At 56.0% G+C, this 67,531-nt stretch overlaps 3 protein-coding genes and 1 non-coding gene across 10 annotated transcripts; all 4 read left to right on the top strand.

Moving 5' to 3' along the window:
- Positions 1 to 655: 655 nt before the first annotated feature.
- TRNAG-UCC lies at positions 656 to 728 on the top strand. Its single transcript has one exon. It is a non-coding gene; the product is annotated as a tRNA-Gly (tRNA).
- Positions 729 to 7,354: 6,626 nt separating this feature from the next.
- CCDC124 (coiled-coil domain containing 124) lies at positions 7,355 to 16,728 on the top strand. Of its 2 annotated transcripts, none has more exons than XM_029217690.1 (5): positions 7,355 to 7,393; positions 11,341 to 11,510; positions 15,308 to 15,497; positions 16,045 to 16,159; positions 16,276 to 16,728. In XM_029217690.1, the coding sequence occupies exons 2-5, from the start codon at positions 11,352 to 11,354 to the stop codon at positions 16,481 to 16,483; spliced, it is 672 nt and encodes a 223-aa protein (XP_029073523.1). In that variant the 5' UTR covers positions 7,355 to 7,393; positions 11,341 to 11,351; the 3' UTR covers positions 16,484 to 16,728. The 2 variants fall into 2 exon arrangements, with proteins under 2 accessions (XP_029073523.1, XP_029073522.1); XM_029217689.1 differs by lacking the exon at positions 7,355 to 7,393 and adding an exon at positions 7,492 to 7,666 and having other exon boundaries at positions 16,276 to 16,725.
- A 14,282-nt stretch (positions 16,729 to 31,010) lies between these two features.
- On the top strand, positions 31,011 to 55,302 carry KCNN1 (potassium calcium-activated channel subfamily N member 1). Of its 4 annotated transcripts, XR_003792751.1 has the most exons (11): positions 31,011 to 31,197; positions 35,610 to 36,092; positions 36,770 to 36,865; positions 39,131 to 39,549; positions 40,031 to 40,039; positions 42,488 to 42,629; positions 46,559 to 46,669; positions 47,239 to 47,341; positions 51,652 to 51,660; positions 51,901 to 51,970; positions 54,702 to 55,302. XR_003792751.1 is itself a non-coding variant. In XM_029217551.1 (10 exons), exons 2-10 carry the CDS (start codon positions 35,691 to 35,693, stop codon positions 54,954 to 54,956), a joined length of 1,632 nt encoding a protein of 543 aa, XP_029073384.1. In that variant the 5' UTR covers positions 31,184 to 31,197; positions 35,610 to 35,690; the 3' UTR covers positions 54,957 to 55,259. The 4 variants fall into 4 exon arrangements, 3 of the variants coding, with proteins under 3 accessions (XP_029073384.1, XP_029073382.1, XP_029073383.1); XM_029217551.1 differs by lacking the exon at positions 40,031 to 40,039 and having other exon boundaries at positions 31,184 to 31,197; positions 47,239 to 47,366; positions 54,702 to 55,259; XM_029217550.1 differs by lacking the exon at positions 31,011 to 31,197 and having other exon boundaries at positions 35,651 to 36,092; positions 47,239 to 47,366; positions 54,702 to 55,259.
- Positions 55,303 to 56,946: 1,644 nt separating this feature from the next.
- Positions 56,947 to 64,019, top strand: ARRDC2 (arrestin domain containing 2). Of its 3 annotated transcripts, none has more exons than XM_029218956.1 (8): positions 56,947 to 57,205; positions 60,403 to 60,469; positions 60,701 to 60,848; positions 61,378 to 61,480; positions 61,569 to 61,825; positions 61,973 to 62,135; positions 62,404 to 62,561; positions 62,841 to 64,017. In XM_029218956.1, exons 1-8 carry the CDS (start codon positions 56,947 to 56,949, stop codon positions 62,892 to 62,894), a joined length of 1,209 nt encoding a protein of 402 aa, XP_029074789.1. In that variant the 3' UTR covers positions 62,895 to 64,017. The 3 variants fall into 3 exon arrangements, with proteins under 3 accessions (XP_029074789.1, XP_029074788.1, XP_029074787.1); XM_029218955.1 differs by lacking the exon at positions 56,947 to 57,205 and adding an exon at positions 57,220 to 60,311 and having other exon boundaries at positions 62,841 to 64,019; XM_029218954.1 differs by lacking the exon at positions 56,947 to 57,205 and adding an exon at positions 57,220 to 60,311 and having other exon boundaries at positions 61,569 to 62,135.
- Positions 64,020 to 67,531: the final 3,512 nt, after the last annotated feature.

Genomic DNA, 67,531 nt, shown 5'->3' with positions numbered 1-67,531 from the left:
CTTCCAATGCAGAGGATGTGGGTTTGATCCCTGGTTGGGGAACTAAGATCCCACATGCCGTGGGGCAACTAAGCCCACAAGCTGCAACTACTGAGCCTGCGTGCTCTGGAGCCCGTGGGCCACAACTAGAGAGAAGCCCAGGCGCCACAACGAAAGATCCCATGTGTCGCAATGAAGATCCCACATGCCACAACTAAGACCCGATGCAGCCAAATATAAATAAACAAATATTTATAAATAAATATATATTTTTAAATGCATCTCCCTTTTATCAGGATAGAAAAAGCTTTCCTAGAAACCCCTACAGCATACTTCCATACATGGCCACCCTTACTGCAAAAGAGGCTAGGAATTTGGGGCATAGGAACCCATAGTCTACGAAATGTAATCTTGGAAGTGACATCTCATCACTTTTGCTGTGTGATATTCATTGACTGCAAGTAAAGGGGCTTCCCTGGTGGCGCAGTAGTTGAGAGTCCGCCTGCCGATGCAGGGGACGCGGGTTCATGCCCCGGTCCGGGAAGATCCCACATGTCACGGAGCGGCTAGGCCCGCTGAGCCTGCGCGTCCAGAGCCTGTGCTCCGCAACGGGAGAGGCCACAACAGTGAGGGGCCCGCGTACCGCAAAAAAAAAAAAGAATGCAAGTAAGGGAATTCCCTGGTGGTCCAGTGGTTAGGACTCTGCGCTTCCACTGCAGAGGGTCCAGGTTCGATCCCTGGTAAGGGAACTAAGATCCTGCAAACCATGCAGTATGGCCAAAAAAAAAAGCAAGTTAATAAGTCCGACCCGCTCCAAAGGGAGGGATTTACACAAAGGCATAAAATACCGGAGGGTGGGGGATCACTGGGGACAATCTTGAAAGCTTCCCCTTGCGGGACCCAAAGCCAGGAGCCTAGATGACCAAATCCAGGCAAAGGAAACATGCCCCCAATTCAACCTGGGGTCTGTTCTAGAGATCCAAGCCGCTTTTTCTTTTTTCTGGTCACAGACGGTTCTGCTTGACCTGCAGTGTTATCTTGTGTAGCAGGAAGTGTTTCAGTGGTGTAGACTGCCCTGGGCTGGCTACGACGAAGAAACTGACACTGGCGAAGGAATTTCAACGGGTTTGTGGGACTTCTAGCGCAGAAGCTGGACCTCCTAAAAAGCAGTAATACAGAACAGGAGAGGTTGAATGGGAACACAAGTACTGTTTATCACAGCAGGCGTGAGTCAAACATCAGTCTCTTAAGGGGAGAGCTTTTTTGAGCAGAATGGGGTGTCTCTAAGAGGAACACATTATTATACGTGAGATAACCCAAATATTTGTCTCTACTCCTGATGGGCTGGGTTTGCTGATACAGTTGTAATGACCTCAGCAGAAGCCTTTTGTTGACCTTAGATCAAGATCCAATTTTTACAAAATGCCGTTTGGGATTAAGTAGGTGAGGAAAGTGTACATAGTAGGAGGGGCCTATAGAAGGAAATCTACTATGTTAGTTTCCTGAGACTGCTGTAACGAAGTTCCACAAATTGGGTGGCTTAAACTGACAGATATTTATTTTGACTTTCTCAGCTTGAAATCAAGGCATCGGCAAGTTGGACCCTTCTGGAGACTGAGAGAGAAAACTGTTCCGTGCCTCTCTCCTGGCTTCTGGTGGCTGCCTGCAGTCCTTGGAGTTCCTTGGCTTAGAGCAGCATCACTCCAGTCTCTGCCTCTGTGCTCACGTGGCCTTCTCCCTCTGTATGTCTGTGTCCAAATTTTCCTCTTCTCATAAGGACACCATCATTGCCTTACAGCCCACCTTATCAAATATGACCTCATTGTAACCTGACTGTATCTGCAAAGAGCCTATTTCCAAATAAGGTCGCATTCACAGGTACCAGGGGCTAGGATTTGAATAGGTAGTTTGGGGAGACACAAGTCAACCCTCAACATCTATCTTCTGAATTGTTTAGAGGCATAGCTGTTACGTTTTTGTCAGCAGGATCAGGTGGGGAATGAAGATGCAGCAATCAGCTATTATCCAGAAGAGTAGCTGCAGTCTGTGAAACACACACAAGAGAGATTTTTTCTTGTTTAAGTGGCAGAAGGAAACCATAGGAGGTCTCTAGTCCAGGATGAAGATGAGAAAGAGCATACTGAGAAAACTTTCAGCCATTTAATAGAGGGTGCCAACATACGATAATACGCAAGATGAACAGGGGGAAAGCAAAGTTAAAAAATGACTGTGGAATCAGAAAATTAATCTTGGGAGGAAGTCGTCCACAGCTGATGCTTTATGTGGTGGGGGGTAGGGGGTGTCAACCTTTAAAATAGCCAGTTATTTTACTAGTGAAATGAGTTTACTAGGGAATGGCAGAGGAATTGCAATTCAGCCCATGCAAGCTATGGCAAATCATGTGCAAGTCCAGAGAACAAAGGAGAACATTACTTTACAGAGGAAAGTGGGAAGTGGGGCGAGGGGGCGCTGCTATGAAGGAAAGTCCACCGGAGGAAAGCAAGAATTCAGGGTGGTGACAGTGGTGATAGTTTCTCATTGGCTGGGCTGTTGCTGGGCAAAGAAAAAACCTTTCTCCTGTAGGGGTAGTAGTCTTCTTCCTGCCCAGGAGTGTAAAGTAAGCTGCAACAGAAGGTGTATCTGTGAGAGGGAGAGCTCCCCCTTCAGGGCTTCCTGACTCCATTTTAAATGAGATTTCCCTCTGTTAATTTTCACAGGGACTTGTCTATCTACTGCAGCTGTAGGTTTCTAGAGCGTGCCAAGAATCCTCAGTTTAAGGTCTCCCAATGGAATGGATATCCAGTGGTCAGGATAAGATGAACTAACTGTTTTTAACTGGGAAACACAGATCACAGAGCCTGATGAAACTCTTTCCATCAATACTCAATGGCAGGGACTTCCCTGGCAGTCCAGTGGTTAAGACTCCGTGCTCCCAGTGCAGGGGGCACGGGTTCGATCCCTGGTTGGGGAACTAAGATCCTGCATGCCGCGCTGCACGGCCAGAAAATAAATTAAAAAAAAAAAAAAAAGATTCGGGCTTCCCTGGTGGCGCAGTGGTTGAGAGTCCACCTGCCAATGCAGGGGACACGGGTTCGTGCCCCGGTCCAGGAAGATCCCACATGCCGTGTGAGTGGCTAGGCCCGTGAGCCATGGCCACTGAGCCTGCACGTCCGGAGCCTGCGCTCCGCAGCGGGAGAGGCCACAACAGTGAGAGGCCCGCGTACTGCAAAAAAAAAGAAAAAAAAAAGAAAAAAGATTCAAGGGCAGATTTCCTCTGATGACTTTTTCAGAACACTGTCTCTTGAGGTTTCAGGTGATGCTGGGATTGCTTACGTGGACAATGTGGAAAAGCAGCTTGCACGTGTGATACTGTGTGGGCAACCTCCGAGTCTCCTGCAGTATTTAGTCACGTCAGCCTGTGATAGGGTAGACTTCAGGATTGGGAGTGGAACCACCAAATGCACATCAGACTATTATTTACTCACAATGAGATAACTTGAGGTGTCTGATTTTTAGTGCCAACAAGGCTATCGGCAAGTTTAGACCTTGGAAGATGGGAGATTTCTGAGATCTTTGCTATGTCTTGTTTTAGAATTCCATTAGTTGTTGAATTCACAATATCCTGGCTCCATTGGGCTAAATGAAATTTATCAGGAAATGAATTCCACTTGTTTCTTTTCTTTTTTAATGTGGTGCCTAGGAAGTATTAAACCCAATCAGTGGCCCACCTTACCTTTATTTCTAATGGACAGCACAGCTCTATAAGATCACCCCTGAGTCAGGATAATTCTTTTATTTTTTATTGTTTGGTTGCATCAGGTCTTTGTTGTGGCACGCGGGATCTTCATTGTGGAGCATGGGCTTCTCTCTAGTTGTGGCATGCGTGTTTTCTCTCTCTAGTTGAGGCGCTCAGGCTCAGTAGTTGTGGCGCACGGGCTTAATTGCCCCACAGCATGTGGGATCTTAGTTCCCCGCCCAGGGATCGGACCCACGTCCCCTGCCCTGAAAGGCGGATTCTGTACCACTGGACCACCAGGGGTGTCCTGAGTTGGGATAATTCTTTAACATGGGGAGGCAACTGTGGATTCCCCTTCTTTGAGGAGGGAAGGAGGGTGGCAGGGTTTAGAGTGTTACGGTGATGGAGAGTGACACGTGAAAGGGAAAACAGGAATATCTCGCAGGAGCTGAGAATGCTGAGTGTTTTCTATCTGAAGCGCAGTCTGCAGGCAGGCATGGGGTCCAATTAGTTGAGCAGAGACCCCAGAACCCAGTCACTGAAGCTTCCACAAATTCTGCTGCTGCTGCCCTAGTTCTTACACAAGGTTACTGAATCCTGGCTACTGAATCCAATGAAAGATTGAAATAAACAATGGTGCTGGACGACTCCCATGTGACTGAGTCAAGATCCCTACTGCCTCTCCATCCCTTTCACTGAACAAAAAGAAAAGAATTGTGGATCTAGAATCCAAGAAACAAATACTTTTGCAGCTGCTTTTCGTAGCAATCTTTGTGCTTCTGCATGGCCATGCTTCTTGTAACCTGAAAAGTATACAATCATTGAAAGATACTTATCTTAGCAAATTTTACATCAGTACAACCAACGGAGGAATATGGCTTTTTGTCACTTTTTTAAAAAAATCCTAAATTTGGTAAATGAAAAAGCTCTCCTAACAGTTTGGAGTTAATTAAAATTTGGAGAATTCTAGACAAACTTTTTTAAAAAATATTTATTTATTTATTTATGGCTGCGTCGGGTCCTAGTTTCGGCATGTGGGATCTTTCGTTGCAGCGCACAGGCTTCTCTCTAATTGTGGGTGGCTTCTCTGTAGTTCTGGTGCACAGGCTCAGTAGTTGCAGCACAGGCTTAGTTGCCCTGCACGGGCTCCTCTCTAGTTGTGGTGCACAGGCTTAGCTGCCCTGCGGCCTGTGGGATCTTAGCTCCCCAACCAGGGATCGTACCTGCGTCCCCTGCACTGGAAGACGGATTCTTAACCACCGGGCCACCAAGTCCCCAAGAATTCTAGACAAACTTGATGATACTTTTGTCCTTGCTTCTATAGGTGAAGGAACAAATATCTGTGTTAACCAATGGCAATCTCAGGATGCCCAATGAGAGTTGAGGCATAAAAGACATCTTCAGAGTTGTCTTATTCTGAATTTGGAGCCTGAATTTGGGAAAGGTAAAATCATGATGGTTGCTGGAGAAAAGATTTAAGTCATAAAGACAAGAAATATTTTCCCGGAAATAAACAATGGTTATGAGGGACTTAATTTTTTTCAAAAGTAAGGGATCTTTTCAAAAAACAATTTGGGAACATTTCAAAAAGCATAAGAGTTAACAATATTTGGGGGACAAAAGGCAATGTCTGTGCATCTTAACATGAAGTAACAGCCACTTTACAGGGAAAAAAAGACCCAAATTTGAATTTTCCTCATTGTGTACATTATTCATGTAACAATTTGCAGTGCAGTATGTTAATATAGCTCTCTATGTGTGTATTTAGGCATACAGCGGTATATGAATATACAAATATATAATAGAGAAATAAAATTCATCATTGTTATCAGATAAAACCGTGTGTGTTACATAAAATCTGTCTGCAGGCTTCTATAGTCCACTCTCAATACGGCGCACATCTTCCGGCCAAGGTTAGGATCATAATTTTTTGTATGATTTCCTGACTGTGAGCCCCAGGAGACCAGGGACTGTGTCTGTCTCATTCACTGCTGCGCTCCTAGCACAGGCACAGAGTAGACCCTCAATACTTACTAGAGAATGTGAGCCTCTAAGAGCTATAGAATGTCAGAGCAATAGAAGTCAAGAGTTCTCAGGAATGCGAGCCATGCCCTGTGGCCTGGGAGGTGGCAGAAATCTCCTTGTAGAAGACTTAACTTGTTCTGGAACGATTCACTTGACCTGCACCCCTCAGATATGTCAACAGACATAAGAAGCTCCCGCCCTCAGGAAGATGTGACAAGCCTGGCTCGTTTTTTAAATTAAAAAAAAAAAAATTTGTTTTTCTTTTTAAAACCTGGATCTTTACCAGTAGAAGCTTAACTAGGTGTTGCCTTTGGCACTTTCAACCCCCACCCCATACTGAACAACAATAAGTTTATGCTGAGCCCCTTCTTCTTGGTGACAAATATTCCAGGTGAAGGGGTTCCATCCTCCAGACATCACAGTCATAGGGGAGACTGAAAATAAACAGGTAAACCAACAAAGCAAGTTGATGCTATGAAGGCAATTAAGAGGGCTGGGGGCGGGGCACCAACTATTGATCCTTGGGGAGGTCAGGGAGGTCTTTCTCAGGAAGGGATATTTCACAGGCAAATTCCCTGAGGCAGGACTGTGTCTGGCAATTGGGAGAAAGGAGGCTGGTGTGGCTGGAGCTGAGAGAGAGTGGGGAAGAGGAGGGAGATGAGATGGGACGGTGGGGTGAGTCCTGCAGGGCAGTGGGGACCCACTCGAAGCTTGAGAGCAGGGGAGGTAAACAATCCGACTCAGGTGCCAGCAGTGTCACTGGGATTGCCTTTTGGAGTATGGACTCCGTGGTCAACCCGACCTGCCTAAACTGCCCCTAAATCCATGCCCTGCTTCTCTACGTACAGCCAGGCCCAGTATAATCATTCTCAGCCCCCTTGTACTACCATTTTTACAGATGAGGACACTGAGGCTTCGTTAAGTGAAGAAAATCTAAAGCATAGGTGCCTAGGACAAACTGGTCCCCAAAACCTAATTGTTGAATAAAATAAAAGAGCAAGGTGTGTGCGCGGGTGGATAGCAATCCAGGAGGAGGGATTCTGAGTCCTTCGATTGTACTTTGGTCAAATTCAATTCCTCTCTGAGCCTGTTTCCCCACCTGGACAGCGCGGAGTGTTTTAACTTCTCTGTCCCTCTCTCCTGCTCCCTCCCACTTCAACTTCGCAGGAGGGAGGCAGAGAATGTGTACTAGGAGAGCGTCTTCAAAGCACAAAGCGATGGCGAAGGGCCTGAGTCTTCCTCAGGCAAAGCGCGTCTACTCACCACTCGCGGACCGCGGGTTCTGGCGCGCCCTGGCGGCCAAGCAACTCCTGACTGACGCCGCCAGACCCACATGTGAAACCGAGGACTCCATTTTTCATCTGGGCAACGGCCATCTTTGTAGAGACAATGGTCCAGATTGTAGTTTCTGCTCTCCTCTCCTGACTAGCTAACATATGAAGTGAGCGCAAGGGATGAGGGTTTATAAAATATTCTCTTCTTGAAGACAAAAAGAAACGGCTAAAGCCCTTGACTTGGAGACCAAAGCAGCATCTCCTCTACCAAGATGGCGACGGAGCCGAGACGTAATCAGCACGCGCCCCCTGGGGCTCAACGCGCAAGCCCTGCGGTGACGTCACGGAGGTGCGACCGGGCCGGCGCCGGGGGAAGGAGGTAGGAGCGGCAGCGGCGCGGGCGGAGCCGGGGGGCGGGGTGCGGGTGGGCCCAGCGGGGCTGCTGGGCCTGGGACCACCTCCCCGGGAGGGCTGGAGATGGGGTGCTCGGAGACGGAGGCGCTTTTGACCACCGTCTCCAGGGCTCCCGCAGGGGCTATGCCCATTTCCCGGAGCGGACGACTGAGACCCAGAGGGATAGCGTCCTGCTCGAGGCCACCTACCTCCGGTCCTGCTCCTGAGCAGCTTACAGGCCTGGGGGTGACAGAGCTGGGTACGGACGTCCCTGGCCTCTTGCAATGGGATCAGGGCTGGGGAGAGGGACGACGGGCTGGGGGAGCCTAGAAGGGGTAGCGGGAGGACTTCTTGGAGGAGGCAGCGTTGAGTTTCATCTTTTATTCTCTTTCTTACTTTCACATCCAATCAGCCACGAAGGTCTTGATTCCCCCCTAAGTGTACCCACTGCTTAGCCAAAGCCACTCCTTAGACCCCCTGTTTGAGCTCCATGCTTCTGTCTCAATCCTCCAGTTCACCTCCTTACCAACCCCAGAGGGCTCTGACGCCCTGCGCACCTTCCCATACCCTGGAATACAAATCCCCTTCCCAGCCTGCCTCCCCCACACCCCTGGGGGCTTGGATCTCCCCACTCCCTTAAGTCTTTCCTTTGATGTCTCCTCCAGGAAGCCCTTTGACTCCCCCTCCCCATCCCTCCCCAGGCTGGGTCAGAAGCCCCCTCCCGACTTCCTCAGCGTCCATATGGCCCCATCACAGCTCTGATCTGGAGTTACCACTCTTATTGTCTATCTCCCAACAAGCCGGGGAGTCCCATTCTGTCAGGAAGCCCATCAGCACTGCCTCTTTCCCCAGCATCCCACACATACTAGGTGTACAGTGCGTGTTTACTGAATGACAAAGTGTATGTGTGTGAGTGTTTATCAAACAGAGGAGAAAAGCTGTCTGTATTAGCTCTGGCTGCCATAACAAAATACCACTGACTGGGTGGCTTAAACAACAGATTTATTTGCTCACAATTGTGGAGGCTGGGAAGTCTAAGATCAGGGTGCCAGCCAGTTTGGTTCCAGATGCAGGCTTTCCTCCAGACTTGCAGATGCGCACCTTCTCACTGTGTCCTCACATGGTGGAGAGAGCAAGCTCTGGTGACTTTTTCTCTTCTTATAGGGACAGCAGCTCTACTAGATTAGGGCCCCACTCTTAAGACCTCATTTAACCTTTATCACCTCCTCACCGGCCCTGTCTCTCTCTTTTTTTTTTTTAAAGGATAAGGTACCTTTTTTTTAATTAGTTAATTTATACTTTGGCTGCATTGGGTCTTCGTTGCTGTGCGTGAGCTTTCTCTAGTTGCGGTGTGCGGGCTTCTCATTGTGGTGGCTTCTCGTTGTGGAGCACAGGCACTAGGCGCACAGGCTTCAGTAGTTGTGGTGCGCGGGCTCAGTAGTTGTGGCTCGCGGGCTCTAGAGCACAGGCTCAGTAGCTGTGGTGCACAGGCTTAGTTGCTCTGCAGCATCTAAGAGGGATCTTCCCGGACCAGGGATCGAACCCGCGTCCCCGCATTGGCAGGCGGATTCTTAACCACTGCGCCACCAGGGAAGTCCCAGCCCTGTCTCTAAATACAGTCATATTGAGGGTTAGGGCTTCGACATATAAATTTTGGAGGGACATAAATATTCAGTCCTGGCCTGAAGAGGGGGTCAGAAAAGCCCTGTCAGGCTTTGGGATGGAATTGGGGGTCTTAAGCAACACGAGGAGGAGGAGATGCTGGGGCTGAGTCTCTGTGAGTGGGCAGGTTTTCACAGGAAGAAGGGACAGAGGAGGGTGTATCGGGTGAAGGCATAGCAAGAGCAAAGGCTCAGAGGCTGGAGAGGGAAGTGAGTGGGAAGAGAAGTGAGAAGCTGAGTTTGGACACAACACAGAGTGTGAAGTAAATACTGAGGGAACCCTGGAAATAGATGCTTGTTCATTCATTTGCGCAAAACATTTTTTGAGCCCCTACTCTGCAGGGCACTGACTGAAGCAGTCCCAGCCCTGCCCTCATAGAGCTCCCAGCCTGGTGGGGAAGATGGACATTTGTCGAATAATCCTGTAAATGAACATAGATAGCAACCTAAACAAGTACCTCAGAGAGAAGTTTATGGTCTGAGAGGGCGTGTGTCAGGGAAGGCTTCCTGGAGGTGGCAACACCCGAGCTGAGCCCTGAAGTTTAAATAGGAATTAACTGGATAAAAAGAGGAGCAAAAGTGGTGGGCAGGGCAAGTGCAAAGGCCCTGAGGTGGGAACATGCTTTATAGGCTTGAAAAAAGGCAAGGAGGTTGGTGTGGCTGCTGCTGAGAAAGTGAGGGGGAGATGGAGGGAGAGGTGGCATGTGGGGAGTTTCCTCACCTGACACTTAGACTGTGACCCCCACCCACTTCTTAGTGCTCTTCTGGGGAATCCAGGTGAGGTTTTCTGTTGGGTACATTGTAGATGCTCAGTAATGAATGCTTGATTCAGGGGGCCCAGGAGCAGCTGGGAGAAGTACAGGATCAGGCTGGCATATCCAGCCCTGCCATGGCAGCTCTTGCATCCTGTGCAGGGAGGGACTGGAATCAACCCTACTTCTCAGATGATGGGAGCCTCCTCCCCCATAAGCCACACAGCTAGGAGGTTGGTGGTGGGGGGTTGCCTGTTGGTCCTGAGTCAGGATGGCCCCCACATTCCTTCCCCATCATTCTCGATGCTGGGCCTACTTCTCCAAGGTTCAGCAAGGGACTGAGCTGGAGATTCTCAGTGGGGAGAGGACAACCAGGAGTGATGGAAATCAGCCCATTTCCCAGATGAGGAAAACTGAGGCCTGGAGAGCTGAAGGCTTGCCCTGACCACACAGTGCTTGTGTCCTCAGTCAGCACTCTGGAGGTGGGGTGATCTTAATTTCTTGGCTTCCCTTCCTCACCTGAAAGGCAGGCTTTAGAGGTGAAACTCCAGGCTCAGCCCTGTGCAACTTAGCCAGGTACCTTGACTTCCCCACCTTCGAAAGGGAATAAGGACAGTCCCCGTGTTTAAGGCTTTGAGAGCATTCAATGTAGTTGGGCCATATAAAATGCTTAGTAGGGGACTGGGTGTGGGGAGGGTGGCACCTCCCATTTGGTGTCATCATTTCCCCAGCACCCAGTATGGGACTCACACAGACCAGCTGGACAACAGCTTTACGATTGTTCTAAAATCTCCTGGCTGTGTGAGCCTGGGCTGGATCATTGGGAACAGTTCATGGCAGCTGCTTACCCAGGGCGAGGGGGATTCAGCCTCAGGGCTGTGGGGCTGGGACACTGAGGCCTCATAGCCAGCAGAGTGGGAGGGTCCACACACAGACTGGCCCGCAGGGATCTAGAGCAACATGACTTGTAAGAGCTGAAAAGTAGAAACAACCCACGTGTCCGTCATGGACAGATGGATAAACAAAATGTGGCCCATCCATACGATGGAATATTATTCAGACATAAAAAGGAATGAAGCACGGACAGATGTTCAAACATGGATGAACCTCGAAAACATGATGCTGAGTGAAAGAAGTACAGAATAGGGAAATCAATAGAGACAGAAATTAGATTAGTAGTTGCTGGGGGAGGGAGGTGGGAGAGGGACTGCTCATGGGGACGGGTCTCCTCTGGGGGTGATGGAAACGCTCTGGAACTAGATAGAGGGGATGGTTGCACAACGTCGTGAATGTGCTAAATACCACTGAACTGTGCGCTTTAGGGTGGTTCATTTTGTATTATGTAAAATTCGCCTCAGTAGGTGAATTTTTTTTTAAAAGAGAGATTAATAAATCCAAAGCCCTTGTTTCATAGACAGAGCTACTGAGGCCCCCAACGGGGTCGTAGCTGCACGGGTGTGAGTCTGGGGCTGCCAAGGGTGGATGCCCCAGAGTCACTGGTCCCTGCCCTCCACTCACAGCGTTCCGAGGGATGCCCAAGAAGTTCCAGGGCGAGAACACTAAATCGGCAGCGGCCCGGGCACGGAGGGCTGAGGCCAAGGCGGTAGCTGATGCCAAGAAGCAGAAGGAGCTGGAGGATGCCTACTGGAAGGATGAGGACAAACACGTCATGAGGAAGGAGCAGCGCAAGGTGGGTGGGCCCTGGGCTCCCATGCCCCACCCATGGGCAAGGTGGGCGGTCAACACAGTAGAAGGTGGTGAGAGGCCCCTGGGTCTTTGGCCTGAAGGGTGAGGAGTCATTGGACACGGAGCAAGGCAAGAAGGGAGACAGAAACAGAGGCAAAGTCTCGTGCAAAGGCCCTGGGGTGGCCAGGACTTGGCACGTTTAGGAAATGGCAAGCCCTCCACGAGCTTGTCTCTCTCCTTCGTGTGATGCCAGGGCTGGTCTAGACTGGCACAACCTCACTCTGGAGCGATTCCACACCCAGGGGACACTTGGCAACATCTGGAGACATTTTTGGTTGTCACAACTGGCAGCTGGAGGGTGCTACTGGCATCTGGTGGGCAGAGGCCCAGGATACTGCTCAACACCTGGCAGTGCACAGGATGGCCCCACAGCAGAGTGAGCCAGCCTGACTTCAGCAGTGCCGAGGCTGACACATGCTGATAGATCCTGTTTCTGACCTGCTGACCTGGGGCCTGGAGGCATTTCCAGGTGTTTATAAGAACACGAAAGAGGGCCAGGATGGTTGGCCGTCTCCTGCGGGGCCCGCAGCGCCACACACACAGTGAGTGGGTGCTTAATTGGTGTCTGGAGTGGTTCAGGGCTGATGCTGACCCTCTTGGCCCAGTAGGTGGCACCAGAAACCATTCTTAGCCTCTTCTAGTCCCCTGGGCTGGTGATAGGCTCCAGCTGGGACTGTTAAAGGTTCTGGAATAGCAGTGGTGACACACCATCCCTGCATGCCCAGTTCAGGGGGCACCTGGGCACTTTTGTGAGTTTTTCCCATTGTCTTTCTGTGCAGGGCTGGATCCTGCCTTGTTTTTAGTCGGAATTGAATATCACTTGTTCCCTCCCCTCAGCGCCCTCAATGTTGCACTGGGTCCATGGAGGTCTTTAAATTTTCTTTTTGACTGTCAACATTTTGACAACATAGGAAAGTTGAAAACCCAAAAGGAAAACTAATGTCTGCCAAGGATCCATTATCTAGACAGAAAAGCCAGAGACCTTTCCACAGTCCGGGAGTGGCAGCAGCCCAGCCCAGGGCCCCAGGAGCCCTCCCCAGGCCTGCATCTTGGGCCTCGGTGTCATCCCCATCCTCTAAATGAGGAAACTGAGGCACAGACAAGGCAGGAAGTCCAGGTCACAGGGCTGTGAGGAGGGGCTGGAGCCGGGCTGGAGCCAGGCTGGCGTTAGCTGAAGCCAGGGATCTGCCTTCTGGTTTGTGATGAGGTTTGACTAATAGCCTTGCAAGCATCCATGCTCCAGGGGTGTGGCCCAGGGAGCATTTGCCTGTCCACTCCCCTGTGTAGCACACACCTGGAAGAACGCACAGGGCAGAGGTCCGACAGGCAATAGGGGCCAGACAGGCTCTCAAAGCTACTCGACCCTGTCGCTGTAGCACAAAGCCACCATATACAGATAGGCTAAAACTTTACCAAAACAGGTGGAGGGCCAGAGTTTGCCAACCCCTGCTCTCTAGAACATTCCCAGCCCCCATGCCCCTCCCAGGCAGTCCCCCCGCCTGAGTGTTTTCCTTTTTTATTTTTGGCCGTGCTGCAGGGATTGAACCTGGGCCACAGCAGTGAAAGCGCCAAATCCTAACCACTAGACCACCAGGGACCACCCCCCCGAGTGTTTTACCTGGAGCTATTGATGGTTCTCCTTCCCCATGGGGTGGTTTTCTGGGTTTTGTTTATCCCTCTTCCTGCTGATGGGTGAGGGGGGTCCACAGTCTACACAGCACACCCGGTCCCTCCTTCTTTCCTTACGTGACAGCTGCTTTAAAAAGATACTGTTTTTATGAAAAAGAAACAAATCCACGTTTGTTCCAAAACACTAAAAGAAAATGAGCATCTCCTGCCCATGTGACACCAAAGGCTCTTCTCACCCAATGCCATACCCTAAAGGCCATGCCCTCCGTTAAATGGGATCACACAGCCAGATTTCTGCCAGCCGCCTTGCGCTGGGCCGTAATTCATCGCCCCGCCCAGAGGCTGGCATTTCGTTTCCATTTGTTCCATATTAAGCAACTCGGCAATGAGCACCTGACTCTCTGGGTTCCATCTCAGTTATTTATGAGGCTCATTTTTGATGGCTCCAGAATATTCTGCCTCAGCCTCATCCTTCACCCATCACCAGATGCTGCCAATTGCTAATTGGCCTTTATAAAAAACTGCGAGCGTCTTTTTAAAAAAAGTCTGCCGAACGTCAAAGTATAAACTCTCATGTTCCCGCCTCAGTCCCATGTCGCTAGAGACTAATGGCCCCATTCTGCATGTCCTTCCTGAGATTGGAGCCTTCTGGAATTCATTCACTCATTCACCCAGCACACTACTTAAGCACCTACTGTGTGCTGGGCCAGGGCCTGCCTGCTGCCTCAGGGACTAACCAGATAATCGGAAGACTAGAAAACAGGGGTTTGTGGAACACGGGAAAGAGCCGTGTGGTAGAGCAGAAGGACAGAGAGCCAGGAGCTCAGGATGAGCCAGAGTTAATCAGGAAAGGAAGCTGGCAGTGGTGCTCCAGCAGGGCAGAACAGCTAGTGCAAAGGCCCTGAGGCAAGGCCGTGCTGTGGACAGGGTGAACATGGGCTGTACATGCACCATGCAGTGGTCGGGGAGCCTCAGGAGGACATTACCTCTGACCGATGGGGAAACTGAGACTCAGAGCACGATGGCCCTACCCCAGGTGTCTGACCACAGACATGGGATCCTAGCAGCTGTACCCAAACAGCCTTGATCTTTAACCACCACCCTCCCCGTCCCCCCCACCCCCCCGGCTTCTTTCCTATCAGGCAGGCAGGTTGGAGGTCAGAGGCCCAGTACGTGTCCTCAGGAACCCCTTTTCTGGGGCAGTTAGCCCTGTCACGGGGGACACTGCAGGCGTAGGGACTGTCCCTGAGGCCTGGCGGGCAGATGGCAGAGTTGCAGGCAGTGAGTGGGCGGGTGGGAGTGCCTGCAGTGCAGGGCCCTTTGGGAGTACTGGGCGGGAAGCGGCAGAATATTCCAAGCCTACAGCCACACAGCCACACTGCACTACAAAGGAACCAGAACCTCGCTCTGTCCCTGTAGTAGTGCAGGGGCAGCGGCCAAGGACAAGCCCTACAGGCCACATGTCCCCTCGACCAGCTGGCATCCAGGCCTCCCTGGGGAGCCAAGGTGGGATCAGTCCCAGCCCCTGTGACGCTCAGCTGGGAACACTTCGATGGTGCCTCCCAAGGTCTCCTGGCTATAAAGCCAGAAGTGCTGTCCCAGCTGGCAAATGGGTCCAGACCCCAGTGGCTCCTGTCGCCTTTGGAATCCAGTACAAACCCCTCCCCATGCCCTTGAGGCTCCCCATGGTACCACCTCTGCCCTCCCCACGTCTTCGTCCTCCACACTTCCCCTCCTCCCTCCAGCCACACCAGCCTCTGTGCTGTTCCTCTGTCATGCTAGGTGGTTCCTGCCTCAGGACATTTGCACCCACCATTCCCACCACTAAGGACTCTCCTCTTCCCCAGCTCTTTTCCTGGCTGGCTCCTCCTCCAGCCCAGGTGTCACTTTTTCTTCAGGAGCCACCCACCCACTGCCTTGGCCAAGGTTCCCTGTTGTTCCCTAGTCATACAGGATGGGAGCCACCAGGTAGGCTCATCGTGCTCCCATCCATGTCCCCTACGCCCATCATGGGGTCTAGCACACAGCAAGGCCTCCATCCAGACTGGTTGAGATGGAAACTGGACCCCATGCCAGTGGGACGGGGTCCACTCCTGACTCCCAATCCCCCAGGAGGAGAAGGAGAAGCGGCGCCTGGAGCAGCTGGAGCGCAAGAAGGAGGCACAGCGGCTGCTGGAGGAGGAGGACTCAAGGCTTAAGGGCAGCAAGGCCCCGCGAGTGGCCACCTCCAGCAAGGTCACCCGCACCCAGATTGAGGAGACGCTCCGCCGAGACCATCAGCACAAGGAAGCCCCGGACCCAGGTGGGGGCCTCGGCCCACTCTGGAGCTGCCCTTTTACCTGATAAACAGTAGGCAGTGGGCCTACCCCCTGGACTGAGTCCAGACCCCACTCCCCACCTCCAGAGAAGCTGCCTGGGCTCTGCAAGGTGAAGGGTGGGTGGGCGGTGTCTCGGCAGGCCTGGCTCTGAGCACGGACGCCATAGGCACACAGGTGTGTAATTACTCTGCACCTGACCCTGGCTTGTGCTCCCCGGGGTCCCCACAGCTGATGTGGTGCCCCGAGGTGAGGAGACAGCAGCCACGTATGAGGTGCCTCCCGAGTGGTGGGCTGCAGGGAAGTTAGTTTGGGGACTGGGCGGGCAGGACTGGCCCATCCCGAAGGTAGGACTGGGCGGGGAGCTCAAGTTGTGTTTCCATTCTCCCGCATCCTTCTCTGCCTGTCTGCCTCCCTCCCTTTCTCCCCTACTTCTTCCCCTATGGTGTCTCTCATCTCCATGGAACTCTGCGTCTCTGCTTATTTCTCTCTGTTTCTGGTATGTCTCTGTCCCCCGGTCGCTACCGCCCCCAGCCGAGAAAGCCAAGAGCCACTTGGAAGTGCCGTTGGAGGAGAATGTGAACCGCCGCTTGCTGGAGGAGGGCAGCGTGGAGGCGCGCACCATCGAGGATGCCATCGCAGTGCTCAGGTACGGGGCAGGGCCTAGGTCTTTGGGGTGGGGCTTGGGGCCCAGAGGGGAGCTTGAGACTCTGGGGGCGGGGCGGGCCACGCCCCAGCCCCCCTTGACGCCTGCGCCTTTACCAGCGTGGCGGAGGAGGCGGCAGACAGACACCCTGAGCGCAGAATGCGGGCGGCATTCACTGCCTTCGAGGAGGCGCAGCTGCCGCGGCTCAAGCAAGAAAACCCCAACATGCGGCTGTCACAGCTGAAGCAGATGCTCAAGAAGGAGTGGCTGCGTTCGCCGGACAACCCCATGAATCAGCGCACCGTGCCCTTCAACACCCCCAAGTGAGCCTGGAACTGGGGGAGACGCCCCGTGGCGGCCAGGGTCACGACCCCACACGCCCTTCCGCTGGGTCAGCTCCGAGGGTTACAGAGATGTCTGGGGGCCTCGGCGCGTGTCCTGGGGGCCAGGAGGCATCACTGGCCACACCTCCCGCCCGAGGGTCCCTGCTCCAGTGACACCCCTCGCCCTTCCCGCACGCGCCAGTGCCCTGGGGCTGAGTGCCCAATAAAGGCAGTTGGTGAGGCAGAGTGTGCACTTGAAGTCTACGTGACTGGGTGGGTGGTGGGAAAGACGGGCTGGAACGAGGTGGAATGCACAGGCCACAGCCAGAGAAGACAGGGGTCCCCAACCGCGCTCCTGTCCTAGCAGGCTAGCTGAGAGCTGTGCTCGGCTCCCGGCTGCGCCAGTTATCCAGTGAGAGATCTGTACCATCATCCCCTGGAAGCCTTGCTGGGGGTAGCACAGAGAGGCTGAGGCACTGGCTCCAGGTCACACAGCACTTCAGAGGCGGAACCAGAGGAGAGCTGGAGGCGAGTTGTTGGCACCCTGAGATTCTGGTTCAGAGTCAGCAGCCAGGTCACATACTGTGCTTGGGGTCAGGAGATGCAGACTGTTCTGCTGTTATTCCAACACGAGAGGCATCTGGAATAACAGGGCAGGCTTCCTGGTGGAGGATTTCTTTAGAGCAGGCCTTAGTGGAAGATGAGTCAGTTTCCATCGCAGAGGCAGGGCACTGGGCAGGCAAGGGCCTGGAGGCTGGAGTGGGCAGGTGGATCCGGGTAGAAAGGAGTATCCCATCGAGGCCGAATATCTGGGAAGGGCTGGGTGAGAGCTCAACTTAGTTCTGGCTTCCTACAGCTTAGTTGGCCTCAGAGAGTCAGTAGGGAGGAAGGGTAGCTGGGAGATGGGCCCAAGTGTCTGGGGCGGGGTCCACGCATTTACCAGGTCACTGCTAGGGGCTCCCATCCAAGTGACACCCTCCCTGCACTCACAAGCCTGCCCCTGCACCTCTGGCCCCTTCCCCCTCACTCTCCACCAGCCCCCCAGCTCTGTCCCCACTATCTCCTTGTTCCCAACTTCTCCAACACAGCAGACTTGTTCCCTCTCAGGCCTATGCCAAGAACTCTATTCTCCCAGGTGTCAAGTCTCAGATGCAGATCCTCACAGATGTCCCCAACTCTGTGGGATCATGGCTGAGCCTAAGGGAGCCAGGCTCTGCCCAGAAGTAGGGAGGTAAAAGTCTTCATGGAGGGAGGGCCTTGAAGGATGGGAGTTCTCCACACAGACAAGGGACAGAAAAGGCTGAAGGAACCACACATGCAAAGGCCTGGAGGTCACAACTCCTGTTAAAGGGTGGGCGGGCCGGGGTGGGGGTGGGGGTGCCGTTAATAATTGGGTACAGCTGAAGTGCAGTATGGCAGGTACCTGAAACAATGGTAGCTGACATAAAAACTAACCAACATATATTGAGCACTGGCTTAGTTTGGGGATTTCCCCAGGAACCAACTCTGAGACAAGGACTAGGGGGCATGTGAGGGATCTAGGATGGACCCCAGGAAGACCCCGTGGGGGTTGAGGGAAGTGAGACAGACAGAAGGAGCCCTACAGGGGGTGCCAATGAGCTGAATCCTCACCAGAGAGGACTGTGAGAAGAATCCACTGTGAGATGCTGTGAGAAGCATTCACTGGATGCTGGGCCCTGGCCTAGTACATGGTAATGTCATTTAACTGAGTCCCGGGGATAGCCCTGTGTTACATTGATCTTCTTTCTAGATGGGAAAACTAAGTCATCTGCCTGTGTCACATAGCCAGGAAGCACCCAGACTGTTGGTGAGCCAGCGGGGTGGAGGTGGGGCCCGGAATTGGGGCTTGGGGTGTCAGCCGAATAACGGGTGGAGGAGCCCAGATGGCTCCCCACAAGTGGAGCCATTTGAGCTCCCCCTCTTACCTCTGGGGGCCTTAGGCCAGGGCCTTAATGGGTCTGAGCCTGTTTCTGCCTATATAAAACAGGACTGAAACAGTATCTAATCCTAGGCCATCTCGAGAATCAACGAGATGGTGCCTAGGAAGGGCAGATACTGAAGAAGAGCTTGGCAAAGGAACCTCCTGCATGGCCACGTTGGGGTATTTGTGGCCGGCGATTAGGGAAGATCGGGGACCAATGGTGATTAACTGGAGGGAAGAAGCCAGCAGAGCGTGCAGGGCCTTGGACACCACGCTGAAGAATGGGGCGATGAATGGGACTTCGCCCCAGGGCGACGGGGAGCCATGGCAGGTGTGTGAGCAGAGAGTAGGAAGAGCACCGGAGCTGCGTGTGGCAAGCTCTGCTGGGGACTTGTAGGGGGACGGCTGGTAGGCCAGAGAATGAAGGTAAAACTCAGGACAGGTGCTGAGAGGGCCGCCTTCATTCCTCACACATAAAGACGACGGTAATAACGACTGTTCTGTTTCAAAGAAAATCCTCTTCTGTCGCTTTCTGGCCTCATCCCCGCGGAATCCCAGGCTCGCGCATGCGTGCAGGCAGCAGGGAATCCCCGGCTTCGCCGCAGTGCGCGGGAGGGGGCGTGAGACGGGAGTTCCGTGCGCTCCCAGCCCTCCCCGCGCGCGTTGCCTTGACGACCAGGCGGTGCCGCGGGGACGCCGGACACTCACTGCGCCTGCGCGGGGGTTGTCCGAAAGGCGCCAGGGCTTTCCCGTCGTGCGCGAGTCGGGGCGGGAAAGCCGCGCCCGGCACGCATGCGTGGACCCTCGCCCGACCCCCGCCCTGAGGGCCAGGGAATCCTCACCTGCCGCAGTGCGCACTGGGGGCGGGGCGGGGAAACTGGCTCAAACTGGAGTGGGTTTCGCTGAGGCTTGGGTTGGGGAGGGAGCGAGCGCGGGGTCTTCCCCAGGTTCCCGCTCCGGCCCTCGCCGTCGCCTTGGCAACCAGGCGCGCTCGCCGCAGTGCGGGGGCGGTGGCAGCCTCGGGGAAGCCGGGCGGCTCTGCGCCTGCGTGGGGCTCCGCGCCTGCGGCTGGGGTTTCCCTTCGTGCGCCTGAGGGATCGATGCTGGGGGCGGTGTGTGGGGAGGACTGGAGAAGGTGGGCGCTAGGGAAGGGGGTGAGCGCGGAGGGAGGGCCTGTGGGATAGGGGAGGATTGTGGTGGAAAGAGGAGGCGGAGTGGGTGCCCAAGAAGGTAGGGGGAAACGGGAAAGGGTGGGGGTGGTGGGGAGAGGGGTACCGGAGGAGATCGGAGGAGGGGGTAATGAGGGAGAGAGTAGAGGGAGGGGGACAATAGAGGAAAAGGAAGGAACGGAGGAGGAAGTTGGGGAGCAGTTAAAGGACACGGACAGTATGAGGGAAACAAAGAGAAGCTTATTGAAGGGAACACAGTGGGGTGTAGAGGTGACTGGGGGAGAGGACGGACACCTTCAGGACAAAGCAAACCCCAGGTTTGCTGAGCCAGGAAATCCAAGTCTAAGATTTCCAGATTTAGAAAAAAAAAAAAAAGGTACAGGACACACCAGTTAAACTTGACTTTCAGTTAAGCAATGAATAATTTTTAAGTGTGTCTCATTCCGTGCAGTTTTTACTGGCAGCCCTAATCTTGGTCGGACCACTTCCCTCTCCTCACTGCCCTCCCCCGCCCCCCCCCCCCAGCCTGTCCCTTGAGCCTTTCTGAAAGCCACTGGGACCTCTCAGATGATGCCTTTGTCTCTCACCTCCCTGGTGCCCCACAGCCCTGCATACTGGTGCCCTCCCATGCCGTCTCCCATCCTCCTGGCTTCGAACACCACCTTGAGGTGGAGTCCTGGCCAGGCAGTGAAATGCTCAAAGGCACGTCTCCCACAGCACCTTCAGGTTCTCCTGCGGGCGCTAGTGCTCTCTCTCTCTCCCCCCCCCTTACCCCCATAGCCCCTCCAAACCCTCTGCCTTGGGGCCTGGCCCTGCTGAGGTGACATAATGTCCCCGCCCATGCCAGCTGCCATCACCTCCTTCTCCCTGAACTTCCTGGCCTCCTTACTCTCAGCCTGCGACCCAAGAAGCTCCTACTTCAGACTCCCCCTCAATCTCTGGGCACATAAGCATATAGTAGATACCCGGGAAAACATTGGAGGGTAATTTTATGGAGGCAAGTACTGGGGGGAGTACTTGATTTTTCAACACAGACAGCTGCATTTTCCATCCCTTAGGGCCACACACCCTCTCCGAGCTTTTGTACCCTCCAGCAGCAAAGCAATTTTCCTTTTATCCTCCCCTTTGGTTTCAAAAAGTATAAGATCATAAAACATTATGGGAAAGCTAATAACGGGGAAAGGTCAGCCCCTGAGAGCCCCTGGAGCTGGGCTGCCCCTCACTGCCTCCCCCTCTCCCCACTTCTCATCTTTGCTCTTCATATTTATTTCCCACCGCACCTCCCGCCTGGCTTCCGCTTAACAGGCCAGAAACTTGGCCCCGTGGATCATTTTTCCCAGGGGCATGTTATTCTGGTAATGAGCTAAGCAGTCCTCAGATGGGGAACATTTGAGCCCCTGATTGTGCTTTTAGTTTCAATGTCCTAGGCGATGCCCCTGCAGAATCAGGCCCTGCATCTTTTGTGCCATGTCCTAGGGGTGCTTTCTGGGGCAGCTCACTGGACAGAGGGTGATGCCATCCCTTTATTTGAAGGTGGGTAGCTCCTGGGGTGGTGCTGGATCAGAGTTGGCCCCCTCCTCTCATCAGCCAGGCCCAAGTTGCACCGGGAGCCCCCATTCCCCTGGGGGAAACAGAAGGTGAATAAGTGAACAGACCCGCTCCCACCAGGAATGAGGACAGTAACCTAGGATGATGCTGCCAGATAAGGAAGGACTCTAGGCAGGAGGTGACATTGGACCGGGCTTCTGAAAGACAATAAGAGGTGAGGAGAGCCAGGAAAGGGTGATCCTGGAAGAAGGAACAGCAGATGCAAATGCCCCTGAGGCTGGACAGGGTGACAGCTGAAAGGCTGGGGTAAAGGGCCCCCACGTGGGGGCCGGACCACGTGGCCTTTTCAGGAGCGGGCTGAGTCAGGATCCTCCTCTTGGTTCAAGCAGGAGATTGCCTGTAATGTGGGGCAGGACATGACCAGTCAGTCACATGGGTGAGGATGGAATTCTGTGGCTGCATCACAGAGAAGGGACTGTGGGGAGACACTGGGGACACATGAGCTGCGGGACTGGGAGGGGACGTTCTGGGGGACCCACGGGGCAATTGTGGGTGTTCAAGGGCGGGGGACACCCCAAATGATGCGTGCCCTGCCACCACTGGCTCGCGACTCTCCCTCACACGGGCCTCAGCCTCCCACCAAGGGCTGGAAGCCACCCCCAGGGAGGTGTTGGGTGAGGCCCCTCCTCTGTCGATTCCCCGCTGTTCCCGCAGCCCTCCCCCTCTCTGCCGCCACAATGCAGACCCCAGAGGGCCCCTGCCGCTTTGTTCTCCTTCCCTCCACACATGGTCACGGTCACGCTGGCGGCTCCCTCTGAGCGCGGCTTGCACACATAATGGGAGGGGGGAGAAAGCGTTCCCAGTCACCCCCGCATCCGCCCCGCGGTCCGCCTCCCCCAGCCCGGCCCGCATCGCGGAATCCCCGCCTCAGGACCCCGCCCGGGAGAGCATTACCTTTCACGAGACGCTAGGGGTGGGGAAGGGGGAGGGCTATTTTTAGAATGAATGGAAGAAAAGAGGGGAAAACAACAACAACAACAAAAAAGGATGGAGGCTTGTAGAAGCCTTCTGGCTCCCAAGATGAAAGCCCCCTCACCCCAGGCCAAGGCAGAAGGGGGTGGGGGCTGTTTCAGAGACGGGGCGGGCGGAGCAACGGGGGCAGAAGGCGAAAAGGGAGAAGACAGTGGTCTGAGAGGGCGCCGCGCTTCCTGGAGGTAAGCGGGAGAGCTGGAGGAGACCAGGAAGACGTAGCCGGCAGCCCTACAGACTCCCGAGAGCTGTAGGGACCCCAGAGGTGGGCGCTGTCTAATCCAGATACTCCGAGAAACAGACTCGGAGAGGGGCCTGGGCAGAGCCAAGGTCACTGGAGGGCTGAGCCCTAGACTCAGTCTCCCATCCCCTAGTGACCCAGACCTCGGGAGCCGCATTGTTCTAATTTGGCAGAGTGACCTTCACAAACCCTGCCATCCAGGCCTCTGCGGTTCATGTTCGGCGGGGTCCCGGAATCGTGCGGGAAGAGGGCGGATATCAGGATATCACTATGCAACAATAACACGGAGAAGTTTTCTGTGGTTTGTTTTCTGACCACCCCGGGTCCCTCCTCCCTCACTGGGACCTTCCAGTCCGGGCAATATCACCAGCTGCTCGAAACCCCCGGGTTCCCCCTGTAGCTCCAGGCCCACTCAGGGTATGTGTGTGGGGGGAGGTTAATTGCCTTCTTCTGTCTCCCTGGCCTCTGCTCCTTCCCCGGACCCTGCGAGAGGCCCCCAGAGTGAGGGGGGCAGCCGTATTCTGTGCTGCTGGGTCTCTGGGCCTTGGCCAGAGGCTCCCCCGGTCTGGGTCTCAGTTTCCCCATCTATGAAATGAGCGCCGCGGGGTAGCGGCGGCAGAGGGTCCTCCCAGCTCTTTGAGCATCCTAGGAGATTTGCTGGCACGCCCCTGCGAGGAGGGGGCTTGCGCGAGACCAGAACGGGGATTCCCGCCCCCCACTTCTAGAGCAGCGTGGCGGGGGAGGGGGTCGCGCGGTGGCAGCCTCCGGCTGCCTCTCCCTCTGCGCGGTCGGCGCCCCCTCCCCGGGCGGCAGGGCGGGGCCCAGAACGGCGGGGAGGGGGTCAGCTCTGCGGCGGCGCGCGCACACCCTCCCGGCTCACACGCCCTTGCCCGGCGGTGCACTTGTCTTCGCGCTCGGGCCAGGCGCGGGGGCTCCAGCTGCTGTGGCCGACTCCGGCCGGTGAGTAGGCAGTAGGGGGGTGGGTTTACAGGGTGGAGGTCTCAGCGGCGCTCCCCTTCTCCTCGGTGGGAGTATAGGTCTGGGTTTGCCCGACTCGGGGAATTCAAAGGGGGAGCTGCGGGAGGGAAGGAAACCCCTTCCATTCTCCCCCAACACCAAGCCCCGAGTCAGCTCCAGGGCCCCCAACCCCTGGAGAAGGGGGCTCCCGCTCCCGGAATTTGGGATGCGGAGACATCCTCCCACGGAGGAGAGGGTGGAGACATGGGCACCCTCCCGCACCGCCCTCAGTGTGTGTGTGTGTGGGGAGGGGGGAGGACTGGTCCCACTGCCCCTCCCCATTACCTCCCCCTCCCCCCCAGGCCTTTCTCTCCCAGTGTGTGGCAGGGATTCCCCCGGCCGGCCTTGCTGCAGAGTGGAAGGGAACCCCCTCCTGCCAGCCTACTGTGCGTTTGAGCGCCTGCCCTTTGGAGCTCACGCTCTTCTCTCTTCCCTAAGCTTCTTCTCCTACCCCCACCCCCGTTGACAGGGAGAAAGGCCCAGGGAGGGTTAGCACTTAGCCAAGGTCATGCAGCTGGGCAGGAGCAGAGCCGGGTTTGTGGCTCACTAACCTCAGAACCCAGCGGATGGTGTCAGCTCTAGGGTCCTCCGCTCCCTGCATTTAACCACAGGTGTGAGGGCCCTGTCTGGGGACCCTGGAACTGGAGGAGGGTTTCTCTCACTCTCCCCAAGTCTCTCCACCCTGCTAGAGGCCCAGACAGGAGTGAATGGAGAAGCCCCACCACCACCACCTGGCTCCCTCCTTTTGGCTCCGAGGTCCCTCGTGCCCCCTAACCCCTCTCCCCAAGCCTGCCCAAGACCTTGAAGGAAATCCCTGGGACGTGGGGGGGATTCCAGATGGGCAGGCCGAGCATCGTGAGCCCGTAGAATAATGTCCAGTCTGATTCACCCATCTGCTGGTTGACCTTCTACCATCCCCCTGCCCTACCAGGGCCAGAGTCAACTCCAAAGTCCCCCTGGCTAGAACAGGCAGCCCCTGAGCCATGCAGGCGGCCATTGGCTCCCACCCCAGACGCTGGCAAAAGAAAGGACAGCTGTGATGTTCACAGCCAGCTGAGTTTTGCCTTCAGTCCCATTCTGGGGTCTCCCCCACCCCTCTGCACCATGGGGCTGCCCTGTGTCCCCTTCTGCCCTCTCCTCCAGGGCAAGACGGGCACTGTGGTCATATGGGGATTCTGGAGACAGCCCTGTATAGACAGCGAATACTGTGAGGGAGCTACAGTTCCCAGGGCAGCTGCAGAAAGGGGAGGACTTAGGGGAGGCCAAGAATAGAGCCAGGCAAGCCAGAGGTTCCTGACTCCTTTATCCTCACACCAGCCCATCCTAGCCTCACCCACCCAGCTCTCCCTGTGGTGAAGGAATTGGTGGGGGCGAGGGGGGGAGAGGAAGAAGACAGGGAGCTGCATGAGGAAAGGCAGATAGAGCGTTCAGTGTCAGGGGAAGGAGGGGGGCCTCCAGGGAGGGGGCCTGGGGGGAATGTATCAGCCGGGGTTCACCAAGGGGCATGCGGGAGGAAACAGGGCTCCACTGGACAGACAACGCCACTGATCCTGAGTTTCCCTAAAACTTACAAGGTAACCCAGCTTGTCAGAGTGTAGATCTGTTCTAAAGACCATGGCCGTCTGGGAGCTGTCCGTCCCCTGCCCTCCTGGGGCCCTGCTCCACCCCACAACCCATGTCTGGTCCTTACAGGTCAAGGGGGAAAGAAAAGCGGCCACAACCCCCTGCCACCAAGTGGTAGCCCAGCGGGACTGAAGGGGACAGGCCGTTTGGTGGTGCCTCATCAGGAAGACCCCTGCACCCGAGGGAGGGTGAGTGAATCGCAAACTCAGGTCACAGTTCGGGGTCGGGGGCAGGGGGTCAGGAGTTGGATAGAAAAACTGGTGACGTAAGAAAAAAGTGCCAACCTTTGAAACAATACTAATAATTTAATAATTATTATTATGACTATGCATTCTAGAGCCCCCTGGAGAATCACTGTCCACTTTCTTTGATCACTGGTGGTGGGGAACCTGCTCAGAGAGGCTCGGTGATCCACCCAGAGTCACACAGCCAGAAGGAGGGAGTTGAACTGGGTTGGAGGGACCCTAACCCCCACGGTCCCCACCCCCCAGATCCCGTGGCCTCACTCCCTGGGGACAACCCTTGGGGAGCAGCTCCTTTGCTGCTTCTTTCTCCTGCAAATGTTGATGGACATTCTGGCGTCGGCAATGAGCTGCCTATGTGAAGAGGACAGAAGTGCCAGTCCCAGATGTGTGGGATCATTTAGTCAAGCAACAAAGACTAAGCAGTTATGGTATGCCGGGCCCGGGACTGGGCACTAGGAACACAGCAAGGACTAAGGCAGGGCCAAATATGCCCTTGTGATATGTTCTGGGAGGAAAATAAAACATGGAGATGTATTAGAGAATGACTGGGGCATAGGGGAGGCTCCTGTAGTTGGGCAGAGGGACCTCTCCAGGGAGCTGACCATGAGCTAAGACCTGAAAGAGGAGGAGTAGCCAGCCAGGCAAGAGCTGGGAGAGTGGCATACCAGGCAGAGGGAACAGCATGTGCAAAGGTCCTGAGGTGGAAAGAAGCTTGGCATGTCTGAGGAACAGTGAGGAGGCTGGTGTGGCTGGAACAGAATGAGCAAGGAGGAAAGTGAGGGCAGGGGTGTCTGCAGGCAGGGGCTGAGGTGAAGGAGTGGAATGCAAAACACTGGGGAGCCATGGAGGGTGTGTGAGCAGGGGAGAGACATAGTCTGATTTATGATTCTCAAAAGCCCCTGTGGCTTCCGTGGAGAACAGGGACTATTGGGGGCAGGAGTGGAAGTGACAGAAGGCCAGAGGGGAGGCCAAAAGGGCATCTGAGTAGTCAGCTGGGCCAGGACCAGGGTGGGGTCTCAGGGATAGAGAAGAGTGGGCAGATTCTGGGACTGAGCTGGCCATGGAGGATGAACTGTTTGTGGCCAGGTTTCTGCCTCATGCTGAGGGACCATGGGGAGGGAAGGAGGGATTCACTGTGCCTGGGGAAATCTAGGAAGGCATCCTGGAGGAGGTGTTCTTGCTCTTTGAGCTGGGTCTTGAAGGGTGAATAGGAGTTTGCCAGTGGCCAATTGGAGCCATGCCCGGGATCTATCCATACAGATGCCGTGCAGGCCACGGGGAGCCACTGAGCACTAGGAATTAGCAGCAACATGATCATATTTTAGCAAGGAAAGATCCCTGTGGGGCCCTAGCAGAGACTGGACTGGAGCCCGAGCGGTCAGGAAGGAGCTTTTGAAATGGTCCAGGTCATGATCAGGCCAGTAGCAACTGGGAGCATCCAGTCAGCCATCACAGTATGCCTGACACGTTTAATGGGGATTAGCTCCCTAGCCCCTCCCCCTGCCCTTGGAGGGTCCTCCTTGCCCTGCTGAGGAAACTGAGTCTCAGAGAGGGACAGTCTGTTGTCCATGACCACTGTATGAGTTTCCAGGGGCTGCTGTAATAAATGACTACAACCTGGGTGGCTTAAGACAGCAGGAATATATTCTCTCACATTTCGGAGGCCAGCAGTTTGAAATCCAGGTGTTGGTGGGGCCACACTCCCTCTGAAGTCTCTGGGAGAAGCCTCTTCCAGCCTCTGGTGGCACCAGATGTTCCTTGGATTGTGGCTGCATCACTCCAGTCTCTGCCTCTGTCTTCATGTGGTCTTCTGCCCTGTGTGTGTGTCTGTGTCTTCTCATGTGGTCTTCTTATAAGAACACCAGTCATCGGATTAGCACCCACCCTAATCCAGTATGACCTCACCTTAATTTAACTACATCTTTCAAAGACCAATAACGTGGCGAAATAAGGTCACATTCTGAGGTCCTGGATGAACTGGAATCTGGGAGAGATACTGTTCAAACCAGAACAGCCATGCAGCAGGGCGCTGTGCTTGACGATCGAGCCTTTGCCCCAGGGCTTATGCCGAGGCAGGGGCTGTAGGGATGGGGACAGAGGGGTGGCCTGGAGCGAATTTAGGTGGACAGGCCTGGGGTCCCATTGGATGTGGGGGACTCTGGGGGGGGAAGAGTTAGTCTGGAGCCTTCCAGATCAAGAGTGAGGAGGGAGGGAGGAGAAGTTAAGTGTCTGGAGCAGCGATGCCGCTGCCAGCTGAATGAACAAGACAGCCCCAGGGCAGGTCCCCTGGTGGATGTGGCAGGGTCTTCCAGACCTCGGCTGCTTGTGGGAACTCCGTGCTAATGACAAAGCCGATTCCCTGCCTGCGTGTCACCCCCAGGCTCCCACCTCCTCCTTCAGAGTAGGGACTGAGGGCTCCTCACTGGGCTGCCCGCAGCGAGGACCAGGGGATGCCAGGCACAGTCCCTTTCCACCCCTCCCTGGCCTCATTTCTGCTGTGAACCATCTGCAAGGGCCAGTTGTATATATTTATTGATTCAAGGTCTTATCTTGCCCACTGGCCCGAAACCGTGAGTTTGGGGGATTTTGTGTGACTTTGTCCACAAGTATCCCCCGCTTGGGGTGCAAACCCTGCCTACAGGAGGTGCTCAATAAATGCCGATAGAATGAATGAAGCTTCTCCAGGTCCCTGTACTGGAGAACCCAGGAACAAGCCCTCTGTGCTGCCTGCCCCAGCTGCCCCCGCCCCCCCCCGACCTTCCTGTCTCCTTCCTGCCCTCATAGTTCACAGGACACTAGGGGGCTTAACCCTCCAGGAGTTCCACTCTGCTCAGAGCCCTCCCACACACAGCCCTGTGAGTGGGACCCCTGCCTGCCTCTGGGACTCGCCCCACCCTGTTTACTCCTTCTCTCCAGCCCCACTGGTCTCCCTTCTCTTCCTCCAGCACACCCTCCTCTGTCTCACCTCAGTACCTTTGCCCTTGCAGTGCCCTCTGCCAGGTGTACCCTTTTCCAGCTCTTCCGGGGTGGCCCCTTGGCCCCTTTCAAATGTTCTCTTTTCCGAGAGGCCTTCCCTGACCATTGTAGTTAAAGGCTCCCCATCCCCATTCCTATTTTTCTCAACTTCATGGGATCCTTTTCCAATGCTTTTGTGTGGAAGCCTTAGTAGTCCTTTACGTGGAGAGGTTTGTTCCCTTTCTCTAGAAGATCAGCTCAAAGAGGAGCAGGTTTGCATCTGTCTCAGACTCTGCATCCCCAGCACCAGACTTAGAGAAGGAGCTCAGTGGGTATGTGAATGAATGGGTGGATGAATGAATGAATGAATGAATGAGAGAGTGAGTGAATACCTTCCCCACTCTGCTATCCCCACACTCACAGGGGACTCAGGGTCCTGCCTCCTTCCAGGCAGTCATTGGTTAGACCCAGGATGGGTCTGAGATTTCTGTGAATGCGCAGCTTGGGGGTGAGGGGGGAGGTGGCCAGTCTGCCCCTCCTCAGGCCACTGCCTCTGGGTCCTTCAGTCCCTGGGAGGTTCTCCCAGGTCTCCTGCACCCAGACCCATGGCAACTGCCCTGAACTTGTGGCCCAGCCCTTGGGCCCCTGGAGGAGGGGCTCTGTGTTTAGCCTCCACCCCCTCACCAGTCTGTAGGTCATTTTCTGGGGCTGAGTCCTGAGGGCCTCCCAGCTGAAGTTCATTTGCATGTTCCTCAGGTCCCTTCCAGCCAACCGTGGGCTGTTGAGAGGCTGTCTGGAATGGAGACTCAGGTACATCCCACCCAGAGCTTCACTTTCATCCACCCCCTACCTTTGTCCACCAATGCCAGCCTTGTCTCAGAGGGGTGAGATTCAAGCAGATAGCATGGCCAACTTGGGCAGGAGGTGACGGTCACCAGATTGACTGTCAGCTCCTTGAAGAAGGTCCCTGATTCCTCAGGGCAGGTGAGCCCAAAAGGGAAATAGGGATGTTTCCAGAGAGAGAAGGTAGATGCAGAGCCTGCAGGGTCTGGGCAGGGTGGGAGGGCTGGAGAAGCCTCTGGGGGCTGTGGCCGATGCTTTTGTGAATTTCTGGATGTTTACCTGTTGGACTTGAATTCAGAAAGCATCAGATACTGCAGGGACACCCGGAGGCACGGTGAGAATGCTTCTCGTGGGGCAGGAACCCCTACGGGGGCAGGCTCAGGCTGTCAGGGGACAGGGCATTGAATGCGGCACAAGGATGTGTGCCAGACCCTGAGAGAGATGTGGGTGGCTCCATCACTGTTGTGCTTTAGAAAGAGCCCCCAGTGGCTCAGGCAAGGGAACAGCAAGTGCAAAGGCCTGGAATGAGCTGAGGGGAGTCTGAGGAGGCCTGGGATGGGGGGCTGGTGAGTGGATGAGTGGGATGCAGGATGGAGCATGGTTGAGAATGCATCCCTTTAGGGTTCCCACAGCCCCACTCCTGGAGCCCCTGTGGATACAGCAGGGTATGGGTGGTCCCCAGGCCTCTACTTCCCACCTATTACAGACCTGTGCACTGTCACCATGGCTAGGCCTTCTTCAGGGTGTCCCCGACAGCCTGGGCTAAAGAACAGGCTTTCGAGAGGAGGGAACAGGAGTCCCATCTGCTGACGCCTGGCCATCACCTGGCTGTGCTCAGCCTCACCACCATCACTGCCCCAGGACACTACCCCCTGCCCAAGCAGCTGTCCGCTCATTTATTCATTCAGCTCAGCTATTTTCTGGGTACGGCAGAAGAAACAAAACAGATCAGTTGCCCTCAGGCAGTGATGAGCAATCAGATGTTCCTGACCTGGTCCAAAGCTCAGGGCCAGGAATAAAACAGATGGGGGGCTGGGAGAGAGATGGGGGGAAGCTGCTGCCCCCAGGAGCCCCTGGGCCGGGGAGGACAGAGCCAGACTCAGTCACCCAGGTGACAGGGTGGGGACAGGGTGAGGCTGAGGTAGTGAGGCTGCCTGGAAAAGGAGGAGGTAAGGGCTCCCCACCTTCCAGTCCCCACGGCTCCTCTGAGCTGCCATTGACATTGAATGAATGTTGCCCAAGGCCATCCTCAGTGCCAGGGGAAAGGGACACCATTTGCGGGACCCCCAAAATAGTCTCCTGCAGTTCTGCCATCCTGGCATTGGTTTGGGGAGTTAGGACTGGGGGAGGGGGCTAAGTCTGAGTGGGCTCTCTCCTTCCAAAGAAGATTACCTTTGCCCCAGCAGGCACCCCCCTCCACCCCTGGAAGCCCCCATACCCAACTCCGAGGCATCTTCTACTTGCCAACATCCTGCTTCCCACCCCAAGACTCCCCCACACGGAGAGGACTTTGATGAGGTCATTTCAGGAGGGAGATGTCCAGTCACTTTGCAAAGTTGTCCCCTCAGCAAGTGCGTGGTGTGATCAACCCCCAGGCGCGCAAATGTTGAGAGGTGGCTGGAGTTTGGGGACCTGATTTTGGAAAAGGAGTGGTTAGTTCTCAAAGGCTGTCGAGGTCGGGAGTTTTCGCTTCGCTAAGGTCCTCTCCACGGCGCGGGGCAAGGGTGAGTTTGAGGAGCAGCAGCTCGCTGGGGAGCGAAGGGGGAAGCGGGGAAATGAGGGATCTTTAAATAGAGGCGGGGCTTGCGGGGTCGCCGGGGGCGGTGCCAACCCGGGCTCGGCCAATCGGCTGCGCCGCCGGCGTCGCACCGCCCCCTCCTCTCCCTGCCCGGGCGGGCGCTCGACCCCCGGCCGGGCCCGTGGGCAGGGCGGCGGGGGATGCGCACGCTGCCACCGCCCCCGGCCCCACCGCCCCGGGGCCTCGCGCCCGCCCGCTGCTGCCCGCCCCGCCCGCGACCCCGTCCCCGGCCCCTGCCTGGGGGTGCGCGGCCGCGCGGGACCCTCTCCCCTCCAGCCTCGTCCGCCTGCCCAAGACGAGTCCCGCAGGTACTGAGTGGGATGGGCAGGGGCACCCAGGGCGGCATGTCCCGGAGTGAGATGCGGTTTTGGGCAGGGGCTAGGAGGGTTTCCGTGGGGTCCGCAACCCAGGGGATACGGCGACGGGGGGGGGGATGTGTGTATGTGCACTGCCCGAGTGAGTAAAGATTCACGGACCCCCATCCTGGAGGGGGAGGGTACTGGGTTCACTTTGGCGGGGGCAGAGCAGTGAGTCTCTAAACTCCATAGATACGGTGGGGGAGCTCTCGGGGTGGAGGCAGTGACCCAGGACTGACATGGTAATGGGAGGAAGGAGACCCTCACCACTGGCCCCTGTATCCAGCCATTAGGGGCAGCACGGCAGGGGTCGGAAAGCCGGGGCCCCCAGCTCTCCCTGGACAGAGGTTGGGTACCCAGCACAGTGCACTGCTTGGGCTGTCCTGGAGGGTGGGGCCACAAATGTGAGTGCTGAAGGCTGGGGGTGAGCCAGAGATGCTAATGGAGATGCATCAGAGTGGAGGGCACTGGGGACAGCAGGCTAGGGCAGGCTAATTGCACCCTGTTGGCTGCTGGCAGGTTCCTGACGGGTGGTGATGGGGGGAATGCCTAAGGGATGGGGCAGTCAGCCAACGACTTGCTGCACCCACTGTCGGGCAGCCCATGGGGTTGGAAGGACGAACAGATCCTGTCCACCCTGCAGAGCTATGGCCCCAAGAGTGCTGGTGGAGGTGTGTCCTGGGGTCCTACCCCACCCTCCGCAGGGACACACAACCCACAATTCACCCACATATCCTGGAAGGTTCTACCATGTTCTGCTCTGGCCATGATTCCTGGGAGCAATGGGGTGGGCATTTGCCCCAAGGAGGCTCTGCCTTGGAGACTGATGGGCAGGGGTCACGTTCTCCTGGTCCAGCTCTGAAGGACAGATCACAGTGTTCGGTAGTGTCACCACAACAGGCGTACCCATGGCTGAATGCTAAGCATTTTCCACATGAGATCTCACTCCATTGTGGCCACTGACCCTGCTGGGATGGCACCGAGACGCCCCTTTACTAAAGAGGTAAATGAGGAAGTGGCAGTGACTTCGTCCTGGCTGGGACACCCAAAGGTCCCTCTGCAATCAACCCATCATTTGTAAAAGAGTTCACTCGAGGGCCTTTCGGGTCTGGCCATTTTCTTTCTCTTCCTGTTGGGTGGGACAGTTCAGAGGAGTCGGCCTCCTTGCTCCCTGCTCTCTGCACACCTTCGCCCACTCCTCAAGAGCCCTCCTGGGTCCCCCCGGCCCTGCTCGGCCTACAGGTTTCCCACAGCATCTCGTGGGATGGGACACGAAGGCGGGGTTTTGCTCATCCCCTCACCCCAGCATTCAAGGAACAGAGGTCTTGTGCCCCAGACATGTTAGACAATTTGGGGAATTCCAGGAACCCTCAAAACCAAATGCAGCCCATAGGATGTTTGTTGCTTTTTAGAGGAACTCCTTGGAGAACCTAGGGCCTTCACCCAGAAAAACACACCCTTTCATGGACATCCAAACCTTGGCTGGGGTTTCACGGGGACTTCTGGTTCTTTGGGAAATCTCTGAGGGTCCCGGGGACCCCAGCTTTAGGCCCAGATTGCATTGAGGGAGGGGAAGGTGAATCTGGGGAGGGGTGGGGTCTCTTGTCCCCAGGGCCCTAGGGTCCCACCCAGTCTTTAGAAACGGGCTGCCCCCTTCTCCTGTGGGATCGCAGGCAGGCCACTCTGTCCTTCCATTTCCTGTGAGGTCGTGGGAGGGGTGGAACAGTCACCATGCCTGTGTTCTGAGCTCTGTGGCCCCTCAAGGACAGGGTCAGGCTGGCTCCCTTTCCAAACAGCCACTCATCAAGAGGGACCCAGGCAGATCCTGCCATCCACTGCCCCCAGACTGCACTAACTTAGTCCCTGCCTTTCCTGGCTGTGTGACCTTGGGCAAAGTGCTGAACCTCTCTGAGCCTTGTCTCCCCTCTGTAGAATGGGAGTAAGAATGCCACCTGCCTTGCTGAGTGGCAATAGGGATTAAATGTGGTAATTCTCGTCAAGGTCTTGGCCCGCAATAAGCAATAGGTCCGCATTAACAACATGGGCACTAAGAAGGCCCTCCCAGAAGCCACCTGCCGCCTGTTCACATGCCCTACCCCACCCCCTCCCTGCCCAGGACACGTTAGGACACGGCTGCCAGGCAAGGAGGAGCATGGCGGAAACACGGCCGAATTTGGCCTGTGTGTTGGGCGGCTGAGTCACATCCCCAAATTGCATCTTCATCGGTGCATTTTGGAAGGTCGTTTGCACCGCTCCCACCCGCTTCCGGTCCTGACTGCCAGGCCACCACCTCTCCTGCCTTTGCTCCCCAAGCCCTGGGCAGGAGCCTTCTGCACCTTCAGGAGGGAAGATGGGAGGGGTGCCTGAGGTTTCCTTGTGTCTTGGGCGAGGGCAGGGTCTGGGGCCGCTGTGTGTGTCCTGGTGGCAAGCTCTTAGCCCTGCCTAGCAGCTGACAGCCCTTCAGGTGGCAAGCAGGGGCTCTAGCCCAGAGGAGAGCGGCACCTGAGTGCTTGTGAGAACGAAGAGAGAGATCAGGGCCAAGGTCAGCCTTATAAACTGTGAAGTGCTGGCCCTGCAGGAGATCAGCCCATATAATCTGTGATGTCCTGGGACCACATGGGGCCAGCTCTTATAAACTGTGACGCGTCAAGTCACAGGTGACATGGATGGAAGTGGGACACATTCTAAGACTCATGTTTCTTGTGTTCCTACTGTGTGCTGGCACCCTCGTCTGGGGACATGTAGTGAGTGGGACAGATACTGCCTGGGGCGGGGCACGGACACAGGCACAGGTGGTTCTGCAATGCATGCGGTAGTGCCCTGGCCAAGGTCACCCCTGTCCCGCCTGGCAACATGGCTCATCTTGGCAGGTCCTGATGTGACACTTTCTGAACCTGTCACCCCCAGGAACATGGCTTCAGGGCCAGGGAGGTGTCCTCTCTGTGCACGCAGCCCCCTTTCCTGGGCCCCCAGCACATGCCAGCTTGGCCTTTTCCAAGGGGACAACACTTGGCCCACAGCCCACCACTGCGTGGCTTCTTGGGAGAATCCCACAAGGCAGCCTGGTTCAGAATCTGCCTTGTAAGGAGATGGTCCCTTCACCACATGGTACCTCAGTTTCCCCATCTGTACAACTGGCCAAATCCCAGGACCCTCTTCTTGGGGGTGTTGTGAGGATTAAGGAGAAAAATCTGTGCAAAGGACAGAGCCTGGCGTGTAGTAGGTGTTCAGTAAACGCAGGCTGTGGTGGCAGCAGGGGGTGCCTGCAGGGGTGGGGAGTGAGAGAGTGGGCTGGGGGTGGGGGTGGCAGGGGAGGATCTGGCAAGTTGGGACCCAGGAGATTGGACTCCAGGCAGCCCCATCCTGTGCGTGTCATCGTCTTCAAGGTCCTTGCTCTTACATGTGACGCCAGGGGACACTGCCCTGTGCAGGAGCAGGGGGCAGATCAGACAGTCTCCTCCTTGGTAGCCAGTTTCCTTGGTGGGGAAACTGAGTCTGGCCCCTGAGGTCACAGGACCGGGCCAAGCACGTCTCCCAAGACCCTGTAGCATCAATTCTGGGATCTTAGAGTTAAATCCTGGATTGCTGTTTTGGTCCTGGAATGTGTTTGGAGATCACAGACCTCCCTCCATCTAAACAGGAGGGAGCTGAGGGTCTCATAGCCATGGCCGTGGTCCCCAGTTTCCCCCTGACCGTATCCCGTGACTATGTAAGTGTGTTCAGGCCTTTGGACGGCTCTACGGGAGGAACTGGAGTAGAGTGAGATTAACTTGTCCAAGAGCCTGAAGGTCAGAAGGAGACAAGCCTGGATTGGAACCACCTCCCAGCTGCTCATTTACACGGCCTCTAGTCCTCCCAGGCAAACCAGCCAGCAGATTCCATCTTGAGGCATTCAGAAGTGTTTATTGAATGCCATCTGTGTGCTAGGCATTGTTCTAGGTACCTGGAGACACAGAAAAGTCAGTGGGCAAAGGTCTGGTAGGAGGGTGTTCCAGGCAGAGGGCACAGCAGGTGCAAAGGCCCTGAGGCAGGACAAAGCTTGCTGGGATCTGGTAATGGGTAGGCCACTGTGGCTGGAAGGGAGTGACTCTGGGGAAAGTGAGAAGGATAAAGTGGGTGGGAGCCAGACCACAGAGGCCTCCTGGACACAGTGAGAAGTTGAGTTTTTATACAATGGCACTGGAGAGCCATGGGGAGGTTTGGAGCAGACGAGGGACATAGGCAGGTTTCTGGAGTGGCCAATCCACGTGTCAGCCGCAGTCGGTTCCTGGCCTCTCCAGCCTCAGAATGTGCTGGGGTGGGGTCCGTAGCCCTCTGGTCCGTTGCTGAGGCCCTGACACGACCGTGTCCCCCATGCCCTGCAGGTCAGCGCGGGAGCCCAGTTGCTGAGCCATGCCGGGCCCCGGGCGGCCGGCAGCAAGCCCAACCCCAGCACCCACATAGTCATGAACAGCCACAGACACAATGGCTTCGGGGGACGGCCACTGGGTGGCGGGCTGGGTGCCCTGGGCCGAGACCCTCCGGACCCCGAGGCCGGCCACCCGCCTCAGCCTCCAAATGGCCCAGGCATCCAGGTGGTGGTAGCCAAGAGTGAGCCGGCCCAGCCCTCGCCCGGCAGCCCCCGGGGGCAGCCCCAGGACCAGGAAGAAGAGGAAGATGAGGAGGAGGATGAGGCGGGTAGGCAGAGGGGCTCCGGAAAGCCCCCCAGCGTTGGCCACCGTCTGGGCCACCGGCGGGCGCTCTTTGAGAAGCGGAAGCGTCTCAGTGACTACGCTCTCATCTTCGGCATGTTCGGCATTGTTGTCATGGTGACGGAGACGGAGCTGTCCTGGGGGGTCTACAGCAAGGTAGGTGTGGCGCTTCCCCCTGGCACCCCAGGGAGGCCCTGCTGGTCCCACTGGGCTCCCTGAGACCCCTTGGGCACGGGGTGGGGGGCCACATCAGCCCTAGGAGAGGGGGGTGGGGGATGCTGAGGGGTCCCTGGAGGTGGGAAGGTGGGGGCCCCTGGGCCTCCTGTTGTGTCCACCCCGTGGGGGCAGCAGGAAGGCTGCAGGTGGGCCCAGAAGCCTCCAGCCCCTTCCCTCTGCCCTGCAACAAGGGGCTGCACCTTGGCTGAAGGTGGGGATGGGGCTGCCTCCCAAGGTCAAGCTGGGGCGGGGGGATGGGGGATCCCCAGAGAAGGGCTGCACGAGGAGCAGGGAAAGAGCTTTCCCTTTTTCAAGAGCAGTCAGGACCAGGTTACATGGGTCCCCAAGTGGATGTGAGGACAGAGGGAGATGAGAGCCATGTGAGCCTGTAAACTGGGAAGCGCTACGTCTGCAGGAGGTCAGTTTTTGTAAACTGTAGAGTGCTGTACCCATGTGAAGCCAGGCCTTATAAGCCGAAGTGCTGGGCCCACCTTGCTCTCAGCCCAGGCCTGGGGAGTAAGGACCGGAGCTTCACTTTCTGAGTGAAGCGACCAGGTGGGGGGTCAGGAGGGCTGCCCGCCCTGACAGTGTCTGTTCCGCCCTCTCTCTTTGTCCAGGAGTCCCTGTACTCATTTGCACTCAAATGTCTCATCAGCCTCTCCACCGTCATCCTGCTGGGCCTGGTCGTCCTCTACCACGCCCGGGAGATCCAGGTCAGTGCCCAGTGGGGTTGGGGCAGCTCCCCTCCCCCCAGCCACCTGGGACCCCAGCCCTCTAAGACGTAAAAGTAGCAGTAGCCTCTTTATAGTTAAAAAAAAAAAAAAAAGGACTTCTGTGGAGATACACTGTTTAGATCCCTCTAAATTTCCTTGGAATGCATATCTTCATTTTAATTTTCATTGATTCTTTGGTAAAGAACACCAACAGTGGGGGAGCAGGAGGTGGGCTGGGGTTCTGGTGCACGTGGGTTGTTTTCACAGCCCTGGGTCTTCTGAGGTTTTGCAGCCATGGGGGTCCAGTGTTTGTAGCACCAGGCTCCTTTTCCTAGTCCATCGGACCCTGTTTTTGAAAGATTTACCTTGTGCCAGAGAGTTTATTCTCCTGTTTCAGGGGGTTGATCAAAACCTGGTCAGGCTCCTGGAGAGCCCAGTTCAGGGCTTGTCAGGCAGGCGTTACCACAGCAGGCTGGCACCAAGGCCTGGGGACACCAAAAGGTGTCAGATGTGGCTCTTGAGTCTGGCCTTTGACCCCTGACCTCAAGGAGCCACAGTATGGCAGGAGATGGGTGTAGGAAAATCCTACCTGCATTGCACTGTATGTAGACCTGTCAGGGGGCACCCAGGGTCTGGCACACAGGAGGGGTCCCTGATCTGGCTGGGGGTTGGGGGGAGGGGGACAGTGACCCCTGAACTAAAGGAAGCAGTTCTGAAGATACAGCTGTGGACAACAGTCTGGCAGTTCCTTAAACAGATAAACATGGAGTTACCATATGACCCAGCAATTCACCTCCTAGTTACACACCCAAGAGACACAACAACCTACATCCACACAAAAACTTGTACACGTATGTTCATAGCAGCGTTATTCACAATCGCCAAAAAGTGGAAACAACCCAAATGTCCACTGACTGATGTATGGATAAACAGAATGTGGTCCATCTGTACAATGGAATACTGTTCAGCCAAATGAAAAAAGAATGAAGCACTGTGTGTTTGTAGCACCGCAACTGAGTGGCTTAAACAACAGAAATGTATTCTCTCACAGTTCTGGAGGCTGGAAGTCCAAGATCAGGTGCTGGCAGGGTTGGTTTCTCCTGAGGCTCTCTCCTTGGCTTGCAGACGGCCACCTTCTCATTGTGTCCTCACACGGCCTTTGCTCTGTGCTCACACATCCCTGGTATCTCTTCCTCTTCTTAAAAAATGACACCAGTCCTGTAGGACTGGGACCCCACTCCTATGACCTCATTTAATCTTAATTATGTCTTTAAAGGCCCTATTTCCAAATACAGTCATACTGGGGGCTAGGGCTTCAACGGATGAATTTTGAGGGGACAAAGTTCAGTCCATAACACTCCACCCTCTGGCCCACCTTGCAAATCTTTGTCCTTCTCCCATGCAAAATGCACTCATCCCATCCCAACAGCCCCCAAAGTCTTAACTCATTCCAGCATCAACTCTAAGTCCAAAGGCTCATTTAAATATCATCTAAATCAGACATGGGTGAGATTCGAGGTACTGTTCCTCCTGAGACAAAATTTTCCTCCAACTGTGACTAGACAAGTTGTGTGCTTCCAAAATACAATGGTGGAATAAGCATAGGATAGACATTCCCGTTCCAGAAGGGAGAAATATGAAAGAAGAAAGGGGTGGCAGGTCCTACACTTCTCTCAGACCTAGCCAGGCAAATTCCGTTAGATTTGAAGGCTGGAGTATGGTCTTCCTTGGCTCAACGCCCCACCTTCGAGGCCCACCGTGGTGGCAACATTGCCTCGTTGTTCCCGAGTGGTGGCCTTTTGTGACTGCCTTCTTTCACTCAGCTTAATGTTTTCAAGGTTCATCCACATTGTAGCATGTGTCAATGCTTCATTCCTCTTTATGGCTGAGTAATGTTGCATTGTGTGGAAGGACCACATTTTGTTTATCCATTCATCCATTGATGGACACTTGGGTTGTTTCCACTTTGGGTGACTGTGAATAGTGCTGCTGTGATTGCGTGCACGCAAGGACGTGTTTGAATGACCATTTTCATCTCTCTCGCCTATATGAGATGGCTGGGTCATTGGTAACTCTGTGTTTGACTTTTGGGGAGACATCTGTGCCACATTTAGCTTGAATTGTGGCCGACCCTGAGAACTAGGGAGTTTTGCCTCTGAGGCCGTGTTTCTTGTAAAAGCCGACGGGGTTTTCGGCTGGGATCTTGCTCCGGGGCCTGGCCTCGTGTCCGAGGCCCACCTCATCCCGCCCGCCTGACCTCCGCAGCTGTTCATGGTGGACAACGGGGCAGACGACTGGCGCATCGCCATGACGTGCGAGCGCGTCTTCCTCATCTCCCTGGAGCTGGCTGTGTGCGCCATCCACCCGGTGCCTGGCCACTACCGCTTCACGTGGACAGCGCGGCTAGCCTTCACGTACGCGCCGGCAGCGGCCGAGGCCGACGTGGACGTGCTGCTGTCTGTGCCCATGTTCCTGCGTCTCTACCTGCTGGGCCGTGTCATGTTGCTGCACAGCAGGATCTTCACGGACGCCTCCAGCCGCAGCATCGGCGCCCTCAACAAGATCACCTTCAACACGCGCTTCGTCATGAAGACACTCATGACCATCTGCCCGGGCACCGTGCTCCTTGTCTTCAGCATCTCCTCCTGGATCATCGCCGCCTGGACCGTGCGGGTCTGTGAGAGGTGCGCCCCTGACCCCTGATCCCACTGACCCTCATGCCCACCCACGACTTTAGTGACCCCAGGGCTCTCCCAGCCATCACTCTGTCCCCATGACTTCTGACCCTGGTGAACCCCATGCCTACCCACGACTTCAGACATCCAAGGCCTCCCCGCAGCCGTCACTCCATCCCCATGATTCTGACCCTGGTGACCGCCCCCCCCCATACCCAGTTCCTGGCCTCAGTGACAGTCCCTCAAGTGCAGCTCCCTCATCCCTGGGACTCCAGCCCTGTGTCCCCACTCCCCTCCAGCCCCTACCCCGCACCCCTCTAGGACCCCATCCCTCTTCCTCCTCCCCCTCCCCCAGGGGCCCCTCCAGTGGCCCAAGCTCTGGCCCAGGGTGGCGGAGGCAGCAGGAACAGGGACCTCCCCTCATCCACTTATCCCCCCCACAATTTAACCTGCTCTCCTTCTCCCCTCTGCCCGCCCCACCGGACTGTAGGGAAAACATGTGAGTCCTACCCTCAGCCGAGCTATGTGTGCAGAGCTGCCAGCTGCCCTGCCCGCCAGGAATTTAAGATCAGCTGCCACCAGGGGAGGGAGTGGGGAGGTGAGGCGAGTGGCTGGGACCTGCCCCGAGCCCACAGGGCCCTGCGGAGAGACTGTCCCAGTGCTGCCAGGCAGGTGGGTCTGGGGTCAAGCCCAGGATAGCGGGAGGCAGGCCACTCTTGGGCTATGTGCACATGGCATCCCTCGGGTCCTTGTCACCAAGGCGGGGCAGTGGTGGGGAGAAGGGGGGAGAAGAGCTTACTTAGCTCTGGTGCCTTGTCAGGGCAGCTGGCCCCAGGGGTTCAGACAGCTCCTTTGGAGAGTTAAGTGGGTCTGGGGTGAACGAGAAACCCATCCAAGCTTTTAAGACCCCCGTAAAGGGTCTGTTCTGAACAGCCTTGGAAGGTGCAGGGCCATCCACCCGACTTATATATGAGGACACTGAGGCTCTGAGGAGCAAAGGGACATCCCTGAGGGCCTAGTTCCTGATTGTTTCCAGAAACCCCCAGCGGTTCCAGGAGAAGGAGGGGCCCCACTGGACTTCTCAGGGCATGGGGGTGCCTTGTCTGGGAAGGGGTCTCTCCTGCCTTGTGCCTAGCTGGGGCTGGGACTGGGCTTCCTGGGAGGTTTCTGGGCTGGACCTGCCCCCAGATCCCCAGTCCTCACCCCTTCAAGCGCCCCCTCCATGACCCCTGCCTCAGCCTGATGTCGGGCTGATGGGGGTGAGGGCCTAGCTCTTTCTGTCATCAAGGTTTACTGTCTGAGGATCACACAGGGGCTCCTTGGACCCCTAATGTGCCCCCGTGCCAGTTCCCACAGACCTCAGGACTGAGATCTGGGGAGTGGGAGAGGGTGCCTTGTATCAGGCATCCCTGGGGTCCAGGCTGGGTCACTGCAGGGGTGCCTGGTAAGGGTGGGGAATAGGGCAGGGCCCGGGGGGGCAGCCAATCCTAAATTCTGAGCCCTCTGACACCGCTTGACGCCCTCTCGCCTGCCTCGCTCCACCCCTGTGGCTCTGTCCCACCCCACCTCCTGCATGACTCCCACTCCCTGGTCCTGGGTGGTCCTGTAGCACCCACCATAGCTCCAGCTGGGCCTGGAGCCTCCCCCGATGGCTGATGGGTTCCCCACTCCTCCTGCCTCCTGGGTGTGGGGCCCTGGTCTCCTGAGAGGTGGAAGCTGGTGCAGCTTGGGGCTCACATACCTCAGTGAAAGATGGGGTTCAGTCCCTGGTCCCCCTTGTCCAGCAAGCAGCCTGGAAGTCCAGGCTGAAGGGACCTGGAATGGCACCCGACCCTCCAGTGGGGCAGGGACTCTCACAGCCCAGACCTGCTGGGAAGGCCTCCAACCCCCCTTCCCACCTTTTGGGTTTCCATCTCCTCCTTATCTTGAGCCCCTGACCCCAGCCCCATCTGCCTTGAACAGCCCTACCCGCCAGCTCCCCCTGCCCTGCCCCTGCGGCCTAGGAAGGAGGGGGTCAGCTGGAAAGGGCTTCCTGACCTCCCAGAGCTGGAGGGGCTTTGCAGGTAGGGGGCTGAGCTGGAGCAGAACCTTGAGCCATCCCCAGACCCAGAGAACCAATCCCTTAGTCCCCAGCCTGGGCTAACCATAGGTAGAAACAGTTCATAGCCTGTGTGGCCAGGGTCCCAGGCCACACAGCCTGGGATTGGGACAAAACCATGTCCTTGCAAAGCCTTGGGGTCTGTCCCCCTGAATAACAAAAGTTGAGTCCCAGCCTCTCCCCAGTGCCATGCAAGCTGCCCCTTCCCTCCTGACTGCCAGGAGAACCCCAGGCCCAAGGTTGGGGCAACTGCCCTCCACAGATTGACTTTCCTAATACTCCCAAACCCCAGGGTGTGGTCCTGTCTCCCCGTAGGGTCCTCCTCCCTCCTTGGGACCTTGCTGGCTGGGGAAGTTCTTCCTAGTGTCTGACCTGAATCCTCGCCTCTACTTCCTGCCGCTTCTGGTGCCCGTGGCCACCCGTGTTCGCCTCTGTCTGTGTGTCTGTCTTTGGGAGGGGGATTGTGTGCACATGCGTGAACACGTGCATGCCCCCTCATGTGCGCACGCTCATGTACGTCATCCACATGTGGACCCCTCTCTGCCCAATAACCAGCAGCTTGGGGGTCGGGTGAAAGAAGGTTGGAAGGGATGCTGGGAAGGAGTGGTTGCCCTCTGCCCTGTGGTACCCTCAGGAGGACCACAGGGCTGCCCCTGGCACTAACCATCCCCCCACCCTGCCCTATAGTGGTGCCCTGGACACTTTGAGCCTCCAGAGTGATCAGCTCCCTGCAGTCAAGGCCCCCACGCAGCCAGGTAGACCCAGGGCCCTGCCTTCCTGGGGGTGTGATGAAAGCAGAGGGACCAGTGTGGATTGACTGGGCCCTCCCTGGCTCCCCCCAACCCCCAGGTATCACGACAAGCAGGAGGTGACCAGCAACTTCCTGGGGGCCATGTGGCTCATCTCCATCACCTTCCTCTCCATCGGCTACGGCGACATGGTGCCCCACACTTACTGCGGGAAGGGCGTGTGCCTGCTCACTGGCATCATGGTAAGGGCGAGGGCCCTTGCACATCCCCACTGATGGGGAGCCCACGCCGTCTCAAGGTGGACCTGTTCAGAGATCCTCCCTGTGTCAGCCCACCCCTCCACCACCCTGCTCCTTCCCTCTGATGTGACACAGAAGACACCCTCAGGCTTCCCGGGGACATCTCCTCTTGTGTTCTTCCAGCCCTAGATATGTAGCTTCCACTGTATTCTCCAGTCCAGATACTGTGGTCCACTCTGAACCAAGAGTCATTTTTGCCCCTTTATGCTCTGCAGCCTGCTTAATTCACAGCCCTTGGATCCAGGGCAACAGGCTTGATGCTTCTGTGCCTCGGTTTCCGCCACTCCCTCTGCTTGTTGCAAGGACTGAGTCCGTTCATTTATAGGAAATGCCTAGAGTCATGAATGCCTCGGATACCCAGTCAATACCCTCTGAGCCCTGCCATCACAGCCCAATTCTCCATCATTCCCTGACTACCGGGGTGTCCTGAGCACCCCACTGAGCCCCTGGGTGTAAGGTTTATCTCTTGTGACTCCTGTGGGCCCAGGCAGCACCGCTTCTTCCCTAAAGACTTCTCAAGTCCGCCTGCTTGTATGGGCAAACTTTGGCGTCTGGTGCCTTCCCTTTACCCTGATCTGATCATTAGGTTCCCTGCCCATCCCCTCCTTCTGGAACCTTCTTTCTCTCCAAGTTTCTTGCATCTCCACAAGTGCTTTTCCATGTTTTGAATTATGAACCGTTCGACGTGCAGTAGGGAACCCCTCTCTCCAGCCCCCAACAAGCATGTTCATTTTGATGCCGAAAACTCGGCCTCTGTGCACTGGTGCTGAATCAAATCTTGGAGTCAGAGTTTGGGGTGAAGTAGGAAAAAGGAGCTGTATTGCTTTGCCAGGCAAAGGGGGACACAGCAGGCTCATGCCCCGCAAAACTGTGTGTCCCAACCTGGGAGGATTTGGTGAGGAGTTTCATACGATGGTTCATGGACGGAGCTGCTGCTAAGGCTCAGAGTGTGTGCAGGGCCTGCATTCCTTTAATCTGGCCTCAGGTGATTTCCTGATGAGCTTCTATGGTTCTTGAGGTTATCAAACTTATGACCTTCTCTCTGGAATGAAGACTGGTTCATCAAATAGTTCATCTTCCATTTGCTGGGGGCCTTAGTTCTGCAGAAGAGCTCAAAGATACTCTTATGTGCATCCTTTAAGGTGGAGCCAGGACCTGCCCCAAGGCTGCACTATGGTTTCTTGGCTGCTCCTCCCTTGTCTCTGCATCCCTTCCCCTCCCTTCCCTGATTAGCAACTGTTCCAAAGGCTTCTGTTGCCCAGGAGCCCCACAGGGCCCTGCTCGGTTTCAATCTGTGAAAAAAATCAATGAACACCCACAAGCCAAAGGAAGTCAACCAACCCGATTCCCCCCAGCATCCGTCCCAGGCCACTTCCTTTTCTTCATAGAGAGATGCTTTTGTTCTTGCAAAAGTACTATTGCTGGGCTTCCCTGGTGGCGCAGTGGTTGAGAGTCCGCCTGCCCATGCAGGGGACACAGGTTCGTGCCCCGGTCCGGAAAGATCCCACATGCCGCTGAGCGGCTGGGCCCGTGAGCCATGGCCGCTGAGCCTGCGCGTCCGGAGCCTGTGCTCCGCAACGGGAGAGGCTGCAACAGTGAGAGGCCTACGTACCGCAAAAAAAAAAAAAGAAAAGTACTAGGCCATCCCCACCATGGTTTCCTTTCCTCCTGCAGAGGGAAGCGCTGTCTTTCCATTGGCTCCTCCCAGCCCCCTTCACTGAATGTAGACTGACCCTGTTGTCACCATCTCCCGAGGCCCGTGGCTCTCTCCCCTCTTCACCTCTTGTCCCCTCCTCTTTGGACACAGGCTGGGGGTCCACGTCCTCCTCTGGCCCCCACCGGGGCCTCGCTTCTCCTGGACAAGCTGACCTAGACCCTCTCTCAGTTAAAAGGCATTATGCCTGTTTGCTTACGTTATTTTGTGAGATTGGAAGGGAAAAAAACTAAAGATCGGCCACAATCCACTCCCCTACCCCCATCCCCGGCAAATGAACTTTACAAACGAAAAAAGAAGAGCTCTCAGATAAGATGATGGCTTTAAACCCAGAAAACCCGCAGCGAAACAGAAAAGCCATGTTCTCTTCTCTGGGATGAGGCTCCTTCCAGAAAATTAGTTCCGTGTTTACCCTGTGGCTCATTCCAGGCCCTCGCCCCCGGCACGTGCAGGAATGTTTACACCCAGGGATGTTTTTTGCTTTTCTCTGTCACCACACAGCCAGGTATCACACGAAGCCACACATTGGTCTTTCTCTCTCTCTCTCTCTCTCTCTCTTTTTGGCCACACCGCATGGCTTGTGGCATCTTAGTTCCCTGACCAAGGGTCGAACCCGGGCCCTCGGCAGTGACAGCGCAGAGGTAACCACTGGACCACCAGGGAATTCCCCACACATTGGTCTTTTAAGCCACCTTCAAATTCTTCTGTTAGACCTCTCCTCTTCTACCCTTGACCAAGTGTGTCCCCTCCCAGTCTCTGCCCCACGGACTCACCCCCTTCCAATAGCTTATAAAGCACACATTTGCTCATTCTTGAACTTCAAGGCATCCCAGCATGGCCTCCTCTGAACTCAGTGTCTTTTGCCGGACGTGGCATCCATGCTATTGTGTGGAGTCATTGGCTGATCCTTTTCCTGGGGGAATAGTATTCCACATGGAGGTTTCCAGTATGTTTCTTTGCCCCAGTTGACAGGGCTTTTCTTGAACACAGACTCCTGAGTCTTCCCAAGACCTTCGTCCTGGCCAGGAACGCATGATGGGGTCTCCTCAGGGGGCGACTTTGTGCCCACCCTTCCCCATAAATGTTTCCTTCCATCCGGAAGAAAAACTAGCCACTCCCCTGGCCCTCAGAGGCTAAGCCCAGGTCTCTTCCTTCCTTCCATCCTGTATGCAGTAGCTGCAGGAGGAAGCAGCAGGTGGATGCGGTGCCAAAGACAGCCTCCAGCGCAGGTGGGGAGCCACCTTCTGGCCCCCCTCATTGGCCCCTGCCACCTGCTCCACACCACTCCTGGGGCTGATGACGCCTGGATGTCCTGGGCTCCCCGTCTCCTGATTCTCAGTGGCAGAAGGTCCCCCTTCCCGCCCTCCTTCTGCATCACTTTTCAGTGCCCCCCACCCCTACCTCTCAGCCTTGCCCTCCCCCTCGGGTCCTCACTCCTGCCCCTCTGTCTCTCAAGTGGCCCCCAAGTGGACAAGCAAGTCCTCTCTGGCCTCTTTCCCTAGCTGGGGGACTGGCTGCCATTCAGAACATAATGGGGAGGGTGGTTGCTAGAGCAGGGAACCCATGACGGGGGAGATGTCCCCTCCCTTTACTTCCCCGCATCCTGGGACCAATACTTTGCCTCTTTCCTCCTGCAAATGCCCCACTGCAGGCAGCTGGCCTGACCCTTCTTTCTCGCCACCCTTCTGACCCTACCAGCAGAATCCGCCCCCATTACTGGTCAGCAACATGTCAGCCGGGTCTCTGTCCCCATCATCCAGACCCCAAAGTCTGGATGGAAATGCTTCCAAATCCTCCCACCTCCGTGGGCCTCCGCCCCAAATGTACACGCAGATCCTGCCTGTTTCTTGTGCTTTTTCTTATCTCCGAGCCTCACTTTCCCCCTCTGCCCAATGGGGATAAGAGCGGTCCTACCTCCCGCGGTTGTTGGGGATCAAATGAACTAATTTATGGCATAGGCTCCCTGGACGTTTGATGGATATTAAGCTAGTGGGGTTGGGAGTCAGTGAACTCAGAAGATGGGATTTGCCAACCCTGCAGGTTTGGAGGGCAAATGTGAGGGGGAGGAACCAGGAGGGCTTCCTGGAGGAAGGAGGGTATCCTACTTGGAACCCATACGAGGTGGAGCCTGACATGCCCCCTCGCCCTCTTCATGCAGGGGGCTGGCTGCACGGCGCTCGTGGTGGCCGTGGTGGCCCGGAAGCTGGAGCTCACCAAGGCAGAGAAACACGTGCACAACTTCATGATGGACACTCAGCTCACCAAGCGGGTAAGGACGCCAGCCCCATCACAGCCACTTTGCCTTCTGGTCCTCAAGGGCAGACCCTCCTCACCTTACTTCTGCACACATGCCCACGGGTCATGCCGCGCTGCCTGTGTGTGCCCAGACTGCCCTGGGCTGTACCACCATGTGAACACCCTTAAGCTGTGCACAGGTGTCCACTTCTGTGCCCAGTCACAGCCCAGTCACGGGCCCCTCAGCAAGAGTCAGGGATTCGTGGTGAGGCAACCAGATGCAATTTATAAGCCGGATGAACTCAGCAGGTCAGCTTCTCTGTGCCTCTGTTTCCTCACATATAAAATGAGAGAGATACCGGCGTGTGTAGATCCACTGAGTTAACATTTGCAAGTTGTATAGAAAGGGTCTGGCCCATGGTGAGTGATGTGTGTTAGGCAGACACACGCGTGCACACACACAGCACAGATGTGGATGTGTAAACATGGTCCTGACCTACAGTCCCAGGACCCCAGAGGGGCATTTCCAGGAGTTTCTGGAGGTTTCCAGAGCCTTCCATAGTTTCGTGCTACTCTAAGGAACTGTTCTTTCTCTGGCCTCAGGTAAAAAACGCCGCTGCTAACGTTCTCAGGGAGACGTGGCTCATCTACAAACACACCAGGCTGGTGAAAAAGCCAGACCACGCCCGGGTTCGGAAACACCAGCGTAAGTTCCTCCAAGCCATCCATCAGTAAGTCCAACACCTTTCCCACTTGCATTTCTGTGTCCACCTGGCACGGAGGCAGCCCTGGTCCCCGGGGAGGAGGCTGCAGACTAGGCCAGACAGCTCGTCATGGCCACATCATGGCCGTTCCCATGCCAGGTGGTCAGTTGGTTGGGGCCTGCAGCTTCTGTGCTGGGTGGGATAGTGGGTTGGTCGGAGGGAGGCAGGTGATGGACCCAGCACTTGTCCAGAACAGTCACCTCTGATAAATCATGCAAACCACCCAACATAGTGGCAGGTAGCATATTTTATTCTCTGGAATAGCCAAAACGACTCTCCCCTTGGACACTGAAGCAATTTCCCCTTTTTGCTTTGGCTTCCAGGAAGCTCAGAATTAAATCTGTGGCCTGATTCATGTGATCATGTGGGATAATTAGAGATTACTTAATTTTCTCTGTTGTCCCTTTTTCCTGAGAATTATTTAATCAAGTGGTTCTGATCTTGGCTGCTCATTGGAGTCACGTGGGGGTGCTTTTTAAAATCCCACAGGCTGGGAATTCCCTGGTGGTCCAGTGGTTAGGACTCCACGCTTTCACTGCTGAGGGTGCTGGTTTGATTCCTGGTTGGGGAACTAAGATCTCAGAAGCCGCACAGCGTGGCTGAAAATTTTTAAAAAATAAAATAAAATCCCACAGGCCATACCCAACACCAGTTACAGTAGAGTCTGGGATACAGCCTGAGCTCAAGTTTAAGTTCCTCAGGTGAGTCCGATGTGCAGCCAGAGTTGGCAGACTTTTTCTGTAAAGGGCCAGATGTTAATTATTTCAGTCTTTGTGGGCCAAAATGTCTCTGTCACAGCTACTCAACTCTGCTGCTGTAGCAGGAAGACAGCAAAGATGAATGGGTGTAATTATGCTCTGATAAAGCTTTATTTTCCAAAGCAAACAGCTGTCCATATTTGGCCTATAGACCATAGTATGCCAATCACTGTCCACAAGAAATATGTGAACCACATACATAATTTAAAAGTTGAAATTAATTTTAATATATTTATTCAATCTAATATATCCAAAATGTTATCATTTTAATATGTGATTAATATAAAAATCATTAATTAGATATTTTAGAAAGTTTTTTATACTAAATCTTTGCAGTCCGGTATGTATTTTACACTTACAGCCTGTTTTTATTCAGACCAGCCACATTTCAATGCTCAGTAGCTACATATAGGATGTATGGGACAGTACACAGTCTAGAATTTAAACAGTTCCAAATCTTGTGGGATTGGGCACTCACATATAAATTACAGTTGAGTCACATAGTAGCTGATTTAAAAGAGAAAAAAAATGTGTTTTTAAGCACTTTTCAGAATGGGCCCATGCATTCCCAGCTCTTACATCCTGGAAAACCTCATTCACAATTGGGCTTCCCTAGGAAAATCAGATGGATCCCTGCCCCAAGAACTCTCAGGCCAGACTCAGGGGCTGATGAACCAGAAAGCGAGGCAAACAATGTTAGGGTCTGAACTAGCACAACAGGAAGGCAACCAAGTCACCCATAGGGAACAGAGATGAGAGGCAGCACAGAGAACCCTGGTGTGAGCAGTAGAGCCGGGAAGCTTATTGTAGGGAGACCCCAGGGTGTGGCTGGGGCGGTCAGCTCCTGGGGCACAAGAGGGTAATGGAGTGTGACCATAGCGAGATCAGGCCATGGGAGAGGAAGCTCAGTCAGCTTGACTTTAATTTTTTAATCCTATTTAATAATTTTGCCTCTTTTAAAAGAACAGCTTTATTAAGGTATAATCGACATACAGTCAACTGTAGCTATTTAGAGTGTACAGTTTGATCAGTGTTAACATATGTGTACATCCATGAAACTAGCCCCACAGTCAAGATAATGAACAGATTCATCACTCTAAAAGTCTCCTTGAGCCCCTAGCATCCTTGTCTTTTAGCTAGAGAGTTTAGTCCATTTACATTTATTGTGTTTACTGTTATGATTGGATTAATTTCTCATGATAACAGTCCCTATTTCATGGGACTGTGGGGAGGTCTAAATGGAGTGATGTGCAGAAATGCCTGGCATAGTTCCTGGCATAGAGCAAGCAGTCAGTAACACATGGTACCCCCAACCTCTGCTTCACCTATCACCTATGAAGCAGGGAGAGGAGTTGGTGCCCCACCTGCTTGACTTCACTGTGCCCAGGTGTTAGTCCTATTTCCTCATAAGACCCCAAGGCCCTCCTTGTTGACCCTTCAACAGTTGTTTACTGACCACTGGGTCCCAATCTAGTCTCTGCCACCTAACTGTGGGGCCTAAGCAAGTGACTACAGTAGTCCAAGCTTCGTTTTCTTATCTGTAACGTGGAGACAATGGTGACATGCCTCTTCTCCAGGAATGGAGTGTGGATCAAACAATTGGGGTGACCAGATGATTTGTCTGCACCTGCCTGTCACACAGTATTTTCTGAAAATGGGAACTGTTGTTGTTGTTGTTATTACCACCCTCGATATGTTCATTTGATCATTCCACAAACATTTCCTGCACCAGCTGGTGTGCCAGGCATGGGGGACACAGACATGGCTCTGCTCTGGACCTTGCCCCAAGGGATGTCCCAGAAGGTTCTTTGGGAGAAGTCGGAGGGTAGGAATTGAGGAGAGTTAGGTCTGTGGAGAAGGCACCTGCTCTGTGAGTGACCTGTGTCCCTTTGTTCTGGGGAAGGACTATCTCGCTCACCCTTAGGTCCCCCTGAACACCTCCAAAAAAACAGTGGCCTTATGAGAACAGCTGATGAAATCAAGCAAGTTTGAATTAGGGCCTGAAGGGTGGATGGGATTTGGGTAGGAAACCGAGAGGTGGGCAGGCATACCAGGGAGTGTGCAGAGTTTGGGCAAAGGCGGGGAGGTGGGAATGAGCACAGTGCCAGGGAGACCAGAGGTACCACCTGCAGGTATGAGGGAGCCACGGCATCTTCTTGAGCTGGAGAGTCCCCATGATGGGAATGCAGTATGAGCAGCCAGTGAAAAGGAAACAGTGGTCTTGGAGAGGACAAACTGAGGAACACAGCATAGGTTTGGGAAGCATACACATTTCCTAGGGCTACTTTAACAAAAGTACCACAAACTGGGTGGTTTAAAACAGAATTTATGATCTCACTGCTCTGGAGGCCAGAAGTCCAAAATCAAGGTGTCGGCAGGGCCGTTCTCCCTCTGAAGGCATTAGGGGAAGATCTGTTCCAGGCCTCTCTCCTAGCTTTTGGTAGCCTCAGATGCTCCTTGGCTTATAGAAGCATTGCTCCAGTCCCCCATCTTCATATGATGTTCTCCCTGTATCTTCACATTGTCCTCCCTCTGTATGTGTCTGTCCAAATTTCCCCCTTTTTATAAGGACACCAGTTATCTTAACCTAGTTAAATTTGGAAAGACCCTATTTCCAAAGAAGGTCACGTTCTGAGGTTCTGGGGGTTAGGACTTCAATATATCTTCTGGGGGGACACCATTCAACCTGTAACAGGAAGGTTCCAGAGATGCCAAGAATGACTTGCCCAGGGCAGGCATGTCAGTGGCTCCTTAGCAAGTCTCCGCCAACTTCCAGGGCTAGGGGTGTCTGTATCCACCTCCACTTCTCCAGACCGAGGGCTGGGTCCTCTCAGGGGTCCTGGCAACACCCAGCATGGGTGGGCCACAAGGGGCCTCTCCGAGCATCTATCACATGTGGGTGTGCAAGGGTTGAGTTTGGACTAGTGAGGAGGAAAGGAGAGTCCTACCTGGAAAGGCCTCCCTGGGCTGGTTTAGCTACAGAAGGGGTGGAGAGAAGGGGTGAGGACAACCTCCACCCCCTCCACCAGCCCCATAGGCAGCTTGTCCAGGGGGCCAGGGTCTCAGAGGCTGAGTGGCAGACTCAGGTGCAAATCCTGCTAGGATGCCAATGGGCACTGGCTTTGCCCCTCTGAGCCTTGACTTCCCCTTTGGGAAATGGTATGGGCATAGTTTTCTGGACTAAATGTCACCTCCAGGGCCAGGAGCTTGGCACAGGCAGGCACACAGTGGGGCTGTAGGGCTGGGGGCAGCTGCATTTGCTGTGAGGCACTGCTGGAGGGAGGGGGCAGAGGGAGGATGCATCCCTGAGGGCTGGTACCACCCCCTCAGAGGCTGGACCTCTCCCTAGAGCAAGGGCAGCAGCCCCTCCGCCGTCCAGGGCCCCCAGCCTGGCCCTGGGGTGGCGCACGTGGGAGGGTTGGCCATGGGCTGCCCAGGTGTGCTGAGATTAAAATTGCCTTGTGGTTTCTCCCTGCTCCGCCGGGTCCTGCCAGAGCTCAGAAGTAAGTCTCTTCCTGGGGGCTAGTGCATGTGGGCACTGTGGGTGGTGGCTGAACCGCCCTCCAGGCCCTGCTGCCCCCTGCATGCCAGGAGGGAACGGGCTGCAAGGGGGCTAACCTCCAACTTGCCCCTCACCCCCCACTGCATATCCCACAAGGTGACTCTGGGTGGGGTGGGTGCATGGAGGAACCCTGACCGCACTGCAGCCTCTGCACAACCCCACCTTCCCACCTGTCCCACAGGCTCCGGAGTGTGAAGATTGAGCAAGGGAAGCTGAATGACCAGACCAACACGCTCGCAGACCTGGCCAAGGTGAGCAGGGCAGGGTGAGGTGGGGCAGCCCCCTGGTCCAGAAGGAGTTGGTCAGGCCCTCAGAGGAGGATGAGGGATGTTCAGTAAAGGACAAGGCCCAGCTCCTGCCAGGGAGGGAGGGACAGGGCTGGTGCCCATGGTATAGACAGGTGACCCAGGCAAGTGATGCAGGGCAGGCAGGGACCAGCCACCAGGGAATAAGAGCCCTGTCTGCAGGGGTCCACTGTGACCAGAGGCTCCAGTTGTTAGAGTGATGCCAGAAATCTACATCTGTGTGTAAAATCTTTACTTTTTAACATTGGCAGCTGTTTTATCAGCCTTTTTTTTTTTTTAAATTTCTTGGCCACGCCATGCGGCATGTGGGATCTTAGTTCCCTGATCAGGGTTCGAACACACGTCCCCTGCAGTGGAAGTGTGGAGTCTTAACCACTGGACCACCAGGGAAGTCCCAATTTTTGTCAGCCTTTTTTTTTGGCAGCTGTTTTACATTTTTAATTAATAGCTAATAAAAAGTTTTAATAAGAATATGTAATTAGTGGGCTAAATTGGTGAAGTGGTACTTTCGTATTTAGAAATGTCATCTACATACAAGCTCTAAAATCTAAGAGAAAAACAAATTTCTTTTGCTAGGGTTATAAATTCAAATTATAGCATCAGGAGAAAGCTTATTTGTATAGCAATTAAACATCTTTCAGGAAATTAAAGTTGATTGCAAGAGCTCTGTAAGATCGGTGTGTGTTATAAATGGATCTACTTGTTGGTTCTAATGTCAGGTCCCATCCAGTTTCCCGCTTTTTATTCATCCGTTAGAAGATACGTCAACTGACTCAACTTCAGTTGGGCAAGCTCTTAGAATATTTGTCACACTCTTCTGAACTCCCTTTTGCCCTTTCATAAATAGTTCATGTGTGAACTTTGCAAATTGGCTCCAATGCAATTTAATTAAATACTAACGGGGGACTTCCCTGGAGGTCCAGTGGTTAGGACTCTGCGCTTCCACTGCAGGGGGCAGGGGTTCAGTCCCTGGTTGGGGAACTGAGATCCCTCGTGCTGCACAGAGTGGCCAAAAAATAAAAAAAAATAATAATTTAATACTAACCCACATAAACTTAATTTGAAAGGGAACATTACAGAGGAAAAAACATATTCTAGAAGCCTGAAGAAATAATTCAATCGGTAGTAGAAAGAACATAATCCTAAGAGCATGTAGAAATCCTTGGCCAACTAATTTGATGTCATATGAGATTACAGCTCCAAATACATATCGAATGCCTTTGAAAAATTCAGGTACTAGATATTGTAGTCTGGATTATCCATATCACACTTCCTTCATTAGTACAGACGATTAAAATGTGAATTTATAAAAGTTATTTAAACCTTATAATTACAGCAGTATACTCCTCTCAAAATACATTTAATGAAGGCTTCGAAATAAGCCTTTCACTGGATTGGATTATAGGGTTTCTAATTTTTTTTTAATTTAACGAGGTTAAAATGTTTTCCAATATTAAATTTTAATGCTTTCCAAGGTTGCTGATTTAATTTGTATCTCTCCAACAAAAACAAAATGTATATTCTAATAAAAGTTTAAACCTCAGAGAGGGCCAAAAAAGAACCATCCAAGGGCTGGATGCCTCCAGATGTTACTCTCTGGCCCCGGGGGACTGTGTGACCCCTTGAGGCGGGCTGGGGTGAGGGTCTGCAGCCCTGCGGGGGGTGGGGTGGGGGGAAGCGGGCAGAGGCATTTGTTCATCCTTGGATGGGGTTGGCCTACCAGTAACAGGAAAGGGTGGAAGGCAGGGCTCAGGTAAAGGCTTTCGGACCGGAAGGGAGAGGCTGCAAGTACAGTGCGGAAAGAAGGAGCTGTGGGGTGGATGACCTGCCTCCCTCCCACAGATCGAGAGGTTGGGGTGGGGTAGGGTGTGGCACAGGCCCTTCAGCCCTCGCATCTGAGGCCCAGGACGGGCGGTGAGCTGCGGTCCGTCTGGGGGTCTAGACTGCGCGGAGCTGGGCTGAGACTCGGAACGGTGATCTAGCGCCACCTGGTGGTTAGAGCGGCATTTGCAACTAGGGCTGTTCTGCGTGTCCCGCCTACCCACTCCCACTGCAACTCCCGGGCCCATCTGGACTGTGGCAGAACCAGCCCCTGCTTGCTGGGTTGTGGGGAGCAGTCGAGGTGGCAGGGATGCCCCACCACCTGCTGTAATGTAATTGTTGTGGCTGTCGTGTTGCCCGGTCTGTGATAGGGTCAGATTCTTGGGGTGGTCACCTCTCCCCCCCCCCCGACTTCTATCCCCTCCCCAGTCGAATGTGGAAAGCAGGGGATAGTTCACAACCAAGCCTCCTCCCCCTCGACCGTGTCCCCAGCCTGGAGCAACACCAGTCCAGAATCACCCAAGACCACCCTCTGGCTTTACAGGCCATGCAGCTAGTTCATCCCCTCATGGCAACTCTGGTCACATCCGCTGGGCCCCAAGACCTCCCTTGACCTTCCCCTGGTCTGCTGGCTCCGAGCCTGGCACTCAAGACCTGTGTCTCCGCTCCCCTCGCCTATTCTCCCACCGCTCCCTGGGGCCCAGCAAGATGCCTTTGGCTGGTCTGGGGGTGCGCTCACAGTTGCTCCTCACTTGGGCCGCCACCCAACCGGGGCTGGTCTGCCATCTCTCTGCAACCACCCCTCCCTCTCTCTCACCTGGCCTCTCCTCTCTCCCACCCTCCCTGTCTCTGACAGACCCAGAATGTCATGTACAACCTCATGTCCGAGCTGCACGCCCAGCACGAGGAGCTTGAGGCCCGCCTGGCTGCCCTTGAAAGCCGCCTGGATGCATTGGGTGTCTCCCTGCAGGCCTTGCCGGGCCTCATCGCCCAAGCCATACGCCCGCCTCCACCACCCCTGCCTCCCCGGCCTGGCTCCGGCCCACTGGACCAGGTGGCTCGGAGTCCCCCACACCGGCGGCCACCCACGGCCCCTTCAGACTGTGGGTGACGGCTCTGCCTGCCACCAGACTCCTCAATCTTGGCCATCGTGTGGCCGCCACCTCCACGCCAGCCAAGAAGCCCTGTACAGTGGCGCCTCTTGGAGTTCAAGGAGCTGAAACCGAGTTGGGCTGATTGGACTGGGGCCTGCCAGACTGTCCGGGCAGAGGGCAGGGCCATACGGCAGGGCAGGGGCGGGCCACCACTGGCTTCCTCCCTGATTGGAGCTGGGAGAGCCTGGAGCTTCCTCTGGTCCTCTGCCACCCCCAACCCCCGGCTCTCCCCAGGCTCCCGGTGGGTGCGGAGCAGCCAGGAGAGGGGTCCTTGCCAGTTCCAAATAAAGCAGGACCCACCCACTTGCTGCCTGTTGTGCGTGGCTGGGGGACACTCATAATCACAAGATGGGGAGTAGATACCCGGCCCTGGGGTTCCAGACCAGATGTGGGGTCAAGGTGAGCCCATCCCCATCCCCGTCCTAGGCAGGTTGTCTCCCGGGCCTGAACTCAATCAGAGACACCTCCCTGAGGACATCTGCGCTGGTCCCACCTGACACCGATTGAGGGACCTGCAGAGAGCATGGCCCAGCCCTGGCCTACAGGAGGCAGCAGAAAGTCAGGACTTCCTTCCAGCTGGTTTTGCTGGAGCACCCACTAGGGGCCAGCGGAGCTGTGGGTCATGGTCCAGTGGGGGAAGTGACATGAGTGAGGAGGGCCATTCAGTCTTCGGCGGACATGGATTGAGCACCTGCTGTATGCAGGCAATGTAATGTAAATTATCACACTGACTCTTCACCAGAACCTGACCAGGGTAGGATGGGGAGACTCAGAGGAGTCAAGCCACCTGCCTGGGGCTACAGAGTGAGGAGAGAGGGGTGAGCCAGGATTTAAACTTAGGGGTCCATAGGCCAAAGGGAAGAATGGACTTGGTGGAAGGCACTCCATGGGGAGGGGAGCGGTGTGATCCTGGGGTTTGAGGGGCCCCTCTGGGGCAGGATGGAGGGAAAGGTTCTAGACATAAGCAGAATCAAAGGGTCCCTCCAGGCCTTGGGCTCGGAGTGCTGGAGTCAGGTGGGGGAGGCAGGCAGATGCTGGGCCCTGGGTGGAGAGGGAGGCTAATCTGGGTCCAGCTGAGAGCCAGGCTCTGGCAGCCTCCGATAAGGCCATGGGCCACCTGGCTGGAAGTGATAGGTGGGGCACAAGAGCAGGAGGGGTCTGGGGAGGTGTCAGTGGGCTGTGGTCAGATGTGAGTTCGAGTCCTGACTCTGACACCGGTGGATGCCTCTAGGCAGTGGCTGCCCCTCTGGGGGCCTCAGTTTCCTCTTCTGTAAGATTGGATGCCGAAAATAGGGCAGTGTTCACCCTTGGGAGCACCCAGTCTGACGGAGGAGGCATAGTAAACACACAGCGGTCACAAACACAGCCACCAGAGCCGTAAAGAAATAAGTCCAGAACATGACTCTAGTGACATTTGGGCGTGGGTGGGTGGAGAGCAGATCTGGGGAAGGGCGTTCCTAGCAGCGACAGCCAGTGCAAAGGCTAAGAAGCAAGACCCGAGTTTGGTGTGTTTGCGGAACAACCAGATGGAGGCTGGGGCGGCGCCCGGTCCAAAGGTGCCGTGTAGGGGACGAATGAGTCCACAACACAGAGCCCGGTGGCTGCCTCCGCCCGCCTCTGACTCAAAAAAACAGGGCCCGCCCCGCCCTGGGGGTAGCAAAGTCAGCCGCACGGACACGCGGGCGGCACGTCCCCGGAGGCCCGAGCGCGTCACGGGGGCCGAGGCGGAGGACCAGGAAGTCCGCCAACTACGCGCCGGCCGGGTACGGCGGCGCCCGCACAAAGTTCGCAGAAGCAAGAGAACGATCGGGGGACGCCCGGTGCGGCGAAGACCAACGCTGAGACCAGGGAGGTCTGCAGACGCGCCCCAGCTGTGCGCCTGGTCGCCGGGTGCCCGGCGGGCCCGCGCCGGGTGCGGTAGCCCCGCCTTGCGCCCCGGCCCGAGCCATGCGCCCGGGGGGCGTGCGCAGCTTCGCGCTGGAGCTGGCGCGGGACCCGGGCGGCGCGTACCGCGGCGGGGAGCGCCTGTGCGGCCGGGTGCTGCTGGAGGCAGCGTCACCGCTGCGGGTGACAGCTCTCGAGGTGGCGGCGCGCGGCGGGGCAGTCACCCACTGGCTCGAGGGCCGAAGCGTGGGTGTAAATGCGGTGTCCAGCGACTACGCGGCCGCCGAGACATACCTGCGGCGGCGGCAGCTGCTGCTTCTAGGTGAGCCGCTCGTCCCCCCCACCCCGAGCCAGGATCCCCCGGGACCCTCTACCCAGGTCTGGGCGCCCCTCTCCAAAGCCAGCCTTTCGATTTAGAGGCTGTGTGGTCGGGTGACCCTTCTCAAGATGTGGAGACCTCCTCCTCAGGTTGTGGACCCTCCTACAGGGTAGGACACCCACCTACCTACCCCCCTCCAAAACCCTCTTTTCCAGGAACTCCTCCTAGGGTCTGGGCACCCCCCCCCCGCCTCCAGAGCCGGGACGCCGTCGACCTAGAGGCTATGCTGTGGGGAGACCCCCCATATGGAGTCTGGGGGAATCCCTTGGTGGAACTGGGAGTTCCTCCTCTCTGGACCCTAGGATGCCACGTTAGCCCCAGGCCTGGTGTCTCTGATTCCCAGAGAAGGCCCCTGTCTCACGCCCTGCCAATGCCCCTTACCAGTTTTTACAGGAAGGGTTGTTCGCTGGGTTGGGGGTTCTGGTGGTGTTTGCAGGTGAGCGGGTGGGACTGCATCCCAGGCAGGGAGAAGACTTGGGGTGGGGTCACATCAGGCTGGGAGTCTTAGGTGTTGGGCATGTCCCTACCTTGCTCCGAACCTCAGTCCCCCACCCTCAGGCCATACAGCCAGTCGGGAGCAGAACAGGGCCAACAGAAAGAGTAAGTCTGTGCCCCAGCACCGTGCTGTGTGGCTGAGGAGGGTGTTGGCCTCTCTGGGCTGCCCTGGCCACCTCCTCTTGGGGAAGGCAGACCTCACCATACCCATCTGCAAGATGGGCGGAAGCAGGAAGCAGCTCGAACCTGGCTCCCCACCCGCAGCCCCCTTTTTTTCCAGCAGTGCACACACTAGATGCTTTGCCTACAGGCTTGCAAACTTGTCCCAACGGCCCCCAGGTGTGGGGACTCTTGCCTGAGCAGCTGTGGAAACCGAGGCATAGCCGGCAAGGGGTGAGGCAGGAAGGGGCCCTGTAGTCACTTCCCTTTCCCTGTGACTCGAGGGAAATTGGGGCTGGTCTCACCCTACAGTCCTCCTGGTCCCACTCACTGGTAGCTTCCTTAAGATACTGGAAGAGTGAAGCTTGTGGAGTTGCTGTGTGACCTCTAGTGAGGCCCTGCCCCTCTCTGGGCCTCTGGGGACCCATCTGTGAAGCGGACTGAGGGCACTGGCTCAGAATGAGCCTTCCTGGGACTACCCTGGCCGTCCAGTGGTTAAGACTCTGGGCTTCCACTGCAGGGGGCACGGGTTCCACCCCTGGTTGGGGAACTAAGATCCCTCGAGCTGAGTGCGGTGTGGCCAAAAAAAAAAAACCAAACAAAACAAAAAACCCAAAAGAAAGAGCCTTCCCATCCCCCCAGGGTCACTCCATTCCCCACCTCCTCCTGGGCTTATAGCCTCTTGTCCTGTTTCTAGGCTCTATTTGGCCCTGGGAGAAGGTCCCGGCCCCTTATTTCAGACCCAGAGCCCCCTCCTCCGGGTCCCCCCCCCCCCCCGCAGGGTGATCACTGAGTGGACAGCCTCTACCCCTCTCTTCCGCCCTGCCCTTACCCCTATCACTGATTGGTTGTGTCCGTTTATGGCCGCCGGCCCGCTGGGTGTGCCTTGGCCTCGGGGGGTCCCGGTGTGGCCTGAACCAGACTCAAAGAGGATGGCCAAACTAGGGGGTGGGTTCAAGCAGCAGTGCATCCCTCTGTCACCAGAGGGCGCAGGCGCTCCGCAAATCGCGATCAGTCAGCTCCCAACTAGGAAACCGTGTATGTGGTTCTTCTCCGAGGAGACTGAGGTCCAGAGACGGGTTACCGCCCCAAAGGCACACCGCAGCCTTGAATCAGGGGATTCCGTGAGCTTCCCCGGTACTCGGCTCTGTCTGTGAGGGGAAGAGCTAGGCCTAGAGGACAAGTAGGAGTTTGCGGAGGCGGAGGAGGGAGGGCAGGTGCTGAAAGTTTGGAAAGGAACGTCGGGGCAAAAGCGCTGAGGCGCCGCCGAGTGGCAGTGTGTCAGGAGCGGGCTAATGACTCGGGAGAGAGGCTCTGGGAGGGGTCGAGTAGGGACTACACCGTGATTCATGCACAACCCTCTGAGCTCGGGAATGATTTTCTTCTGGCTCTACAAACGTGGAAACTCAGGTTCCAAGTGGTTGTCACTAGCCCGGGTCAGCCAGCTGAGCGGGTTTCAAATCAGAGGAGGGGGAAGTAGGCGCCCGAGTGGAGGGAGGCCCCATCCACTTCTTCCTCCCTCCCGCATTGCACAGAGCGGGGGAGACTGAAACCCGAGGTAGTTAGTCCTAGGCTTTCAGGGCCTCGATTGGGGCCTGGCTGTTAACACACCCCTCCAGATCGGGCTGGACGTGCATCGAGTCACGTCTGCAAGTGGCGGCCTGTTGATGATTAAACCGACGGCGGTTAGATCTTGCTGGGTGACCTCAGGCCCGAGTCCTCCAGGCCTCAGTTCTTCCTCTTGACCTCCGGAGTCTGAGAGATACTTGCTCTGTCCCGCAGTGCTTCAGCCTCACCCCAGGGTCCACTAGAGGGTAGAGGGCAGCGGGTCGCGAGCCGGGGCTTTTGTTATTTGGCTCCACGCGTGGGCGGGGCCACGCCTTTCGCCGCGCCATTGGTGTATTCCTCTCCGGGGGCGGGACCTGAGTCTCGCCCCGCCCCTCCCTGCCGTATAAATGCGGCGCCGGCGCAGGCAGTGAGGAGTTTCTGGCCCGATCAGCGAGTGCGCCTGCGCGCGCCTGGTGGGTTTGCGTTCTCAGGCTGCAGCGTCCGCATCTCGCGCCTTCGCGTCGCGGGTTCGAAGCCAGGGACCGCGCGCCGCGAGTTCGTATCCCAGCCGCGATGCTGTTCGACAAGGTGAAGGCCTTCATGGTGCAACTGGATGGTGCGAACGCAGGCGCCGAGCCCGTGTTCAGCGGCGGCCAGGCGGTGGCTGGCCGGGTGCTGCTGGAGCTGGCGGGCCCGGCGCGCGTGGGTGCCCTGAAGCTGCGCGCGCGGGGTCGCGCCCACGTACACTGGACCGAGTCGCGCAGCGCGGGCTCGAGCACCGCGTACACGCAGAGCTACAGCGAGCGCGTGGAGGTTGTGAGCCACCGTGCCACACTACTCGCGCCAGGTACCACCTGGGGACCCCTGCACGGCGCGTGCTGCGCGCTCCGGGAGCCCCTCACAGCCACTGAGCCTCCCCTTCTTGCTCCTACCTGCAGACACCGGAGGGATCACAGCGCTGCCTCCTGGACGCCATGAGTTCCCATTCAGCTTCCAGCTGCCACCGTAAGTCAAATGGGGTGGAGGATTGCAGGGGAGTCCCTAAGTCTGCAGCCCCTTCCAGGTTTGGGACTCCACTGCTCAGTATCTGGGGACCCCCGAGCCGCAAGATTGTCTCCCCGGGGCGGGGGGGAGCCCAGGAGTGCCTCGTGTCTCTCATCCCCGTAAGTCTTTGGGAATCTCCCACCCGGGAGTCTGTGGATCTCACCCACTGAAGCCCCTTCCCTCCACCGCCAGGACGCTAGTGACTTCATTTGAAGGCAAGCATGGCAGTGTCCGATACTGCATCAAAGCCACCCTGCACCGGCCCTGGGTCCCTGCCCGCCGGGCAAGGAAGGTGTTTACTGTTATCGAGCCTGTGGACATCAACACACCAGCTTTGCTGGTGAGTTGCTGCCCTTGGGGAGGTAGGATGGGAGCATCACAGGCAGGGTCCTGGCTATTTGGTGACTGGCTCCTCACTCCCTTCTCAAAGTGGGGGTCACAGCTGAGCCCTGGCAGGGAGGGAGGCAGTGGGGGAGGTAGGCATGGGAATGCCTGTGGAGTCCAGTGGAGCCAGGTGCAAGTCCCAGGAGCACCAGTTGGCTGTGTGTTTCTGGATGAGTGTCTCACCTTCTCTGAGCCTCCTGTGCCTCGTCCATGAAATGGGACTCAGTCAGAGCTTGCAATAATGATGGCTTACTAAGCGCTCATTACGCACTAAGTGCTTGGCTTGTTCACTTCGTTTTCAGTTTAACGAGATGAGTCATATTCCTGGATCCATTTTACAAATAGTTTCTAGATTGTTAAAAGGAAACCAGGATACTAGGCCCTGCCCCAAATCCTCCTTCAGCTGAGGGTGGTTTAGAGGCTTCAGGGGGTCTGTGGTTGGCACAATGGGATGCATTTCATGTCCTTTCCTTCCACCCCACCAGGCCCCTCAAGCGGGAGCTCGGGAGAAGATCGCCCGATCCTGGTACAGTAACCGTGGCCTTGTCTCCCTCTCAGCCAAGATCGACCGCAAGGGCTATACACCAGGTAGCAGGTGGGAGGGGCTGGATTGGGAAGAAGGTCCGTGTCAGGGTTGCAGGTGGGGAAACTGAGGCCCTGCTGTCCCACCCTACAGGTGAGGTGATCCCCGTCTTTGCCGAGATCGACAACGGCTCCACGCGCCCAGTGCTGCCACGGGCGGCCGTGGTCCAGACACAGACCTTCATGGCGCGAGGTGCCCGCAAACAGAAACGAGCAGTGGTGGCTAGTCTCTCAGGGGAGCCTGTGGGCCCTGGGCGGCGGGCACTGTGGCAGGGCCGGGCGCTGCGGATCCCTCCTGTGGGTCCTTCTATTCTGCACTGCCGCGTGCTACATGTGGACTACACCCTCAAGGTAGAGTATCCTCGGGGGCTGGGGTGGCTGCGTCTGCTCTGTCCTCCAGGCTGGGGTTCCCCCCGCCCCCCACCAAGGCCTCCTGCTATAGAAGGAGGGTGTGACCGAGGCTGCCTGGGCACCCTCTATCATGGCTCCTTCCTCCAGGTCTGCGTGGACATCCCGGGCTCATCCAAGCTGCTCCTGGAGCTGCCGCTGGTCATCGGCACCATTCCTCTGCATCCTTTCGGCAGCCGCTCGTCCAGCGTGGGCAGCCATGCCAGCTTCCTGCTGGACTGGGGACTGGGTGTCCTGCCAGAGCGACCTGAAGGTGAGCTCTCCATCCTGCTGTGAGGGGCATGGGTGGGTAGAGAGGCAGGTGCCTGGCTGACTCTCCCTCCCCCAGCCTCGACGGCCCCATCTGTAAAAGTGCTCAGTAACAGTCATGTTGGGAGTATGAATTCCCCCAGAATCCCAATCCAAGGGCACACAGCTCAGCAGCCCCAGAACTGGCACAAGCCAGCTCCCAGCCATTGTCCCCAATTCTGGGGCTGCCCGCCTCCTCTACCAGCCTCACCCACCCTGTCTCTCGATTCCAGCACCTCCCGAGTACTCGGATGTGGTGGCCGATGAGGAGGTGGCGGCCGTGGAGCAGAGCCCCTCCCGACTACTGCAGGACCCTGACATGGGTGCTGAAGGCCCCTTCTTTGCCTACATCCAGGAGTTCCGCTACCGCCCGCCACCCCTGTACTCCGAGGTGAGCTTGGGGGGTTCAAGAAGCCCCTGTGGCTCTCCAGGCCCTGGGAGCCAAGATGAGGGTAGAGAGCCACAGATGAGTTTTAAGTAATGATGGAACTCCTATACATCCCCATACAGGTGCAGGGGCCAGAACCCGCCTTGCACCCTAGTCTGTTCCTGGGTGTCACCCCCGGGCCAAGTGTGGGAGTGGAGATGAGGAGGGTGGGGAGGGGTGTTTCTGAGCCTCCAGGGCCTCCTGAGACTTGATGGGATCATTTCCTCCCCCCCCCACCCGCAGGAGGATCCAAACCCACCCTCAGAGGCCATGAGGCCCCGCTGCATGACCTGCTGAGTGGCAAGTGGAAACTTCAAGGGATGAGGTTGTACACGTGCTTCCATCAGCGTGGACATGAGTGAGGAGTGGCTGGGTCAAGAACAGACCAGCCTGACTGCACTGAAGTTGGGGAAACCGAGTCTCAGAATGGGGCAGGGCCATTCCAGCATCACACAGAGCAGAGGAAGAGCCAGTCTGGAGTCTGACATATCTGGACTGGTTCTCATAAGGTATCAAATGCCGACCATAAGATCTGAGAGACTGTTCAACCTGTCTTTGCCAGCCTGTGGTCCCCCAGAAGCCTCCAGTCTGGGAGAGACAGAGCCAGACATAAATACTTCCAGGCCCACAGGACCAGAGGAAGGGACCAAGAGCTGGGAGAGTCCCAAGGGGGAGCAGGAAGGCTTCCTGGAGGAAAGGGCATTTTAGCTGAGGCTTTGGTGCATGAATAAGAGCTCAGAGGGCAGGCAAGCAAGGGGAAGGAAAAGTCGAAGAAGGTCAGAGCCGAGTGATGTGTGGAGACTGCCCCCTTCATCTTAGAACTGGGGCTCAGAGAGCAAGTGCCTCTGTCGAGGCCACACTGCAAGGTCCGGCAGGCCAGAGGGCCCAGGAATGAGGCATTCAGGGAAGCAGGTTATCAGAGCTGTGTGGGGCAACAGGGCAACAAGGGCAGCGACTCCAGCCTTTGAAACCTTTGAAAGCCAGAGATTCCTGGCCCAGGCTAGGCTTCCTGGGGGCCCCTCCACACACTCCAGGACATGAGAGCTGTCTGGGTATTGTATGGCCCGAGAAACCCAGGTTCAGAGTGGGACAGACAAGACCAGCTCCATCACTTGCAAAATGAAGATGTGGGGCCCCTTGTTCAAGAATTCAGAATTTCAAGACGGGGACAGCAGAGCATTAAACCAAGCTGCGGGGACAGAGGTCAGCCTGGGGTGACACAGCAGGGCCAGTGTGCTTCTTCTGGGCACCCCCTGTGTCCTGGAGGGACAAAACATAATGGGGCAGCTGGACAAGCCCCCAAGTGCAGAGTCCCAGCCCAGGCTGAGGCAGGACCCTCGCCTGGGACTCTGCATTTCCGTTTAGCCTTAACTTGTTCTCTTTTGTACAATTATTTTTTAAAAATAAAAGCACGGAGGAAGAGACTGTGCTTAGTGGTTTATTGCCCTCAGGTGCCAAGGAACCTGGGGTGGCCTTGTCCACCACCTTGAGTCTGGATCTCAGATGGAATTCCAGGCTGAGGAGGGTTGAGGGGCCCATTGTCCAGAAGGTGAAGGTGAGACCCAGGGACACATAGGGAGACAGCTCGGGCTGGCGCCGGACGCTTTCACCTCGTGCAGTAGCAGAGGCTGGGACCGTGGACGGTGGAGGGCAGGCAGAGGCCTCATCTGTCCCCACAGAATGGAGATGAGGGGGCAGAGGGGTGCCAAAGGCAGGAGGAGCCTGCCTATCTATGCAGTCTGGGCTGGTTTTGCTTTTACTGTGGTTCAATTCATATATATACCATTGGAAAGTGTACAATTCCTTAGCATCCCTTTCCAGTGTTGCGCCACCATCACCTCTAGCTGGTTCTAGAACATTTTCATCAGCGGCTATGGAGATCCTGTCCCCATGAGCCGCCCCTATTCCCCCTCCCTTAGCGCCAGGCAGCCGCTGATCGGCTTTCTATCTCTGGATTCGCCTGTTCTGGACATTTCGTGTAGATGGTATCATAGGATACACGGCCTTTTGCGTCTGGCTTCTTTCGCTTAGCATATTTAGAGGTTCAACCCCTTTTGTTGCAGCATGACGCAGTGCTTCAATCCTTTTTATGGCCACATAATATTCCATTGTGTAGATGAACCACATTTTGTTTATCCACTCACACCCTGTTGATGGACATTTGGGTCGTTCCCACCTCCTAGTGGTTGTGGCTCACGCTGCTGTGGTCGTGCTTGTACGAGGGTTGGTTTGAATACTCACAGCACTTTAAGGCAGCCCTAGCGGTGTGGAGGTTGTCATTTTTCTGGAGTTGCAGGTGGGGAAAGTGAGTCCAACGGAATGAGGTAACTCGCCCAGGGTCTCACAGTAAGGACTGATGGAGCTGCCACTCAAAACTGCCCCTGGGGCTTCCCTGGTGGCGCAGTGGTTGAGAGTCCGCCTGCTGATGCAGGGGACGCGGGTTCGTGTACCGGTCCGGGAGGATCCCGAGTGCCGCGGGGCGGCTGGGCCCGTGAGCCATGGCCGCTGAGCCTGCGCGTCCGGGCTCCGCAACGGGAGAGGCCACAACAGTGAGGGGCCCGCGTACCGCAAGAAAACAACAACAACAAAAAACTGCCCCTGGAACTCTGGAATCCATACCCTACAGGCCATGTGACACCCACATGACACTCCCTGACAGCCTGGGCTCCACCCCAGACCCTAGGCCACACCCCATATGGGCGGGGCCCAATTAGACCACCCTCTCATAGCCCTGGCTGTGCCCACCAGCCTGCCCAAGGTAGTGAAAATTAACTAGCAGCCCAGAGTGGCCATGGGCAGGGCTGATGGGCAGCGACAAGGGGTGGACACTGGGAGCTCTGGGGTCAGGCTTTGCTCTCTGTGTGATGATGGGCCGGTCACTTGTTTCTGAGCCTCAGTTTCTCCATCTGAGACTCTGGAGCACCTCCTCTCCACCACTCTAAATTTGGGCGCTGATTCCCAGTGATTCCTAGTCGTGGGGTTCACCCAGCCCTCCTAGTCCAGCAGCATCCACCCTGGGCCGCTGGTCTGCCATCAAGCTTGGAGCTTGTCAGACTTGGGGTTCCTTGGGGCCTGGCAGCACAGAGGAGGTGTTCCCTTAACACAGTCACCCAGATCCAAGACGGCAGCCTCAGGAGGGGCTGAGTTTCCCCTCAGCTGGATTGTGGGAGACACAGATCCCAGTTTCCAGATCCATGTTCCCAAACTAAGAAGAGTCTTAGGTGTTTATTGCATTAGCGGGTGTGGGTACAGTTCTATGAAAGGTTCCCCCAGGGGGCTTGGGAGGACAAGCCACCTCATGACCCCAGGACTCCTGCGTCTGCAACTGTCTGGAACCTGATCCCTAAAGGAGGCAGATTTTCTGGTTCAGATAAATGACAACCAGGATGGAGCTGGCCCAGGCAGCCCAGAATTTGGGGAACTCCCTGAACATAGAGAGGGGCCCACAGAGTGTAGAGAAGGGTGGCCAAATGTTCTTTTAAGATAAAATCCCTCCCCTCCTTGGTCCCCTAAGACCACCCACCCACCTCTCCCTCCAGCTCCCCCTCCATCCCTGGCTGCTACTCAAACACCCCAAGCTGGTCCCCACCTCAGGGCCTTCGCACATGCGGTTCCCTCTGCTGAAAGGCTCTTCCCTGTAGCTGGCTCCTCTTTATCCACCAGCCTTATCTTGTCAGGGATACCCCAACCTAAAGTCACCACCCCTCATCACTCCCTCCCCCATCCCCCTGTCCTATTGTTTTCATAGCCTTCATCTGTCTCTGATATTCGTATTTAGATATTCACTTGTTTGTCTGAGACCTTGAGGGTGGGGCTGGGTCAGGGCTGTGTCCCTGGACCCAGCACACAGCACGTATGAGTGACTGGAGGGGACTTCCCATCTACTCTGGTGTGAACAAAGACTCTGATGGGGGTGGGAGTGTCACTGCCTCACGCTTTTTCCCAGGACCCCCTAGAATCAGACCTGTCACCTGTTCAGAGTCAATGCCAGTTCTCTGTCTCTCACTACTGTCTTTCTGTCTCACCATCTTTGCCTCCCCCATCTCCGCCTCACGTTGCTCTCTCACTGTCTCTTTGGCTGTTTCTCTGTCACTGTCTCTCTCGTATCCTCTATCTCCTCCTGTCTCTGACTACCATCTCTGCATCTCTGTGTCCCTCGCTCACCATCTCTCTTGGTCACCATCTCTCCATCTCTCTCAGTCTCTGACTCTTTCACCGTCTCTGTCTCCTGCCCTGGCCGGGCCAAGCCTGGGCCATGGGGTGACAGGCAGGCAGGGCGCCTGCTGCTTGTTTTCTACCCTCACTGGCAGCAAGCCCAGCCGGGCTGCTGTTCAGGAATCCTCCAGCCGCCCTGCTTCAGCCACCAGGCTCAGCCACCACCGGCCTCTCCTCCCAGCACATTCTGTCCTGAGCAGGGAGCGCTGGGGCTGGGCGGGCGGGCGGGCAGATGTGTTCCTGCCCGGCTCCAGTTACAGGACAGCCCGTCCCGGTGACCCTGCTCCCCACCAGCGCTGCCGCCTGCTGCCTCCCCTCCTTTCTCTGGGCTTAGATCTTCCTGAATGGGACCCTCTGCCAGCTCATCCCCACCTCAGGAACTTTGCACCTGCTGAGCCTTCCACCTGGAGCTCCTCTCTCCAGGACGTCTCCCTTGTAGACCTCCCTGTCCCTAGATCAGAGAGTCTCCTCAGTTGGATCTTAGTTCCCCGACCAGGGATCAAACCCGTGCCCCCTGCAGTGGAAGCTTGTGGAGTCTTAACCACTGAACCAGCAGGGAAGTCCCATACTTATATGTTTGATTTATGTGTCTATTACCCCAGGGCCCCACTCTATCCGCAGCACTGGGCACACGCAGTAGGTGCTTGGTGACTATTTTAGAATTGAAGACTGCCAGAGCCTTCCAGGCTCACACACACGGCTCCCCAACCCCTCAGCCT

The sequence above is a fragment of the Monodon monoceros genome, unplaced genomic scaffold (assembly GCF_005190385.1).
Source record: "Monodon monoceros isolate NGI ecotype Baffin Bay Population unplaced genomic scaffold, NGI_Narwhal_1 Super_Scaffold_12, whole genome shotgun sequence".
In the NCBI taxonomy this organism is placed as follows: Eukaryota; Metazoa; Chordata; class Mammalia; order Artiodactyla; family Monodontidae; genus Monodon; species Monodon monoceros.
This window is presented reverse-complemented; position numbering and strand designations above follow the sequence as displayed.

What these genes read in the sequence shown, in the direction of transcription:
- CCDC124 (XM_029217689.1), top strand. Translation starts at nt 7,492, where the DNA reads ATGGGGTGCTCGGAGACGGAGGCGCTTTTGACCACCGTCTCCAGGGCT. An exon ending in TGAGGAAGGAGCAGCGCAAG is followed by an intron (nt 11,511 to 15,307) that starts GTGGGTGGGCCC and finishes CCAATCCCCCAG; the next exon opens with GAGGAGAAGGAGAAGCGGCG. An exon ending in CAAGGAAGCCCCGGACCCAG is followed by an intron (nt 15,498 to 16,044) that starts GTGGGGGCCTCG and finishes TACCGCCCCCAG; the next exon opens with CCGAGAAAGCCAAGAGCCAC.
- KCNN1 (XM_029217550.1), top strand. Translation starts at nt 35,691, where the DNA reads ATGAACAGCCACAGACACAATGGCTTCGGGGGACGGCCACTGGGTGGC. An exon ending in GCCTGCTCACTGGCATCATG is followed by an intron (nt 42,630 to 46,558) that starts GTAAGGGCGAGG and finishes CTCTTCATGCAG; the next exon opens with GGGGCTGGCTGCACGGCGCT. An exon ending in CGCTCGCAGACCTGGCCAAG is followed by an intron (nt 51,971 to 54,701) that starts GTGAGCAGGGCA and finishes TGTCTCTGACAG; the next exon opens with ACCCAGAATGTCATGTACAA.
- ARRDC2 (XM_029218954.1), top strand. Translation starts at nt 60,038, where the DNA reads ATGCTGTTCGACAAGGTGAAGGCCTTCATGGTGCAACTGGATGGTGCG. An exon ending in TTCAGCTTCCAGCTGCCACC is followed by an intron (nt 60,470 to 60,700) that starts GTAAGTCAAATG and finishes CTCCACCGCCAG; the next exon opens with GACGCTAGTGACTTCATTTG. An exon ending in CCGCAAGGGCTATACACCAG is followed by an intron (nt 61,481 to 61,568) that starts GTAGCAGGTGGG and finishes CCCACCCTACAG; the next exon opens with GTGAGGTGATCCCCGTCTTT.